The sequence below is a fragment of the Thamnophis elegans genome, chromosome 4, assembly GCF_009769535.1.
Source record: "Thamnophis elegans isolate rThaEle1 chromosome 4, rThaEle1.pri, whole genome shotgun sequence".
Taxonomy (NCBI): Eukaryota; Metazoa; Chordata; class Lepidosauria; order Squamata; family Colubridae; genus Thamnophis; species Thamnophis elegans.
This window is the reverse complement of record NC_045544.1, coordinates 111,227,042-111,287,922: the sequence shown is the minus strand read 5'-3', so window position 1 is coordinate 111,287,922 and position 60,881 is coordinate 111,227,042. Positions and strand designations below refer to the sequence as shown.

General features: G+C 38.3%; 2 protein-coding genes across 3 annotated transcripts; both read right to left on the bottom strand.

Moving 5' to 3' along the window:
• Window positions 1-6,182: 6,182 nt before the first annotated feature.
• Window positions 6,183-16,161, bottom strand: SOX7 (SRY-box transcription factor 7). The gene is made up of 2 exons (XM_032215987.1): window positions 15,892-16,161; window positions 6,183-10,265 (listed from the first exon to the last, which is right to left on the bottom strand). The coding sequence occupies exons 1-2, from the start codon at window positions 16,127-16,129 to the stop codon at window positions 9,373-9,375; spliced, it is 1,131 nt and encodes a 376-aa protein (XP_032071878.1). The 5' UTR covers window positions 16,130-16,161; the 3' UTR covers window positions 6,183-9,372.
• A 6,918-nt stretch (window positions 16,162-23,079) lies between these two features.
• Window positions 23,080-59,485, bottom strand: PINX1 (PIN2 (TERF1) interacting telomerase inhibitor 1). Of its 2 annotated transcripts, none has more exons than XM_032215988.1 (7): window positions 59,446-59,485; window positions 57,657-57,766; window positions 56,856-56,948; window positions 56,101-56,179; window positions 55,257-55,349; window positions 54,758-54,831; window positions 23,080-23,727 (listed from the first exon to the last, which is right to left on the bottom strand). In XM_032215988.1, exons 1-7 carry the CDS (start codon window positions 59,462-59,464, stop codon window positions 23,206-23,208), a joined length of 990 nt encoding a protein of 329 aa, XP_032071879.1. In that variant the 5' UTR covers window positions 59,465-59,485; the 3' UTR covers window positions 23,080-23,205. The 2 variants fall into 2 exon arrangements, with proteins under 2 accessions (XP_032071879.1, XP_032071880.1); XM_032215989.1 differs by having other exon boundaries at window positions 59,399-59,484.
• Between the last annotated feature and the right edge of the window lie 1,396 nt (window positions 59,486-60,881).

Here is a 60,881-nt window from a genome sequence, read left to right as displayed (position 1 = left end):
ATATTGTTATTTGCATATAACTTTGAAATAAAAATGCATTTAATATAGTATAGTGAAGAGTACTGTCTTGGTGCCGAAACTAAAGTAAGATTCAATCACCTTATGTGTGTGGACTAAAGAGGACTGCCTTTTGCAATGTTTAAGAGCCCTAATTTCACTGTTGGCGAATTACTTTTAAGGAATATGCACCTGAAGGTTGCCTTTTTATACTAGTGGTAGTAATAATGATGTATGTCTTAAAAACTTTTTTTTTATAATCTTGCTTTATATATATTGTCATCACCCTTGGCTTCTTTTCTGATAAAACACAAGTTTATACACAAAGATGTTGTCCATACAGATAACGTTTGAACGGATAGAAAGTTATTTCAGGGATGACTTCTGTCTTAGATACCCTTCCATCAAAGTGAAGAAGCAAGCGAAAGGAAATGAGGCATGGGTGTCTGATTTTGTTTTTTTTTAAAGGCTGCAATCTATATTGGGTATTTTAGACCCCCGCCACTCAAATATGAGGTCTGGTACGGGGACATTGTATTTTCGTCATGTTATTCTTTCAGGGAGCCATCTATATGTGTTCACAGAGAGCAAGAAAGCGACGTTATTTTTCTTGAAGTATAAACAAGTCGTGATTTTTCCTCATCCCTTTGCTTAAATATAAAGGTAGCCCCAGGACGCATAACATCCGGTTGGAGGGGCCGGCTGCTCTTATCAGTCAGGAAACAGAGCTGGACACATCCTCTCCTCAGTCTCAGCAGCCTAAAGCCACCTCCAGTTGCATGATTTGGCAGGAAAAGACAAAGTTGCGTGTCTTACTCCTTCTCCTTTGCACACAGCAGGAGCCTCCCTCAACAGCTCTGGGAAAACGAATCTTTTTCCTCCTCTAACAGATCAGAGTGGGAGAACATTTTTTTCTGCCTGAGAAAGCAGCAGAATTCATAATGTTGGAATGTGAGGTGATGCAGGGTAGCCTTCCACCACTGGGTACTAAGAAGAAGAAGAAAGTCTCTGAATGGCACAGTACAAAGCCCACCTTCCTCCTCCTTCTCCTCATTATCATCAATCTCCACACAGGATCTCCAAACATTTATCATTTAAAGCAAGGCCACTGAAGGCAGTCACTATTTTTGTTTTAGCAGCCAAGTTAAATTGAGTGGGAAGGGTCAGACTAAAGGAAAGGAGTTTAGAATTTCCTAGAGTTTAAAAGTGTTTAAAAGCTGCCATCAGTGGAGTGTGTCGTGGAGTGTGTTATATGTGACACTTTTTCCTAATGTCATTTTCCAAGTCAAAATGATTTTTTCACTTTCTCTGAAGGAAGGGACAAATTAAAGGATAAAGTGTGTTACTTAGGAAAAAGGAGGTTTTATCTTAGTTCTACATTGTGATCCCGATCCTAAAGTATTTCTTGATCCCTGATTTGAATTTTGGGAGCAAAGGGAGAAAGAACCTATCATCTATTTTCTGCCCTCACAGCACAGAAATGGGTAACCCCACTCAGAGAGATCTCTTGATCCGTTAAGATCTGCATTCATATTCTGTCAGAGGTACGGCGGTAATTGGTCAAGAAGTACATACTAGCACTCCTTTCTCTCACCTTTTCTGTCACACCAAGGTTTCCCCCAAGACTCTCTCTCTCTCTCTCTCTCCCTCCCTCCCTCCCTCCCTCTCAATCTCTCTCTCTCTCTCTCTCTCTCTCTCTCTCTCTCTCTCTCTCTCTCTCTCTCTCTCTCTCTGAATAATGCAAAGATGTTCCTTTCAAGTAAGGAAGAATTTTTCAAGACAGTACAACTCACTAACAAATTTTGCAAGAATTTAGCTCATTTAAAGCTAAAAGCTAAAGTCTTTCTGTGAACAAACCCTTTGTCAAATCTTTCAAAACTGCAGAAATATAAAAGAATTTCCACTCTTTGCTGACAAATTTGTAACTCTTTAAATCTTGAAGTTGGTGATCAAGGAGTGGGAGAAAAACGCAGCTCCTGTTTCTTCAGATTCATGGAAAATTGTCCTGGGTCACAAACACAGCACATATTGGCATGATTCCAATGGCTATTCAGAAAGGGTGAGGTGATGATGTATGCTATGCCTATGTACTAATGTGTGCCTATATGAAAAAAAAGTTATTTTTAGATGTTTATGAAATAGTATTTGTCACCACGCTGCCCCGCTTGCTTCATGATATCACAAGTCATGTTTATAAAATGTGCCAAATAACTTTTCCTTCGCTTTTCTAATTGTGAATGCAAAAAGTGCATGCGTGCACACACTGAGACCTCCTTTCACCATAAATGCAGGGGTGAAATTCAGCAGGTTCTGACTGGTAGTGGAAATTTTGAGTAATTTGGAGAACCACCAAATACCACCTCCAGCTGGCCACAGAATGGGGTGGGAATGGAGATTTTGCAATATCCTTCCCCTGCCACACCCACCAAGCCCCTCCCACAGAACCGGTAGTTTAAAAAAAATGAATCCCACCACTGCATGATAAACAGCAATTTCAAGTTAAACAGAAACATAGTCAGGGTTCTGGATTGGTCTGCAAATCTGGCTTTTTTTATTGTGCTGTGTCTGGACTGTTTTCACATTTTTCAAGCTCAGTATTGGAATAGTCACAATACTATCTAACACTGATCTAGAAAATTCTTAAACCTAAGAACCAACCAAATATGGGATATTGGTAATGAATTCTTCCATCATTAGTTTTGACATATAAGTGGCTATAGCACTGTTACACATCAGTAACATTTTATTAATGTTTTACCAAAGATTGATTCTTTGCTGTTTTCAATCACTTATGCTAGTGTTAACCCCAAGAACGATCAAAAACCTGACTTTTGTGTTGAATGCATGTATTTTGTAATTGCTGCAAATGTCTTCCCAGATTAATTTCCAGCTCTCTTCATCAGGCTGGTCACTTATCACTGGACAGGATACATGTTCTCATTTTGTTTTTTAAATGTGGTACTGAAAACATTTTCATTTTTCAGGAGGGTTGTTTTTATTCATTTTCTAAGTTTAATCAGCTTTATAATTTTTATTTAAAGTTAATAAATACTTTTACAGTATCTATTTACTGGCTACGGGATCTCAAAAAGCTATGCAAGGTGAGAACTTGTTATTACTTAGATAAGAGGCCATCAGCAGATCCTAAAGCTGTGTTCAAGTTCTTTCAGACTCTACGGTTCTATGGAACAGTTTGAAAAGCCCCATTCTTGTTCATCCTATTGTATTAAAATACCATACAAATCCAAACTGTATTAAGTTTTCCCATTTTACTTACTCTTGGATTACATGAGACGTCACATGGATAGAACTGATACCAAGGATATCAGCTGTAGCCCATTTGTTGGGAATTGCCAAATGTGGGGTTGGGAGTGCCATGTTTTCTGTTTTATTTAGCCATGTCATGTATCTTTCTATTGTGCAAAAAGAAAACTCATACTCATTGCTCAAGATTGTCCACAAAATGGTAGCATGCTTGCTCCTTGGAATTTGTACTTTTTTTTAAAAAAAGAAACTTAACATGGTTACCCATCATGAAGGCTGTAATAATACTGCAGAGAAAGACTTTTCAATTTATTCTCCTGACCAGCTGGGAGGTTATGGAAGGAAGGAGACCAAACCGGTCCAATATCTTTAAGGAACTTGCAGAGGGAGAATTTTAAAGGGAAAATATTGGAAGAATTTCATCTCACCAAAGCCCTGTGTCCCCATTTCCATTCTTATGTTTCCTTTCTTTTGCCTGAAAACCATACTGGTAAAATCAGTGGTAGTTTTGTACCATCTACAGGACTGGGAAGTCAAAAAAGTCAAGATATATGGTTCTACCTCTTTAATATGGCCATTGCATGTATATGATACAAAGAGATGCAACTTCATTCACACAGCCATGGCCTTCTTGACTTTCTTAATTTTCTCCCTGCAGATGCCTCATTTTAGTAGCACAATCTCAGCATGCTTCAAAGGCTGCACATGGCATACTAAGGGGGATATCTGGGGATATCCTCAAACTCCATTATTTCAAAAAGAGAGGGCAGTTTTGTTCAAGATTAGAGTTCTAGAATTCTGGAAAGATGTTGTGGAGGGGACAGCGAATGGCCTTGAAAGACAGCGGGAAGATCTGTTGTCGAAGCAATGATCAGACAAGCAAGTCTTGATCCCATTGCAAGAAAGAAACTTAAGAGAACCCAAGACTATTGCTAATCCACCTGAAGATAAAGTGACAGCGGAGGGAAACACATTTAGATTTGCAAGATTCTCTTACTATAGCTTTTCTAATAAATAGCTTTAGATGTATATGGAACTGGTTTCTTAGTCTGGGCTCACAGAGGCAACTTTTTTTTCTCTAGTATTTGGGTAACAATTTGGGCACCCTGAATTCTCTGAAGCATGAATTCTTTAAATGCAGAGCTGCCTCTAGTCTCCTCCGCGAGCTGCGCTGGCTACCTGTTGATCTCCGGGTGCGCTTCAAGGTCTTACTTACCACCCATAAAGCCCTTCATGGCAGTGGATCTGCGTACTTGAGAGACCGCCTCCTGCCAATTACCTCCCTGCGACCTATTCGATCGCACAGATTAGGCCTCCTCCGAGTTCCATCTGCCAGTCAGTGCCGACTGGCAACTACGCGGAGGAGAGCCTTTTCAGTAGTAGCTCCGACTCTCTGGAACGAGCTCCCCGTGGAGATTCGTACCCTCACCACCCTCCAGACCTTCCGCACAGCCCTCAAGACCTGGCTATCCCGTCAGGCCTGGGGATAAAGATCGTAACCTGCTCCCACCCGAATGATGAATGTTGTGTTTTATTTTTACTTGCACTGTTTTCATGTTTGTTTTATTGTCTTGTACCCCCCTTTCCCTATAAATTGTAAGCCACCCTGAGTCCCCTCAGGGAAAAGGGCGGCCTATAAATAATAAACTCTCTAAACTCTCTAAAATTGAAATGCTGGATTAAGGCGAAAGCACCCGATATCTAGGGAGCTCATTAAATATATTATGTGGGAAATACACAGAGCTTTCCAGTATATCTGCCAATATGGAAGGAGGTCAACCTTTTCACGATGAATCACAAGAATTCACTTAAATGAATGAGAGTTGAGGAACAATTCAGTCAGGTCTATTTAGGACTACTTAAAGAATATGATCAAATAAATCTCTAATTTCCAGCAGCTGTTTTCCAACACTGATTATACATTTATGAACAAAATCTTGCCCTATTCATGCTTTCAGGTACAATGAAATTCTAAGTATTGTATATCTTGTGCCTGGCACCAGATTCATTGGAGTTGTTCTTTGTAAAGTTTACATTAATTGCAGATTCAATGAACTAGATATGTTATCAATGAAATTAACTTTAATAAAAGATATTGAAATCTGAATGAAAATAGTAAAGAAATTATCAGAAATGGAGTCCATCCCTTACACTACTGCCTCCATGTATCTAAATAGATTAACCATCTTTACCTAAATTATTTAAATATATCAGCTGAAATTATCAAGAGCATAGAATAACACACACAAGAATTATCTTAACAATCCATGTTTAATTCATTTATTCTTTAATATATATAAAAACATTATTTGTAGATTAAACCACACACATTTGAGGAACAAATTAGAAAAGCAGAATGATATAAACTAGCTAATTAATCACTACATTACCATTAAACTGTTAAATAACTGATTAACACAGAAACAGTTGATTTCCATCAATGTAAGGAAGTTCTACCAATAAAAATGCATGGTGAGGAAGGGGATAATCTCTAAAACATACATGTATACAGTGTCATTCCAGGCAAAATAAGACATAGAAAAGAAGATAAATTTTACTTTTAAATGCAAAGTTTTTTTTTCCTCAAGGATTTGATAAAAATGGAGCATTACTAATACAAAACCCTTTTCAACAAAACTCTCCCAGATCTTTTGCCAGTTGTGTAGATGAAGAAGTTTTAAAAAATGAGAAGATGGGAGAAGTCTTAATGTTAAATTAAGTTCATACAACAATTCAGGTACTTCAAGATTTAATTGGAGTCTGAGAATGTCCTTCGGTTGGCTCCTTGTAAAAAAAGCTTATGAATAATCTACAATATTTCCCTTTCACACTGAATTACTATAGACAGCCTTGGAAATTAATCACCAAAATCTTTCTGTCATAATTATTTACCTACCAAACTAAATGGTAGGTTCATTTCATTTCAGTAGTATAGCATTCATTCCATTTTGCCATGTTAGACCAGCGTACAAGTCATCTGCCCAGGTTTTAATAGATATTTACATTTTAGTATAATTCTATTAAGATCAATGAGATTGCAACAATGGAAACAGTTAATGGACCACTAAATACAATCCATTTTTCAAAATGGCAAAACATATGGAGTTACTATACAAAATCAATGCACTTCCTTATATGGAGTTTCTCTTAAGAGACTTAAATTAATGATCCATTTGAATTTTCATTGAATCCCTGATATAGACATCTTAAAGCACACCATGAGGAATATAAGGAATATGCAGGCTCACTTTAAAAGCAGGAATTGGCTGAAGCAGATGTCACTCAAGTGAACTTCTTGCTAATGAATCTGCGTTTCCTGCTACAGAACTGAGTGCCAGAGAAGAGCAAGAAACCTGTGATTTTTTTTTTGACAAATCCAGAATGTGTAGCAACTGGAGCTAGTCTGAAGTTTGCCAAGAAGGGTCAAAGCCTAGCACAGCACAACAGATCAGACAACAATTTGTCACATAACAATTTAATCAATACTAGCCAAATGGGCAAAGAAATGAAGGAAACAGATTACTGAGCACACAGGAAAATGTTTTTCAAGTACATCAAAGAGTTATGAGATTTAAAACAATAATCCTAAATTACAGAAACATCTCCCATTGAATATTGGTAGCCCTTGTTCAGTTATCAAAACTGGAGAAGCAACTTGATTGTTAAGCAACTACTTTCACTAAACGAAGCCCAACTGTGTTTATGATCTTATCGAAGCTTCACTTTGCATCCTTCACTGGGAATATCCTGCAGAAGCAAGGCATTTTGGATTATTTATTTTATTTTATTTCTATAGCTTCACATCTCAGCAAAAATGATTTTGGGCGGCTCAAAATTCAAAAACATTATTTGGATTCAATGGAGAACTGAATGCGATGGCTGAAATTGTCCCTGAAATTGATTTTAATTTGTCTTAGAAATACTTTGGATAACGATGGCCAGCTTTAGTAAGAACCTTTTTTTTTTTAATGGAGAAAAAACTTGTACAATAATTTTGACACTGAAGAATTTAGCATGTTTAAAAGGGAATTCTAAGTATGTTTAAATATAAAAGGAAACAAATATGTTAGTGCCTTTGGCAAAGGATGTATATCAAATATAAATTCATAAGGCTACTACATCTCCCAGAAATCAACTACTTTGGAAACTATCACATAGAAAAACAGCGTTAAGGGACAGTGTTTCCCCACATGCATTTAAAGATGTCATATCATCAAGATAGGTTACTTAAAATAACTGCATTTTTAGAAATACCGTACAGGCTGTTACACTTCTCTGAAGCCAAAAATAAATCTCGTGATCGATAATACCTTCCATGGTGTATATCTCTCACCACTTATAAAATATCCATTAGGGGATGAGAAGGGAATCAGTTTTCCCTAAATTATAGGTTCTTTGTAAGTTTATAAGAAGCCAAGAGAACACCACCCTCCAGAAAAGAACACTCTACATAGACTTTTAAATTCAAAAGCAGCTTCTGGGAGGGGATGAAGTAGATGTAACAGGGGTATTAAGAAAGGTGTTTTTAATAATTATCCTAATCTAGATTACCCATCTCTTTGACATTCTTTGTTGACAGTTTAGATCATAGTCCAAAGCACAATAGCAAATGTGCTAAGACTATTAGCTCTTATATGTAACCCGCTTGGGCGACGATGGCTGTCAACTTATCTGGAAATCAGCTTGTTATGGGAAATGCCTGACTCCTATTTTCCCCCCACTCTAAATTCCCCTGATGCATTTAGATTAGAATTAAAGGTATATAAAATAAGTGAACCATCATCACCCTGAAATGTTTAGTTCTGATCTTGAAATGATTTGTACACTTCTCGCTAAAATTAAAATGTTATTGAGGTTAACTTCACTTATTTGGACACTTGAAATGCATTCACAAATGCTCTTATTTGCACCTGGTGCTTCTTTCTTGGTTGTTCCCAAGCATATGACACCTCTTCCATAGGCAAGGAAAAAAGACAAGATCCTGAAAGACGCAAAGGGCAACAGCCAAACTGTATTGCTTTAAAAAAAACAGAAAGCTAACATACATTGTGACTGATAGACCCTTCCTAAAAATTGCAATACCATACAGGCACTACAATGAGAATTAGCAAAGTGTTGTTCAAACCACATGCAATTCTTCTGACCTACATTTAGTGATGAGATTATATAGCCTCATTGACCACTGATTATGACAAAATCACACCTTATGATGAATATGATGAAGTCCCACCTTGTTTTGACCCATTTTGTCCTATTGCTATAACCAATTCTGAGTTTGTCAACATATGCCAAACTGAAAGAGATGATAGGTGGTTTGAAACATGAGACCCTTGTAGAATTTGAAAAATGTAAGAGTTGATAGGAGAGGGACACTTTTAAAGAGCTACACATTCATTTGATTACTCTAATTAGGGCATATCTTACTGATATTTTAAGATAAAAATTTCTTTGGCAGAGACAACAGGAAGATGAGATGATAAGTGGCCCAATCCAGAAGGATAATGATGCTTCTGTGATCACACCTTTGACATTGTTTCATATTCTGTTTCAGTTTTGGTAGTGAAAAATCTCTTATGTGAGCCCATGGAAACAAATGGCAATTGAGCAAAGAGCAAAAACACTTGAGAAGACATTCTGCATAACAAATTGAATGCGTACACACAAACAGAGCTAAACATCTGAGTCTGCTTAGCAGTGATTTCTTGAGGAAATGCATTCAAGGGCATCTTTGGTTGAAAGACTCCGTAAGTGGTCATGTATATTTCCTGATGTCATTCCTCTGTAGTTAGACCAAATTTGTAAGTATTATTATGCTATATCAGCTCTGTCAGGGCCCCTCAGTTTGATGAAAAAACAAGGATTCTTTAATTTAAGTCAACGTACTAAGGTGCCTGGATGCATCACTGAAGATGTATCCTTTTAACTGGGATACAAAGACACTTCTGAAGACAGATGCTCAATAGTTAGACTGGGTATAAAGAATGTCAGCAAACTGGAATAATTATCTAGAAAGTGACCCCCAAAATTATTTCAGTTCAAGGTGGGAAACCCAGAGAAAAGGAAACTCTCTGCTAGCAAACTGATCCACAGGAGAAGTCTCATCTCTCTGACCTAAGAAATGCTGTAATTATTGTAATATGTAGCTGTTGCATCTGCAAGGACAGAAATTAGGCTGGTTTCTGAGGAGTGTGAGCTGCTTGCTGTCTGAGAGACCTGGACATGTCCGTTGACGGTGAGCCCACTAGGCTCTGGATGTCCAGGGGCACTGAGATACTGATCAAACTCATTGCGGTCCATCTCCTCTAGAAGGTCGTCTTGACTCAACTGATCCAGGCTATCGAAGTTCTGATGCTCCGGGGGAGGTGAGAGCTGCCCAAGATGGTTGTGGAGGTTGGGGACTTGGAGATTAGGAGGGAAAGCTGGAGAGTAATAATTTCCTGTGGGAGGTGCTGGGCAACTGGAGGAAGCAGAGTGCATCGTGGAAGCTGATTGAGAGACTGGCATGTGACCCAAAGAGTGGTTGCATTGGAGAGGGCTGGTGGCATATTCTAGAGAATAGGTGTCTCCAGACATACGGGGATGACGAGTGTCTTCAGGACAAGGGGAGGAGAAGAAACTCTGCTCAGGATCTATCACATCCAAGGGTGACATCTCAGGAGGAGTAGGCAGCCCATATGGATATGTGTCCATCGGAGTACCTGTGTTATTGCTCTGGACCTCCTGGTATCTCCTGAGGTTTGGCATTACTGAGGCAGTTGAATATTCATCCCTCTCACCCATTGCTCGGCTGCACACCCTCTTCTCAGACATGTGGTCTTGGTCCCTGGAGAGGCTACTCAGCAGGAAGCCTGGTTCCACCCGCTTGCAGATCCGCTTGACCTGCTTCTTTCTTCTGGGACGATATTTATAGTTGGGGTAGTCTTGCATGTGTTGAACCCTCAGCCTTTCTGCCTCTTCAACATAAGGTCTTTTCTGGGATGCGGTTAAAGATTTCCACGACTTGCCTGTAAGGAAAAAGAGAAGTTTCCCTTTTTACATTGGGAAGGATGAATTAAGACCCTCCCCATCCATTGGAGAAATAAATTGACATTTATTTGCTGCTCTCCACTACACCTCTTCATATTATTTCATTTCAGACATAGGAACATGCATTCAATCACAAAAACACCTTTTGTTGTTCTGCAAAACACCATAGATATAGCAAATGCTAATATTTTGACTTTTGGGGAATGGCGGAAGAATTGTTCCCTGTGCAAAATTCACCCAGGCTCCTTTGGAGTTGGGTAGCTAATAGATTTAAGTAAACAAAAATATAGGAAATGGAGCTTACATAAAAAGAACTTTCCACTGCATCATACCAAATTGAGCCTTGCTCTTTTTTCCTCATGTGTTTTCATACAGGCTCACTTTCTTCACCTCTTGAGGCAGCAAAAGTGATGCACATCACTTTGCATTTGCCATTTATCTTGCAAAACACATGGAAAGTGTTGGACCAAGTGAGACACTGTTCCAATGTTTCTTGGTGAGCCAGTGATTTCCCCCCTAAACAGAATTAGGTGGTAAAAGTAATGGTCTTCTTTGATCCAAGACTCCAGGTTAATTTCACGTAAGATTGCCCAAAGAATAAAATCAATACCAGAGATCCTTTGGTCCTCACCAAAATAAATGAGCAGTTTACAGCCTTCTGAACAGCAGATCTTAAATTAGAAATGTTCAAGACAATGCATTTAGCCAGAGACATAATTACCCTGTCTGGCGCTAGCTTGTCCTTTAAATGCTAGACTTTAAAATATTACAAACCTTACTTGTTGGATTCATTCATTTTTAGTTATTCTGTTCAGTTTTTACTGTCCTGATTTATTTTTGTATCCAATCCATGTTTTTAAACACTATAGCATAGGCATGTTATTTGTGACCGTAAGAGTAAGCAAATCTGCTCATTTAAAAAAAAAACACCCTTCCCCCAAATAATTTTACAGCCTTGAAAAACTTATTTTAGTTTTGATAGTTGTACTGTTTTCTAACTCAAGTGTGGGGGAAAAGTTGTTTTCTGAAATTACGATCAGAAAGGGCTGTATGGGACCCAGCAGGCTACAGATTGTCATTTCCTATTTAAAGAATCAAATATCAGACACGGGTAGTTTTATTTCTCGTACTTACAGGACAGCAATCCCATTTCACTGGAATGTTGTGAAAATAAAGCGAAGATTGTGTATTCTGCATATGGAATTGGTTGCATAAATAGTAACGAAAATACCAGCTCATGGGATTCTGAAAGCATATGAAAACCCTACTGGACGACAAAAAAAGTCTCGGCACTTATGTTCCTCATTGGCTAATCTAATGTTTCAGGGAAGCCAGAACACAAAATAAAAGGGCACTGGGCAGGATATTGTCACCACTCAGAATGTGCATGTATCTTGCTTCTAAACATGGATATTCTATTTGACTATTAACAGCAACAGCCCTGAACCCATATAACTATCCCTTTTTTAAAAAGGCAACTTAACTACTGGCCTTCATGAAATTTAAGGCTAAGGAATTTCTTTAGTCAACAATAATCTGGATGTCTTTTTAATCATCTACGCACAGAAGTCGTCCATCAGTTGACTGCATTGGGCCAGCTTTCCCAAATTTAGACAACTTCCTTAACATGTGAACTTCAATACAAAGAATTATCCAAACTCCACTGTCTAAGCTAAGAATTATAGGCAGCCCCCACACATCCGGAGGGCCTGAAGCTTGGGAAAAAGAAGGTGGGACATTCTTTGCAAACTTTAAAATATAAAATAAGACTATTCAATTTTTGGACATTTTACATCTTTTATGAGAGAAGTAGCATGTTTCTAATATAATTCTTTATCTTTACTTGAGGACAGAATAATTGTATGAAAAGTAAAATACTAAAAATAAACACTGGCATGTAATAATCCTCATGAAGTATGAGGGCATTTTTGTTTCCGGAGTGCTAAAAAACACCACCAAATTCCAATATAAATTTTAGAATTTTTCATATGTTTTTGTTTACCAAAATAAAATTTAACCTTGAAAAATGTAGTTCACATTCATATAATAGATATTCCTAGCAACCAAGTATGTTTAGTGCATCAGGGAAAGCCCTTCAAAGCAAAGGAAGTATTAGCTAAATATAGGCAATGAAACTTTAAAATGAAGACTTTCTGATATTATATAAGAGGTATAAAAAAATATGTGATGGGAAAGTGTGTACATTATCAAAAATTAATCAGGAGTTTCATTTCCAAGGCTTACCTACACTACTTATGTAAAATTGAAGGTTACAATAGTAACATAAATACTTTGCAATAACAAAAATGTGAAAGGATTATCAATCTTGAATCTGAATTGTTCTCTCTTCCCATGAGTCAACATGGAACACCATCAGAATGTATGTTAATTTACCAATCAAAGCCAATTTAATTTGCAAGGAAAAAAATGTACATCTCTGCTTTGGAAACTAAATAGCTTTTTTTATTTCTAGTATGTTAGACTGAAGTTTCATTAACACTCATTTGGGGAAATGCCTAACTAAATAAAACAAGGTTTGTTTCTGAGTGGGAATGTATAAGATAGTACTATTAATGTATTTGTATCATGTAAAACCACAAAGAGGCTTTTTCCTCTCTTAATACTGAATGATAGTATTTGTTGCTTAAGTATATTCTTAAACACTTCCTTCAAAATAAAGGCTTGTATATAATTTGAACTTGGAAAAATTAAACTCAATTTACATGTGAGATTTTCAACATCTCACAAATTATATTTCAAATACCAGTTTGGAGAGCACTCATTGCAAAAAGTTTCACATTTTGTTGACCAATTCAAAATATAATAGTCTTAGCCACTCATGTAACGAAAGCAACCATTCACAATTGCTCCTGTCCTGAGGAGAGAAAAAAAGCATAAGGGAAAACAACCCCTAAAAACTAAAAAACTATCTCTTTTTCGCTGTTATATATTAACACAGTTAACTCATCTTGAATCTGCTGCTCAAGGATGCAAATTAGGTAATTTATGCAGATAAGACAGGTATGTATCATTTATCCTCAGCATAGTATCTCTGGCTATAACTTATTTATTTTAGCTGAAAAAACCTTCAGTATTCTATGACATTATTAAAGTTATTTCCTTTAGAGGTAAACTTTGCTATATTCTACAAAAGGAATAACCTGAATGTCGTCATATGTGGAACACAAATTTGTAATCCATGTCCAATTATTTTAGGAGAATGGGACCCATAGCAAAGTTCAAGAACTCCAGTAGGAAATAGGTCACTATGTGCAAATGTGATTCAATGGTATTAATTATAAAATACCACATATTGAATTAAAGCTTCATAATGCTGTATTGTACACTAATACAAATGGAATAATCAATGATTATCAAGAAAAATATTGGGTTCACACTGCTATATGAACATTTACGATATTCAGCAGCGGTGGGGAATAAAATACAAATTTTACTTTGGGAAATATTAGGAATTTATTTGTTATTTATTAAATTTATTTGCTGCCCATCTCATCATAAGGAGACTCTTGGTGGCTTCTGGAATGGCACTGAAATCTCCATCAACAGAGTGATCCTTTTTGCAGAGGTCTAGTGCAACCACATTTGCAACGCTGTGCTGTTTACATCTCTAGGTTATTGACTTGAGTATGATATGTCAACGACAAAAAAGGCAAAACTATGCAAAGTTGTACAGGAACCGAACGCCTATCTCTCCAGAGGAAAGACTTTTTCACATAGAGAGAAAAATGACATATAGATATGTGACAAAATTAACCTTCCTTACACTGGGGAGGAAATTTATCTCACTTAACACTGAGAAATAACCTTTGGAATATTTTGCAATAAAAAATGTTTTAAAATTTAGAAGTTCCCCAAGCATATCACCACACCACATTGTGCAAGCCTATACCTACTAACCGGTAAAGAAATCCTGTTAGTATTAATCAGGTTACTTTCCAAGGAAAGATGGCTAAGCTCAGGTAGCATAAACCTAAGATAGTGACCGTCCCTTTGGAAATTGCTGTAAAATCTCCATTTAAAAGAATGAAAAGCATTTGAATGAGCCCAGCAGCTTTTAGAAATGCCAGGAAATACAGCACTCTATTACTACAATCCCTACTGCAGATAACATCTTGGTAAATTCAACGAGGTTTATTCCTATGTAGCATCCTAGAGGATTTCACTATTGCGATGCAGTCCTATAAAAGCCTGCTCAGAAAAATGACCTACCAAATTTAGTGAAGTTTATTTCTTGGTAAATGGGCATGAGATTGTGGTTTAGACTGCATTATAGCTAGGTGTTAAAACTGAAATAGGAATACCACATAATGATAGAAATCCCCGCTCCCTAAGTTTTAATCAGTTCCAGGATATTTCTAAATTGCTTTGTGGTTAGAAAGTTATATTTGGTAACTTCGTGTTGGTTTTGAAAAATAATTTTCTCCTTATTGATTTTGTTTTTCTCCAAAATACTTTTGCACTTTTAATGTTGATGTCTTTTTACAGAGAACGCTGCTTGCAAAGTTAAAAAAAAATTTTTTAAGCGCTGTCTAACTCTGTAATGAATACTAGGAGATGCATTCCACAAACATTCAAAAGAATATAATTGAAAGATTCCCATTATTTGTTTTTATTAATTTTTTTCCAGATTAGCAGTGTGTTGTTAGTGTGGCAAATAAACCATCCAAATCAAGATTAAGATTTAAAAAACAAACAAAAAAATCACATATAATCATATAATCAAATTATATCTTAAAACTCCTGGATAAAAAATAGGGAAAATACATTTCTGTTTGCCTGCAAAACTCCTATTATCCTTACTTTGTTGATTATTACCATGTTAGAAACTTTTCAAAATTCATTCCAAGCGATCTTGAACACACTTAGAAAATATTTTTTCCCCACATCTGTAATTCATCAGATTTGCAATACATTTTGAAATTGATTTGCTTTCCTTAAATAAAATTAATTTTGTCCAATGGGTACGGTGGTAATTCAACTACCAATGTCAGCAATCATACGAACAAATGGCATTCTTTTAGAAAAGTTAGCATCTTTTAAATTTAGATACCCGAATACATCCTCAAGAAGAAATTTACAGAAAAAAATAAGTTTTCAAAGGCGCTCTTTTAAAGAGCCGCTGCTTCAGATTTTTTTTCAGCTACAAATAATGAATGTAAGAGAATTTCAGCTAATGGGGCTCTAAGTTTAAATAGCCTAAATCCAAGTCTCCGAGAAAAGAACGGTCCGGGGGCGGAAAAAAACCTGTGGTAACGAACAATCCTAAGGCTACGCTTTCTAAAGTCACGAGACTTCTTCCCTCTGAAATAAATCTCTTCCCCCATTTATTCCAACGAGAGAGGCGAAATGCAGCAGATTTCACCCTTCAAGAATAAGAATTGTAGGCGCCGCACCGCTCCCCAAAGTCACGGAGAATGCGGAAAGGTTGGTCCTAACTACCCGTAATTTTGGTTTTCCCAGGCCAACCCGCAACCGAAACATCCCGGCCGGGGTCATTCGGCGCTCGGCACAGCGAGCGACTTCGGAAACCCCGAGTGGCGCAAAACGCGCCGAGTCCCGCTCGCCCAGGCGGGCTCCGCTCACCCAGCATCTTGCTCAGCTCGGCGTTGTGCAGGTCCGGGTTCTGGACGGCCAGGCGCTTCCTCTCGTCTTTGGCCCACACCATGAAAGCGTTCATGGGGCGTCGGATGCGGCTTTCGGGGTTGCCCTTCTCCGTCCGGGGCGCCGCGGAGGCTGAGCTCCCGCTGCCCCCGTCGGACAACTCCAGAGCCGAGCAGTCCAGCCTCTCCGACCAGGCGAAGGAGCCCAGCAGCGAAGCCATGCCGTCGAGGCACGCGGGACTCCAGCCGGCGGGCTCTCCCCCTCCCGCCCCCTCTACGCGCGACCGCGCAACCGCCCACCCTGAGGCCCCCGCTGCCTCACCCCGCCGCCCCAGCAAGCGCTTTTCCCGCGGCCTCGCTCTATTTATGAGCTTCTATAAGCTTCCTCCGGTGCCGTCTGGGAAGTGGCCGGCCCCGCCTTGAGCGCGCCCTCCGTCCCTCCCTCGCTTCTTGCCGGAGGGTGAGGCGCGAGGTCGCGGGGAAGGCGAAAGAGAGGCGCGGGCGGAGTAAGCGGGCTGCCCGCCGCCTTCCCTTCGCGCCGAGTATAGGTTTAAACAAACAAACAAACAAACAAACCAAAACAAAAAAACAGTGCCTCTGAGCAAGCACTGAGTGCTCCTTGTCTTAAAAGGCAAGGCTGTCTTATGGTCCGTGATAGACCGGTCCACACTGTCCCCGTGCACTTGCCTTCCTTCCCACTCCCCATCTTGCAACTTGGAAAGCCCTCCAGCTATGAAGAGCTAAGGGCGCTTAGGGACAACTAGGGAACTGGTTTTCCCAGTTGCAATGTATGGCTGTGGAAGTTGGACCATAAGAAAGGCTGAGCGCCAAAGAATGGAGGCCTTTGCACTATGGTGCTGGAAAAGACTCCTGCAAGTCCCTTGGACTGCAAGGTGATCAAACTGGTCAGGCCTAGAGGAGATTCAACCCTTTAGAAGGCCAGACCCTGAAGAGGAAATTCCTAATACTTTGGCCACCTGATGAGAAGGAAGGAAGGACTCACTGGAGAAGAGCCTAAAGCTGGGAATGATGGGGGCCAAAAGAAGAATGGGGCGGCAGAGAATGAGGTAGCTGGTTGGAGTCACTGAAGCAGTCTTTGTGAGCTTAAATGGACTCCGGGGGATGGTAGAGGACAGGAAGGCCTGGAGGAACGTTGTCCATGGGGTTGTGATGGGTCAGACACGACTTTGCAACTAACAACAACTTTGGCCTCTCTTTTAATAGATGTGAGTCCCAAGAGGCTGTAACCAATCCCCAGATGCTCACTACCTATGGCATCCTTCATTACAAAGAACACACGCTCTCATTTCAAGAAGTTGACAATGGTGATAACATCACCCAAGAAAGATGGGCAGAGGGAAATATAGAAACGCAAAGAAAATGCTGCAAAATCTTTGCGTTTCCTCTATTTCCACCTGAGCCAAAACCACCAAATTTCTCTGACTCAGCAACAAGTCTCAGTTTCCAGACCCGAGAAAGGCATATATACAGGAACTTTCCAATACTTTCTCCTCCCTCATTCATTCTTATTCCAGATGGGTTTTTGTATGTGTGAATTTGCACCTATGACGGTATGACCGTACATACAACATACTCACCTACTGCTAACTTAATGCATTTTCTGGGTTCACACAATACTTTGACAAATAAAATAAGACTGGATTAGCATCCAAAAACTTACTTTGCTGTCATCCTGTTGTCCAGATTTCTGCAGCTCAAATCTGGTAGCCATCCTTTAAATTATAGAGTTGGATTTATGTAACATGCAAGGCACAAAAAATAAAACTAAGGCAAACACTAACCAAACACAGCATACAGTATGGAGAGAAACATTAGGTAGTTTTAACCTGATATAGTTATACATGTTGCAGAAATGTTGACTTTATGGGTTTATGAAAACAAAATAGAAATAGGAGGTGGGAAATACAGTTTCTCTCTTCCTCCCTCTTATTTCTTTGGAGAGTATAATCCTGTGAATAGAATACATTTGGTCACACTGATACAAATGTATCCATATACAAGGAATATATTTTAGGAATACATGAAGCTAAATAACTTGCTCACCTCAAACCATTGATCTATACAGCTCAGTTATAGTGTGGCTGGCTATAGCGCCATAGAAACCTTTTGAAGTCTTTCCAGGCAAGGAATTGCAAGGAATGACCCTGAGACATGATTCTTTGATTTCCAAATACAGTTTAAGCATCACATTTAAACATCAAACTTGTTATGTTTAAATATCAAAGGGATGATATTCTTTCCAAATGGAAGCAAATTATTGTAATACTACAGTATAATTCAAGATGAACACATTAATTCCTGCTATTGGTGAGATATTTTAAAATCAAATTGCCAAATGTTCCCGCTGTGTGTGTTTTTCTGGGCACACAGAATTAATACTATCATGATGTTATAAATCACCCAGAGTCACTTGGGTGAGATGGGCGGTGTATAAATTTAATAAATAAATATAGAAATCATTAGGGCCAATCGAAACAGGGGCAGACTTGGTTAGTACTCGGGTGGAAGACAACCAGGAAATTCCCTCACAGTGGATTAGGTGGGGAAGCTGGAAAAAAAATTCCAGGAGGAGGCAAAGGAAACCACTTCAGTATTGCTACCAAACAGGAATCAAATCTAAGTTGCAATTTAAAACATATTCTATTAATCTTTAAATTATACTCTTGGACACCATATCTTTTTGTTTTCCTACTGCAGATTTAGATAAAGCAGTATAAACGATTTACAAACATAATTTTACGAGATTTTACAAAGTGAACCATGTTGTGCAATTAATGTAATTAAATCATTAATACATTTCTATGCTAAACTTTATAAAGAAGCAGTTTATTGGCATTATCTGAGGAACAAACAAGAGAACTGGCGGTATATTATGCAAGCCCAGATTGTTTGGTTAGTTTATAATTCTGTTCCTCCTTGCAAACCCCTAAAATGGATTAATTTTATAATCAGGTTAAATATATTATCCATATGCAGCTCATATTATTTGTCCAGTCCTTTCTAATTCTGGTCTCCTTAATAGATTCCAGGCAAAGGATGTAGGCTGCCTTCTGTTGTGTTGACTGCTGTCTTGCCAGAAGCTTTTCCTACCATTCTCATTTAGCCTGTAGGATCAAATTGTCGTAGATTATGATGATAGGTACAGTATTTGATTCACTAATGTTCTCTTCTGAATCAGAGGTCAACCTTCCCTCTCCATTCTCCTCTTCTATGTTTAGATTTCTTTGAGAGAGAAATGAGCACAGGAGAGGAGAATGCTATTGTATTCAGGTTCTGCTCTTCCCTGGAAGTTGGTTGCCAACCACAGATGTCCAGCATAGGACTTTGATTTTCAAATTTGCTCTCAAACTGGACATTTGAGTCTGCCATTCGGTGTGGCTGCTTATGATGGTTAGGGCTGCAATCTCCAACTGGTTGATAGGGCATGCTAAGATTGAGGACGACATTAACTGTTTACTTTGGCAACTTCAAGACTCTGTTATAACCAAGAAAAATCAAATCTAGAAAACAACTATTTCCTTTAATTAGAAGTAACTTTTGGACAATTCAGTCACATAAACAGCTCCCTCAACTTCTTTGAAGACCATTAAAGGATGAGAGCTTGGTACTAAAATTAGTGTTTGTTTCCATCAATTAAAACTCCTTTGACCAGTGGCCAGCTCTGATTTTTAGCCTAAAAGGCTTAATTATGCTGAACTTAAATGTAAGGCCAGGTGCTTCCCCCTTCTTCCTTGTTGATGACTCTGCTGTGACCAATAAGTACAAAAGCTGCAATGTTTACAGATTTTATATTTCCTTACTCGGACATTACATTGCATGGTGTGTGTGTGTGTGTGTGTGTGTAGAGTAATGTGTGTGTGTAAAGTAAATGTTCATAGGATTGTATACTCTTTACTAGGAATGTACTATATAGACCAGTGATGGCGAACCTATGACACGCGTGTCAGTGCTGACACGCGTAGCCATTTGGAGTGACACGCACAGGATTTCATGCGATTCATCCTCGGCTCCTGCACGGCCGCCGAGGATGAAAGAATCTGTGCTGGAGGAACGGGGGGGGGACGTGTGATCTCCCCCGCCCACACTCACTTACTGTATCGCCGCCGCCCCTTTCTGAGCGCAGGGGCTGCTGGTAAGGCGTGCGTGCCGTGCGCACACACGTCATCAGCGCGGCGAGGGAGGACCCGCAGGAGAGGAGCGCGGGAACAGTGCGCGCCTCTCTCCAGTCAGGCCGGCACAGAGAGTCTACTCCTGGGACTGTCGGTTACGACCGCACCACAGCAGGGAACAGCGGAGTGTCAACGGGAACTGTGAGCGCCATTACCAGCAACTATAAATTGCGCAAAATTATGTTTTTGTCGAAGTGACACACAACGCGAGTTATGCTCGATTTTTTGCCGATTTTTGACACACCACGCCAAAAAGGTTGCCCATCACTGATATAGACACACAGATAGCAGGAGGGAGAGAGAGTTTCAACCATGAAGTTAAAGAAATGAAGTGCAATGATTTTTAAAAAAAATAAACAATTAGAAAGAAAGGTAAAATAGTTACCCTGGTTTTCAGCCTGAGTGCCAGTGACAGAAACATCTGTCTGTGTCTTGGCATGTTATAAAAATGGTTGTTGGTCCTCTCTGGTCTAGCCCATGGCATTTGGAGTGTCTCATCCAAGAACCATCCAGACCTTCTCAACCTTGAAATAGTTTGGAAGATATGTGAACTTCATTCCTCATGCTAGCTGGTAATTCTGAGAGTTGAAATCCATGTATCTTTAAGTTATGTACAGTATCTTTAAGAAACACTAGAAGAATCAAGTTTAGCCAGATTTTGCCACCTGCTAAGGCAAATGAATAACACAATACCAGAGTTGGAAGGGACTTTAGAGATCTTCTAGTTCAACCTCCCTGCTCAAGCAGGAAACCCTGTATTATTTCAAACTGTTGCCCAATCTCTTCTTGAAAACCTCCAGTGTTGGAGCATCCACAACATCTGGAGGCAAGTTGTTCCACTGATTAATTATTCTGTCAGGATGGCCTCAGGGACTAATTCTGTTCAAAAATATGCCAGTAGAGTATGAGGTACATTAGATGAAGAGAATTTCTTATGACTCTGTATACATTTTACTTGGCTGCCTATTAAGTAGATAAGATTTACCCACTAAGAGCTACAGAATTCTGCTCAGTCATATTAATCTCCTTTCAGAGAAATAAACTATGTTAGTTTGGATACAGCAATGATTGTAATGAGGTATAAAAAAAGCTTCTGGCACCCAGCCACACAGGTAAGGTACAAAAAAGGAAGAAAATGTAGTTCAAGTCAGTTTCGGGTTACTTTGTTGGGAAAGGCTGGATCTGCTAGTCTTTTAGGAAGCATAGCTCTTAAGTTTATATTAGGTTATTATTACTATATGGCCTTTGCTCAAAATCTTAGCTGATGTAGCAGTCTAAGAGAGAGAGAATCTAAAAGAAGCAAAAAAACAAACCAAGATAAACGCTTTGGACCAAGGAGCTTCAACTTTATTGGCGGCTATGTAAGTTCTCCCCTCTTTATTTTTGTTCTAAGAAATGTGAAAGATCCTTTGTTATACAAGACTGGACATCTAATAAATTTACATTTTTGAAAGAAAGCTACACCAAATAAACTTGGGACTAAATTGGGGGAAAAGAAAAGATCTGAAGCAGGGGTGGGTTGCTGGGGTTCAGAATCTCTGGCTAAGATTCTGTGCAATTTGGAGAACCTCCAAATCCCACTTCTGGCTGGCCCCTCCCCTCCCAGGAGTCTCCACTCAGCCTCTTTTGGATGCAGGTAAGTGCAGGGTGTACACAGAGGCTCGGGGAAGGTGAGAAACAGGCCTCCGGGAAGTTTGGGAAGGCCGGAAACAGGCCTGTTTCTGGCCTCCAAAGCCTGGGGAGGTTGTTTTCACCCTCCTGGAGACTTGAGGAAAGCCTCCGAAGCCCGGGGAGGGGAAAAAGATCTCCCCCCCCCCACCGCGGTGCAGGAGGCAGACTAGGCCATGCCCACCATACCCACCCACACCCAACCAGGCAGAGAACTCCTTGCTAAAATTTTTGAAGCCATCCCTGAAGTATTCGTTGATCAGAGCAGAATAAAGCACTGTACCTGACGTGTGAAAGATGATCTCCCAATCTTTTCCAAAAGAAGCAAGTTTATTACCCTCTTATTCATACTGAATTTATTTTGTTGGCCTGGTACCTTATTTTCTATTTAGTATTGAATCTCCCTTTGTTAATATTATTATATTTTGTATTTTTTATGTTGGTGATCCAAAAAGAGACCAACTGAAGCAGGTACAGTGCAAGAAAAAGCAGTTTATCTACATTTTGTGTATACTCATCCATTTCATTTAATGACTTTTATTTCTAGCTTACCATACAGGAAAACGTATGGGAATACCATACAGGAAAAATAAATCTTATAGGCAATAAAATAGCCAACAATGAGTTAGTAATTCAGATCAAAAGCATTAATAGGCAACAATCCACTATTTCTTCAGGAAAAATTCATAAATGCTTGTCATGTACTGCTGATTTAATTTTCTATTATACACCACCCAGTCACATTATTTGAGCTGAGAAACCATATAAATTATGTAAATAAACAAACTATACCATGTTCCATGTGGAACATGGATATTGCAAACCATGAATTAACCACTCCCTCTTCTCCATTCCTCAAAAAATCGGTCATAGGATTAGGAGCTCCATTGATGCTTGTCACTGACATGCAAGTCCATAGAAACACAGCATCTAGAGCAGATCATGAGGAGATTCAGGATTTCCTGAAGGATTTACCAACCAACCAACAACCCTCCCCCCCCCCCCAAAAAAAAATCCTTTTTTGCAATGGATCTTCCAAAGGTGGGACTGGTATGAGGGGGGGAAAAACACAACAACTATCTGCAAGGTCCCCACTGATTGTTAAAAAATGGGCTTTTCTCCCAATTCTTGGTTAAGGTGGACGGCAAATCTTTAATGTCTTAAATCTTTAATCTTTTAAAATTAATTTGAATATTTCCTCTTCTTGGCATACATAATTCTTCTATTACCTTTACTGTATTTTTTAATGTTGCATGCTTATGAAGTAGCCAGCCTTTTAAATTTGAAATAAGTAAACAAATAAGGACCACATCTGTTTTATAAAATGTTGCTTATTTATTTGGGTAAATTTGGAAATCTACGTTTATTTCAATGAAGTTAAACATGCAGATTTGTATTAACTGGACCATTTCTTCTTCAGCTTTATGCATGCAACATCTTCAGTTACATTCCAGTCTACTTTTTTTGCTCTTTTTCCTTTTCTTTGATTTTTGCTCTCCTAAATCATTATTCTCTTCCTTAGATGTTTCAAAGGAACATTGTCTTGCCTTTTGATTACCAATTTGAGATTCATTATAAATAAGATCATTACTGGTGTCCAGGTGTTTAGATTTCTTTCTCTTTTTCTTTTTCTGGGTGTCCACTTCATCTCTGCTTGAATCTAGTATCCCAGTGCAGATAATCGTTGGTTCTCCAGCCTCATCCTGTGCATGTTTGTGTCTTTTCTTCTTCTTCTTTGTCTGGGATTCCAAACACTCCAACTTCTCAACCATCGCTGGAGGAGAATTACCTGGCTCTACTTTGGTGCAATGTTGAGTTTTCTTCAGTTTTTTCATACACTTGGCAAAATATTCCTGCACGGTAAGAGTGCTGGTTACAGTATTGCTCCCATCTATTTGGTCAGGTGGCACGATCACTTCTTTTGAATCTTCTGCTAGAAAGTCTGTGGTAGCAGCATCATCCTGAGAATGAAAAGAGAAGGTAGAGGTCAGAGGAGTAAATTTAATTAAGTGTTTAATTTTTTTAAAAATAAACTGTTTGATATTGGATCAGATAGGGTTTTCAGAAGATCCAACACAACTTCATCCTATGTTTTAAGATGGAATGCATGTATCTCAGCCCAATCCTGCTTTATTTCCTGAAATAAGACAGTCCTCCTTAGCTAAGTTTAGCACATGTCAAATCAGATGAAGCCCAAAAAGCCACACATGTCTACAGAAAGGAATTGTCAAATGTTCTAATTTTGCTGTTTATTTGTGAAGGCAAAATCTCATGGGTTTGTTGAAGACCCAGTGTCTTTTTAAGCAACAAGTTATCTACCCAATAGGAATGAGATAGCCTTTTATTTCACAGAGCAAACTCAGTAAAAATAAACATAGCAATCCTGTAAAGACAGACCAACTCAAGAGCTGGAATACTCAACACTGCAAATCACTTAAAAATTCTTAAGCAGAATTCACTCAGAGATTTTTAAGTACCCCAAGAATCACTAATGGAATTTCAAGAGCAACATTATTTTTGTTCCACAGAACTTGGTCCTTGGAGTGCATATCCATCAGGAAGTTGCCTTTTCACGCAACTCCTGATTAGGCAGATGTCCACAGTCTCCCTTAGCTGGATCACAGTTAAACACACTTGAAAGCTGCCAGTGGTGTACCTGAAGGGCACATTACAATGTGCCATAAGATGTGAATTTTAAATAATCCAAAATTAGGATGAACTTCAGAATGCGATATATAAATCACATCCAACAGAGGAAATACTTGATTTCATGTACATTATATGGAGTCTCCAGTATGACATAGGCTTGAAAACATTTTACTTCAAATATTTGGATATCCTGTATTATTGTCTCCTATTACCCGGAAGAGAGTGATATATGTATGAATGAAAGACGTGCTTCTTCAGCCATTATGCAAAATGAAGGATATCTCTCCCACATCTCTCACAATGTGAGAGATCATTCTGTGTATATTAGAAGAAGACATGTTTTCTCTGCCCTGGTTATCATGTGGTCTCATTTCACTGGCAAATGGAATCACAAGGTTTCCCCCAACAGCCTACAATTGCCCTGATGTATTACTTCATACTAGAATTACATATCCTAATTTACAACAATGAGTGAGAAAATGCAACCGGAGACTGATTACTGAGGTAATGTGAATATTCTTGGCATCAAAGATCTCATCTTATGATGCCTTGTTCAATCTTAAGGGTTGAGGGTTAGGATGCTGCGAATTTCTACTGCACGTCATAAATACTATATAACATCACCCTTTCCCCTAAAATTCAAAACAAATCAAAAGAATAGGTACATATGTGCAAGCAGATGTTTTTCTGCCTTTCTTTTCTGTGGCAGGCCTAATTATGCCAAAATGAAGATATTTGGAAGTTAAAGCTCATTTATGCCACTTTCTACATCTCCAATCACCATGCAACAGAAAGGAGAGATCTCAATTGTCTCAGAGAAAAATGGCTAGTAACAGAGCAAGGTTTGTCCTATTGTGGCTCCTTCAAATGAGAAAGTTTTGCCTAGCCACTTCCTCATTCTTTCTCCTGTGACAAACAAAAACTTTTTAAAAGAAGAAAAAACAAAAAAATATCTTCCAATACTTCGTTTTGCTGTCGTTTTTTTTTCTTGTGAACTTGAAACAAGATGCCTTTTAAAAGTTGTTAGCCATGACATAACCAAAGTTAAGTACTCCCTAGTTTCAGCAAGAAGGAATTATTTGTTTGGACTGCTCTTGAAATCAAGAAATGTTAACTTTTTGATAAAAAATATGGGTGATATTTGTGGAAGTAAACCTCCTTGATTTCTATCTTCTATAATATGTTTATGCAAAGAAGAAAGAACAATCTGGGGTTTATCTTTTGGATAAAACATAGGTGTGCAAGCAGGCACAAAAATATTTACTCCTTTCTTTCTTTTTTTCATTATATTACATAGAAAAAAATCCATCAAGGCTGTCACCAAAGTTTGCTTCAACTAGGTAAAACAACCTTTAGCATTTCAGGTATTAAAACATTAAAAAAAGCTTTGTGAATTCCATCATAATTGAGCATAGGTGAAAGGTACAGAGACAAGAATATTAAGCTAGAAGCACAAAATATTAAATCAATTCTAAGTCAGCAATCAGGCACATGTACTGGACTGACTGTTGCCTAAAATGGAGAAGTTCAGAGAAACCCATGATGCCTAAAAACAAGAACGCAAGCTAAACCACTCCTGTACGGACAGGAATTTTAATAACCACGGGCCACTGCACACAAAGTTAGCAGGGCATGGAGACAGGTAAAGGCAGTGTCAGCTCCAAAGCAAACTCTCACACCGCATTTCGGGGACTCTGATGGAGAACCCGTTAATCATTTGGAAAACGTAGGTGCCAGGAACACTCCCAACTGCTTCGCATGACCAGCTTTCTCTTTGGAACCCTGGAAACCAGGGAAAAACAATGATGGTGATCTGAACAGTGCTGTCAGATTAAATCAGCTGCTATTTACATCAGGAAAAAATGTAGTAATTGGAGGCTGCCACCGAGAGGTGAGCAAAAAGGAGGAGTGGCCCCCTATTCATTCAGATGTCCCTCCTCTATCCTCAAACCTTGCTATGGCTTCAGTGTTCATTCTTGACACCAGATCATTAAAATCTGGGGCCTCTTTTGCCTGGTTGCCACTCAGTGGTAACAGCTCAGAGATGGTATCTCCAATCCTGTTATTTGGTGCCCAAAGGGGAAGAAGAAATCCTAAATGCTCTCTTAAGACATACAAGATGCTAGATTCTGAAGAGAAGGCAGTTACAAGAAGGGGGCATCTGTTAAATCTGGAATGACCAAGTGGGTTCATCAAAGTTGTAACTGATAATGAAATGATAGATTTGCATGGAGGTATGGAGAACTGTTTTAGAGAATATGTGAAAGGATGAAGAGACTCAGGTTCCTGATGAAAAATAGTGATCACTTTTTACAACAGCTTCCTTTTATGTGGATGCTAAAGAAAGTCACTATACGTTTTTAGTATCAGCTTTTTAGAGATACAAAAAGTCTATAAATCAAATATTTAAGATAATCAATGAGCGATGTAGATATATTTGATTTTAGACAAAATACATAGGATACTCCTGTATGAGCCTACTATTGGGTGCATAACTTCATTAACTTGTAAAGTTATTCCTTGGTAGTGTCAAATAGTTTATTTTGAAATATAAAATTTGCAATTAGTTGAAATGCTTTTAAACAGTAACCATTCAATTATATAAAGAACAGAGCTGCTTTCTTATCTTAATAAATCAGTATGATAAACTATGGTATTAAAACATCTTAATCAATGATTTGGATGAGGGAATAAATGGGGAACTCATCAAATTTGCAGATGATACCAAACTGGCAGGAATAGCCAACACTCCAGAAGGATCTTGACAAACTTGAATATTGGGCACTATCTAATAAAATGAAATTCAATGGTGAAAAGAGTAAGGTTCTACATTTAGGCAAGAAAAACGAAATGCACATGTACAGTATAGGTGATACCTTGCTCAATAGTAGTAACTGTGAGAGGGATCTTGGAGTCCTAGTGGACAACCATTTAAATATGAGCCAGCAGTGTGCAGCAGCTGCCAAAAAAGGCAACACAGTTCTAGGCTACATGAACAGAGGGATAGAATCAAGATCACATGAAGTGTTAATACCACTTTATAATGCCTTGGTAAGGCCACACTTGAATACTGCATTCAGTTTTGGTCGCCATGATGTAGAAAAAAATGTGGAGACTCTAGGAAGAGTGCAAAGAAGAGCAACAAAGATGATTAGGGGACTGGAGACTAAAACATATGAAGAACAGTTGCAGGAACTGGGCATGTCTAGTTTAATGAAAAGAAGGACTAGGGGAGACATGATAGCAGTGTTCCAATATCTCACGGGTTGCCACAAAGAAGAGGGAGTCAAACTATTCTCCAAGGCACCTGAGGGTAGAACAAGAAGCAATGGATGGAAACTAATCAAGATTGAAGCAACTTAAAACTGAGGAGAAATTTCCTGACAGTTAGAACAATTAATCAATGGAACAGCTTGCCTCCAGAAGTTGTGAATGCCCCAACACTGGAAGTCTTTAAGAAGATGTTGGATAGCCATTTGTCTGAAATGGTATAGGGTTTCCTGCCTAGGCAGAGGGTTGGACTAGAAGACCTCCAAGGTCCCTTCCAACTCTGCTATTGTATTGTATTGTATAAAACCAAATAGAACTTGATGCATTTTACATATACTGGTTTCCCTTTCATTTAAGTAATAGGGAAATGCATTCACTATGATTGTTGAACTGGGATTACAATATTTTTTTGAAGGGGATTTTATGTTACTTTCAAAGTTTTCAATATTTCTCTGAATATGTGCATATGTGTATACAAACGAAACTTTCTTCAATACAAATAGTAAATTATAATGAACACAATCCTATGAAAATTAAGCATTTATATGGCCCCTAAATTAGAGGAAAATTTGAATTGCACATCTCCTATACAGGTAGTCCAACTTCCGACTACAATTCAGCCCAAAATTTCTGTTGCTAAGCAAGAAAATTGTTAAGTGAATTTTTCCAATTTTATGACATTTTTGTCAAAGTTAAGTGAATCACTGCTGTTCTTAAATTATTAACATGCTTGTTAAGTGAACCAGGCTTCCCCATTGACTGTGCTTGTCAGAAGGGTGCAAGAAGTGATCACGTGACCCTGAGACACTGAAACTGTCATAAATATGAATCAGTTACCAAGTGTCTGAATTTTGATCAAGTGACCATGGGGGAGTGCTATAACCGTCATAATCTGGACAACTGCCCTGTCAAGTTTTTCAGTATTGTTATAACTTCAAATGGTCACTAAATGAACTGTTGTAAGTCAAGCACTCCCTATATTAAGAGGAATTAAAGATGACTTGAGCAACTTTAAACAACTGTTAATACGTGGATACTTCATCTACTCCATTTGATGCAGTAAATGGCAGAACAGATTTCAAAACTGAAGATTTTTTAAAAATACACATCCAGCTATAAGTATGATATCCCACAATACAAATTTACACAAAGTGTGGGTTTTTGGGGAAAACCCACACTTTAAGAGAAGTCCAAGCAGAGAAAGAAAAAGTAAAAGCAAGATATTATGCTTTACAGCAGAAATAGGAACTAGTTATTTACAGTATAACCTAGAAGTTAGATTCCAATTCCCCATGATCAGAAATGGTGGAAACTGCAATGCAACAATAGCTAAATCATCCCAGATACCTCCTCTCATCCTTTGCGAAAGGATGCCTGCTGAGAAGCAAATAAGAAATGCATCTGAATAGGACTTCGAAATAAGCAAGATATGGTATTTCCTGAGCCTCGGAAGCTGAGACTAATTAAATGGATGGGAAAAAGAACAAAATCCTATTAAAATAAGGTGAAATGAATAAAATTAGGGAGGGAAATGCCATGATAATCCGTATTAAGAAAGCACTGGATTGTGGGTTGAGAGTAGAGAACACAAGTAGATTGTCAAGATAAAATGGCTTGGAAAAAATGATGTCAGTATGAGCTTGGAAAAACCCTGAAGACGGAAAAGGATTCCAGCAGAGATTATAGGAGGAAGCTGTGTCAACAAGTGAAAAGGCTGGGCTTCTCAGAGATGAGGAAACGATGCTGCTTTTGAAATTGGGAATAACTGGCACTTACAGGAATTTTCATTTGTTATGTGCAAGGGTTGGGATAGGGAAATAAAAATATAATTTAGTGATGGGGGGGGGGATAATGAATTGTTACTTTTCTACTCCCCCCCCCAATTTGTATGACAAATAATTGTTTTTTTTTTTTAAATGTTCACTGCAGAATTAACACCGCAGGTTTGTAGGTGGGAAAGGGTGTAATTAATGTCACATAGCCCAATCAATCCGACTCCAGGTTAGCAACAGAAAACAGGTAGTTCCTGCTTTGAAGACAATGAAGAAAAAGAGGCCAAGCTTATGAGAAATCCCATGTAACCAATAGCTTACCTATAAATGCAGGGTTAGTCCCAATTTGTTCAGGAGTAAATCGGGAACTAAAAACTAAAAATAGCTAAAATGAAATCTAATGCACGCAGATTTTACAATTTTTCTCTCTAGTTATTGAAGAGAAAAAAAATATGTGGAGCTACAAGTAGTAGCCATACCTCAATGGAAATCCTGGAAAAGCTTATTTTGCCTCCTTAAAAAAACCACCCACCCAGTCCAACTCTGCTTTGCAATGTGACTGACCAACTGATAAAAGGAAGTGCAAAAGCAGGATGGGAAGGCAAAGAGTTCTTTCCTGCAATAATGGTTTCTCAACTTAGAAATCACATCCATTCATCAGACTAATGAATGGGAACAGCCTTTATCTCCACCATGTTTTTCTCCCTTAACCCCCTTTGCCTCCAACTGAAAGGCATCCTGCATCAACAAATTCCTTAAATCACATACTGTATGTACTGGGTGAAGATACCCTTCTTTTTGTCTGTCCTGAATCTCCTGCCAACAGATTCACTGGACAACTTCAGGTTCTAACATTAAAGGCAAAAGAGAAGGGGAAAAAAACTCCATTTTACAGATTTTCTCCTTTATATTCATTCCCTTGACCGCCTATCCTGAGATCTGACATCGTAATTGCGTGATTTGATACTCCGTTTCCCCTTTGGCAACCAATCATGGCAACCAGGACAATTCAATGAAGCACAGCGTAATGGAATAAGTTAAGCTCCCTGCGTTGTTTTAAAGGAGGCTTCAACATGAGGAACATTTAGTTTTGATTGCAGAAGGTTTAGGGAGCACCATTGCATACATCTTTTTAGATAATCAAAAATACAGAGGCAACATGGCCAACAAGTTAAGTCTAAAATAAGCAGACGACCTGCCCAGCAGAATGCCAGAAGTGTTACTCTTTGTTAATTTGTTGTTAACAAATGAACTATTTGGCATAAACATTTAATAAAATAAACTACAAAGCACAGAATAATGGGACATACAAGATGCTAAACTGTGTAAATGCATGTGTATGTATATATACTCATTTATTTATCTGATTTGTTGCATAGTCAGCCAGATGTTCAGATTGGATTAGATGATTATTGTTGTTGTTGTTAATTTTATGTCACCCATCTCCCCACAAGGTGACTGTGGACAGCTTATAATTTATAAAAACAAATGAAAAATAATTAAAATATTAATCGATTAAAATGAGAGACTTTAAAATATTACAGTTAGTCCTCAACACAACCACAATTTAGCCAAACATTTCTGTTGCTAAGCAAGGCAAGTGTTGAATTTTGCCCCATTTTACGACATTTCTTGCCACAGTTGTTAAGTGAATTACTGCAGTTGTTAATAATATGCTTATTAAATGAATCTGGCTTCCCCATTGACTTTGCTTGTCAGGTGGTCACAAAAGGGCTTGACCCTGGGATACTGCAACTGTCATAAATATGAACCAGTCGTCAAGAGTCTAAATTTGAATCATGTGACCATGGATGCTGTAACAGTTGTAAGAGTGAAAATCGATCATGAGACACTTTTTTCAATGCTGCTTAAATGAATGGTCACTAAATGAACTGTTGTAAGTCAAGGACAATCTATATTAAAAGCTATATTAAAAGCACATCTAAAAAAATCAAGAGTTAGATGGGATGGGATCTTCTTATCCCATTAGCCAGCTCCAATGGTCAGTGACCCCCTTCCCCAAGGTCCCAGCCAAAATGGCAAAGCCAGGCTTTAATACTCTACCGGAGTGCCAAAAGGGAGGGGCACCTGCAGTTTCTGAATACTCTTCAAGGGTAGCTCCATGTAGAGCATGTTCAGCAACCCATAAGATAGGAGTAGGGCATGAGTGACTATGCACTGGGCCTCAGGATCCAGAAAATGATGCAACTGATGCACCACATGAAGTTGTGGAAAGATCCTCTTAGCCACAACTGCCATCTGCTCTTTGAGCAGGAGTTGTGCATTCAGACTTACGATTTAAAACAAGAAGTCTTAAAAATAACTATGATGCTCAAGACAACTTATGGCTCCCTCATTTCCACTGATGTTTGTAACACATCCAATAAGCTTCTTATAAAGTTTTCAGATTGTCCCATGTATGAATGGTCCCTCAACAGGAAAACTAGGACATGGGAAAAGCTCAAGGTTTGCATCTGCAAGAAAAATCCTCTGCATCTCCAATTAATTTTGCTACATGATCTAGAGACATATACATACATACTACAACTTTAAATGACAACATTTTTCTCACGGATGTTAGCTCAAAAGAGAGAGAAGAAGCAAAAAAATATTACAGGCATCCCTTGCCAAAAGGAAATTGCATCTCCTGGTGGTACTTGTCCTAAGGCATGGCTTGGGAATGGAGTCAGCTATAATCCTAAATCAAGCAGACTCTTGTTTATTCAATGCAGAAAGCATCTTGGGACATCCAATTCCTTTGGGATTCTGATCTCTGGAAGGCCAGGCTCATTTCCATAAAAGTTTGTGACTCTGCCCTGCAAGACTAACTTGAATAATTGTAAGTGATGTGCCATCAACAGTGGGACCAAAGATAAATAGAGACAAACACATTTTTTACTGATTTGTGGATAGGGATAGGGAAAGACTGTTTCTTCTCCTGTACCATATTGGGAGAGCTATCCAATATTTAACTAATTTGCTCTTTTCTCTTATCAGAGAAATTTGGATGGGAGAGAATCTCCCGCTTATCTGATGGTGACCCTGGAGTGCCATTGCATATGCATAAATAATCTGACTGGAATCCAGCAATTTGTTAGGGCAGTTATAAACATTTTAGAAAAATTAACTAAACGGTTTCATTTGGGCACCTTCCAAATGTGTGAATTTCAACTACTGAAATTCCCAAGAGGTGTGATGATGGGGCCACACAGCTGGTGCGTGGCACACGTCAGGTGAGGGGTGGCTGAATAATAAGATAGCACATAGTAACAGTGGATTACCTCAGAACCTGTTCTAGCAGTTCTTTTTGTAGGATGAAGGATTATGAGGTACGATGCAATCCTCCCAATCAAGGAGGGATCACTGGAAGAGGCTTACATAGAAAACAGGCTAAAATTTGCTCAATGGAAAAGGATGTTCCATCACAAGATGGATGTGAAAGAAGTCCCATTGTATTAAACTGTAGGTGACACAAAGCAACTATTGGAAGATTTGGATAGACTTCCAAATGCCAAAATATCACATCAGCCCATCCCACACATCCACACAGGGAAGGCATGCTACAGAACCCATCAGTCAGACAATTCTGACAGGCGGGGTCAAGGAAGAGGGGTTTTTCTGCCTCTGCCCTTGCTATGAGTAACATCTTACTCACAGAAGTGAGGAAAGCGTCCAATCTCTAAGCCTTCTGCAAAGAGGTCAAAACTTGGCTGTGTAGCCTTGTGCGGAGGAGACGGGGGACCACACGTGGGGATGTCTGGCCTCATGAGAACCCCTGCTGCCTGGATTAACAATTCTTAGTCTCCCCATCTTGGATCTTTCCACCTCTTGCAAGTTTATAATGTTTTAAATTTTTAATTTAATCTTAAATTATTCATTTTAATGTTTTATTGCATTGATTAAATTGTACATCACTGAGGGTCCCTCTGGAAGAGAAATGGGAAGTTAATAAGTTTGATAAATAAACAACCAATCTAAAAAATGCTATTTTGTAGTATATTAACATCTAGCTGACTTGCTACTCTCAGATTATAGGGTATATTTATTAGGTTTTTGTTTTATTAAAAAAAAATCCTATCTTTATTACTTTATAAGTTGCACAAAGCAGGGAACATAATACTCTTTCCTCCTCTTATTTTCTACCTAATAACCCTGTGAGGTGGGTTGGGGTAAGAAAGAGTCATGGTCCCAAAGTCACCCAGCCATCTTTCATTGCTCAGGTGGGATTAGATCTCACAGACTCCTGGTTTCTAGGCTGGCATCCAAACAGGTTTTCTGGAGTGGCTGCAAAAAGAAAGCAACTAAGAATTCAGCAGGAGAATGACAATTTGCCACTCTTAAGTATTAACCTCTGGCCATACAATGAAAGACCAGCAACACTGAATGTTTTAGTTAGGCAAAAATATAGGTTTCTCCTTCCATTAGAACACTGCAACGCATCAGGTTGGCAAAAGGTGTCTAAAGATGCCTGAAAACAATTCTTTATCGATATCATGTACGTAACCCGAGTCTTTCCCCAACTCTGAAATCATTCAGCTCCTAAGTGAGTATTGGTTTGAAAACTGCTTTCTTTTCTATGCCTTTTTCCAGACTCCCAAAGTAATGGAATAGCAGAAGTAACCAAATATTCTGAAAGATGAGCTAAATCCGACAGCTATAAATCATTCTAAAGCAGTTTCACCTGATCTGGTACTTTCTAGTTACGTATATTAGGACAGCAACACCCAGAATTCTCTGCAGAACTAAAATGAAAATCTATCTCTTCCTATGACCTTGGAGAGCACCTGCTATGGATGTAAACAATACTGGCTCACCATAATATGGCTTCAGATATTTTGCTGGCACAAAATCAGCTGGGTAATCTTGGGCCAGCCAGTCTCTCTTAGCCTGAGGAAGAAAGCAAGGGTAAACATTTCTGAAAAATCTTGCCAAGAAAATTGCAGGTCCAAGCAGTCGCCAGGAGTCAACACTGACTCAAAGGCACAAAAAACAAAACAGAACAAAATACCCCAAATTCAGCACTCTTGTCCCATTTTATCACTCCACACTATGAGTGGGAACAAAGAAATGGCTCTCCAGTTGGATCCCAGAGGTGTATTTTCAAAAGGCAACTGGACGTTGTTTTTCCTTGAAGGTGTTTCACTTCTCATCCAAGAAGCTTCTTCAGTTGTGTCAGAACTAAAGAAGCTTCTGGGATGAGAAGTGAAATGTCTTCAAAGAAAAACATAGAAAGTTGCCTTTTGAAAAAGAACCTTTGGAGCAACAATGATCTGGATGATTGAGAATATCCATAAACATCCCCAGTTGGAGGGGATTTTACATGGGTTGTTCCACTCTCTTTACTCAAGGAGATATTTAGTACTCAAATTTAGTGTGAATACTGTTGAGAAGGGAGAGTGGGAAGAGTGGGCCTTTCCCTGCTCAACTTCCTTTTAAACAAAGACATTGACATGCTGAAACTATAGTGGTTTAAAATAAAATAGAACTACAGAGGTTTTTAGCTGCCCTCCCCAGCTGTTATCAGAAATTTTCATGCACAAAACCCAAAACAAAAAGCAAAACATTTCCCCCTCCTCGTTTCCTAAATAAGGAGTGCCCCACTTTCACCTCCCCAGTCTCTGAAGTTGGGCAGGAGAAGGCTCTTGCCCTGTAGACGGTATGGCCTCCTGTTTGAAGTCCTAGCTTTTGGGAGATGGTCAGTTTACGTCTCCTGATACTAGCACAGGAAAAGGATGCACTCTCGGCAGCCCATGTGCTCCACCGAGATAAGCACAGAGCTTTCTGTCCCGGGAGCCTTATCGGCTTTTCCGGCTACTCTCCAACACAGAGATCGCACCAAAACTGGCAAGCCAAGTTTTCGCTCATACAAACTGAGGAGGGGAAGAAGTGCAAAGAGATCTCACCAATCAAAAGCAAGCAAGCACGGATGGATGGATGCATGTGTACACATATACGAATGTGCACACGCACACATACCTTGTCTGCATTTGAGTTGCTGCAGATCAATGTGAAGGGCACAGGTTGTGTTAACTAGTCTTGGATGATGTACTTGGCCGTGTTTTTCATGTGCTGCTACAGTCAACAAGTGTCTTGTATGTTTATGAGCAAGCAGCAAGTTCTTCTTGAAAATTCAATCCTGCCCATTCAAGCTGTGTCTTATTTGACCCAACCAGCCATGTCACTTTGTTCCTGATCCCTTAGCATTTGCATCATCCAAGAAACAGAAGAGAATGTGTGCAGTATTTGGCTATATATTATGCCTTTGTATGTATGGCTGCCAATATACCACCTGACTATATATATGCCTCTTTGGATCAGATAATTTATCTATCTATGGTCCAAAACTTTGGAGAAATTTCCACTGCTGTTAAGAGCATAAGGAAGTTCAAATACAAATCTATTTATTGATCATTAATCATTATGGCAATTATCTTTTGCTAGCGCCCCTTGATTTAGGTCTCGAATTCCTGGAATGATTTATTTTTGAAATGCTCCCTCCCAAATTCAAATGCTCAAAACAATACGCACCGCACCAAAGCAAAGGGCAAATATTTGGCCTTACAACAGCAATTCTGCAGGAACATGCAGAGGAGAAAAAAAGAAATCTTGTCTAAAATTAACACATAGACACACCCAGCTGTCCCCCACATCTATCAGCATATATTTTTAGATGCAAGCCACACATTAACCTTTGGGATGATCTTTTTGAATGGTTGCACTGCAAATGAGTTTTCTTCTCCTCTCTGACTTCCTCACCAACAGCTTCAAGCTCCCTACCCTCTTTCTTCCAGGCTCTATGTGAACTGTCTCCTTTCCTGATCTCTGCTACCTAAGCAGCTTCTCAAGTACACTATTTTGTATGAAAGAGCTGACAATCGGCAAACCTTGCCTCCACCTTTTTTTCCCCCTGAACCAAAACAACTTTCTGCACCCATCTGTAATAGTTTTCATTTTACTTTCAAAAATGATACATAAAGGAAATAAAATTTTAGTAGCTGGAATATCAAATAATCAGGCTAAAAACTGATGTATGCCACATCTTATTACAAGTCTTTTTAACTGTAAAAAAAAATGTGTGTGTGAGAGAGAGACACTGTACAATAGCAGCCCCCAACCTTTTGGCTGCCAAGGACTGGTTCTGTGGAGAGCAGTTTTTTTGTGGACTGGAGGGGGGGGGGGCTGGTTTCACGTGCTGCCTAGATCCCGCACATGTGCAGAGGGGGGCTTCACTCACTTCCGTGGCCTTGTTCCTGGCGGACCGCAATTAATGAACAAGACATATTGCAATAATAGGTAATATTGGACTAGACAGAACCATTGTTTTATTGAACTTAACAGCAACTTTGTGGTTACAAATTGCTTGACCCCTGAATATGGAATATCCATGTGCATATTATAATATCCCAACATTAACACAATGGCTGGAAAAACTCATATACAAAGGGCCAGTAGCTCACATGTAAATCATTTAATATTGCCAATTTTATATTTTGTTTGTCCATTCATGAGCTGCACATGTTATCACCGAGTGTCCATCAATTGCATATGTAATAAGTGAAATTTAACTACCTGTTTCTATACAATGTGCTGATTTAGAAATAAGGTCCTCTGAAATTAACATGAATCGTGCCTTAAGATACGAATATTTTTTTTGGACCTGCCATTTTTTTTTGGGAACAAAGAGGCATGTTACAATTTAAAAGAAATGAGAAAAATATGTTTTCTCTGCCTATGAAGAGAAATAAAGAACGCAAGACTGTGATTTTTCTTTCTTCCCTGCAATGAATCCAGTATGTTTACATCTAGATATTAAGAGACCAGGACAGGAAAAGTTTGGAACATCAGCCAAGAAAGAGTTCCAAAAAGAAGCCAGCCAATTTTTAAAGACATTCTTTGTAAGCAATAACAGCAGGAGTTAGCAAAGCATTTGTCTCTGGGGAACTATAAAATATACACAAGAGGGTGCAATTAGCCTGTAGCAGCCAAGCAAGTGTCCGTGTCTATGTGCCTATGTGGGAAAGTGCATAAACATGTGTCATAGTTCTTCTCTTAATTGATGAAGAACATTTTTGACATCAGGCTCTATCAAAAAATGGGGGAAATGGGAAAAAGATTCCCTGTCCCTAGCTCAATAATTGGGAATTAGTTAAAATATTAAGTTTTCAGGTATTGGCTAAAGATGAAAACTAGCTCTGAATGAATTTCATAATGAGACTGTGCAAAATCTATTTTTAAAACAGAGGCCAGAAAGAAAAACGCCTTCTTCCTTGTCCCTCACAAACATTCTTCAGTGAGCAAATGTGTTGGAAATACTACTCTAGACAGAAAACCCCAGGCTTAACCTTCAGGTTTTTTGATTTGACTCTGAAATTTTGGAAAGCAGTGCAGAAAATACTGAATCAGATGGGCCCATTTGTCCAAAGCTCTTCTTTTGTAAGAGGAAAAATTGCCATCAAATTCCCAACTATCAAGATCCAATCAATGGCTTAAGGCAACATGAGAATACAGTTGGGGTGTGAAAAAAGTACCTGCTTATTAAATAAGCAGGTACATTTTCTTATATACTGAATATAGTTACTGCCACTGTTAAAAGATATTTGGCTTTCCTATTTGCTCCTTTCTACTCCAGATGGATTTGTAAATGCTATGGTAAATTTAGTGCAGGGAGATAGCAAATGCAAAACCTCCACCATAGATTAAGGTAAACAGAGCAGTTTACCTTAATCTATTTACTTTAATTAAGTCAGAAGTGAACTGACCTTCTCCTTTTTCTTGGCCAATATTGAAAACATATTATTGGATATTACACTGATCTAGTGAGGTAATTCTTTAAAAAAAAAACATAGATTAACATGCTAGCTGATTAAAAATACTATTATCATCCTCATTAAGATGCAACAAAGAAACAGGTAAACAATGGATAGAACCTCATAATATCTAAGATCTTACATAAAGCCTCATAGAATTTTGACCATTTGAACCAAGTTTAGCTTTCTGACCTTTTAAAACTTTTTTTTGTCCATGGCATCTGAAATCAGCTATGGTGTCCACTGGTTTAAAAAATGCTAAATCCCTCCACCACCACCACCCGCCAATGTAATCTTTCTCGTAGGTGAAATTAAGAAAACAAAGTTTAGAGGAAGGTTTTTTATTTTTGCTCAAGTCCATTTCTTCTCTTAACTTCAGCTGCAAGATGGTATCACCATTGACCTTTTGGACTCCAGCACAATGGCCTTTCAAGTACAGGTTCAGCCTTTATTTCTGCCACAGTGATCAACCTAGTTTCATTCTTCATATCATTTCTTGTCTAAGTTTCAGCCTTTTGCTTACCCAAAAGTTTTTTTAAAAACCCACCAAACTAACAGCTACAAACATCAAAGCCCTATTATTATCTCCCTCTTTTGAAATAAGACAATATAAATCTCAGGCTGACAACCTAGGGAGATTTTTTTTAAAGAAATTCCTAGCGTCATATCCATTCCTGTGCCTGGTAGCTATGCTGGAAGAAAGGTGTCCAAAACATCTCATGAAGGAACCGAAACCCAATTTATCCAAGGCAAGTTTCCTTCTTCATGCCCATTTAACGGGGGTGGCAATGGGTGTGTGTGTGTGAAGGGGAGGCAAAGAGAGACCTATGCCAAGAAATAATTGACAGTGAAAAGTGTTGGAAGGTAGGATTTTCCTCCCACCACCAATGATTAATGTGAATTTTGTGTTCCTAACTACTTAGTCAAGGGACAGAGTAATGTGGCTTCCTATAAAAAATACAAAACACTTCTGGGCAATGCATCGATAGGAAAAAGAAAGGGGGGGGGAAAAGACCGCTTGACCAGACCCATAAATTATAAAGCATTAACACCCTACTGCCACCCAGATCTCCTGACGCATGAAAAGTGACAATCCACCTGGTACTTTCAAGATTTGCGTAACTCACTTGGCGTAAGTTGAATTTTTACCTTTGACATTTAATAGTCTGGTTCTTTCATTATCCTCGGCCTTCTGGTATGGCCAAAACCAATATTGACCAAGCCAAACTTAACCACATGTGTTGTAGAAACCTTCTGCATAAACTGAAGTGAATGACAAATATAGCTGCTACATTTTCAAGTTATTTCGAAGATTACCATCAGCTGTTCCTGCCTTTGAAAGTTAGATGGCTTGTACTGGGCCTTTCTTCTCCAAGTTGCTTAGTATGGTGATGCAGCACACATTTCACCAAATACTACCAGCCAACCTTGAGTGTTGATCAAATATTTCAATCCAGACCCTTTCTAGTCCAGATATTCACTATTTCACAATATTGGTTTTTTATATATTTTACTGCTATCTTTCCCCATACCATTTTGATACGATGAATAAGATCTCTAAAATTTTGAGATAATGTGGTCATATAAGATGGGAATTAAGAATTTTAATTCAGCACATATGTCTATTGTACATTTATTGATTTAGATTTATGCTTGAATAAATAAAATACCACATTATTTCATTGGGAGATGTCAATTATTTTTACACCTGAATTTAAGTTAAATATGTATAGTACTTTCCCCCCCCCTTAACTCCTCCTTTCCTCATACTATGAAAAGAGCGAGGGGAAGGGAAAATTACATTGCTTCCTGCAAGGGTTGATTAGAGGAGCCTGAGCTGCAATGAATACATGTCATAGAGTCAACAGCTCAAATGATGCATTAAGAACAAACTGTCAGAACTGGAGCTGCTACTTCACTTTACAAGCAGCAACTGATTTGCACAGGCAAATTCCACTCCTTCACCTGCTCTCTGACCGCAGCTTCCCGATACAAAAATCCACTTGGAAATTCTTCTCACACTCTGATGTACCCAGCTTAGCACTCTTCAAATAGAACCAGCTTCCCCCAACAATTATTATTGTTATTTTTTAAAATGTTTGTATCTTTCTTGTCCCCTAACTTCTGACTTTTAGGGGAATTCCCACATCCGTTTTTTGAAGGAAACCTGCAGTATCTGTCGGTGAAGTGCTTGATGTTACAGAAAATTCTGAGGCACATTAATTTGAGGGCTCTCCTCCCTACATCACAAGAATTGGGAAAGTGACCTCCAAAGCAGATGTCAGGAACTAATGGCAGATCTTCTGGGCAAGTCATGAGGCTTCAAAATAATCTGATTCTCAAGGTTTTGAAATAATATGTTTTTTTAAAAGAACTTTCTAGGCATTGTGCAAACTTGGGAACAGACAATTCTTTTCAGTCCAATCTGCTGGTAGGTTATAGGAATCCTTCGATATGGTAGCATTACAGGAGGAGAGTGGATCATAAAGGTAGAGTGTTATCTTCTGTTTTTGAGAATTCCAAAGCTTTTAAAAAGTGAGCAGGAATGTGGTTTACCTCAGAGACATTTTATGCACTAATTTCCTACTCCAGTTTGACATTATTAACATAAAAATTATAGAGCCAACACTGTCTCAGTTTATTTCTGACAGGCAAACTAGGGAGGTGAATTCACTAGAATTGAACTTTGGCACTTCCTACTTTATTAGGAAGTTGACCACAAGTAATTGGTTATCTGATTGTTTTAGGAAGATTACATGTCTATGGAGATTCTCAATCATTTAGTTCTACTGAACTTCAATCAATTTTCAACTTCAGAAGCCCTAGGAAAAGAATGTAAAAAACATAGTGTTTAACCACAAAAAAGAGGAGTAAAAATTTTGAATATTGAAGAAAAGTCATCCTGAACGTGATTAAAACTTTTTCTCTAGATTATATGAAAAATTATTTCTGTAGGACGACAGTAAAAATAAGCTTGGAAATAGAGAGCCACAGCACCCTTCAATAAATATTGTGGGGCTACAACATTCTGGTTGAGAATTGTGGGGTTGTGGTAATTCCAGCTCATCAAATTGGGGAAGATGACCTCAGTTTAGTACCTGCCTTTCCAGCTTAGATATAATGCAACTTTGGCCTGTTTAAGCCACTGCTTGAAATGGAGATCAATGCTTTGTTGCAAGGGATCAAATCTATTGCACTGCAGCATTAGCTGGATAAAGTCTTTTAGCAGTAGGTGGTAGTTGACTGCAACTTTCCTAATGAAGTCATTAAGGGTTCACTGAAAATGCTTATGCCCTCTCTTGCCTCACCTGCAATTTTGCTTCACTGCACTCAAGGTGGAAGGGGGATTTGTATTCTAGAGAGAAGGCATAAACTCCCATAGATGTCTCTCAGTTACTTAAACACAGTCATTAAGGTGCCACCCTTGTAGTTGGGATGGCACAATTCATGATAGAGGAACTGCTTTATTAAAAATGAAAGAAACAGCTTTTCCCTCTTCCTGCCCTATTTTTTATTTGTGTGGGGTTTTTTGATACATGAACTGCTTTAGAAATAATAGAAAATTATGTAATGGAACTCCAGGATCAGCATGCTTCTTCTTATGTCAGGGTATATGTAGATATTGATCAAACTTTGTCCCGAGACACCTCAAAAGCCCCTAAGACCCTTCCATTTTGGAGATCAACAGAAGCTTATCTCTGCAGAAATTTCACAAAAAATATAATATGATGGTTATGTCTTCTAGTGGTCAGAGTTGGACAGAAACTGATTTTTAAAGCTTTATTTTTTACTGTATTACTAGTGATTCTTTTACATAGTAAAGTGTTTCTCCCCCATAAACAATGGGAGAACTAACATACGGAGATATTCATTCATACCACTGGTATTCAGTAACACAGGCCTTTATAGTATGGCTCCATCATCCATAAATTTAAAACTTCCCAAACCAACAACAGTTACTTCTTATTTAGGTCTGCTTATTTTCACTGCTTAGCAAGCTGTTAACTATTGCTCAGGAGTAAAGCATCACTTTGGAACATGCTTGGGAAAGTTTCCCTTGTGCTGAGTTGGGCCCTGATAGGCAAGCAGCCCTGGAGACAGTTTAGGGAATCAGGTCCCATTAAGAACCTGACAGCAACCCTCTAGTCATCTCCACCATGAAGGGGTTTAGTCTTCTCCATACTTTTCATGGTGTCCCCCAATACTATAAAAAGCAAAGCCAGCAGAATTTTAAAAGAAAAAAAGAAAAGAAAAAAAAGAGGAACGGAGAAAATTGTAGAAAACAAGTAATCCTGCTTTCAGCCAAAGTACAGTTAAAAAATGACTTAAGTTTTCTTGATATATGAATTTGCAGAGAGACCATTTATCAACACGGCTGTTTACCTCCACAGCAGAGTCCCTCAAGCCGAAGAGTCGTGTCATTCCCCTTTGACTGATTAATTAGCCAATCAGGGGACATTTTTCACTGTGAGGCATGATGGGTTATCCCAGCTAATGTTCAGTCTCTAATGGCGACACATTAAAGCTAACTCGGCTCTTTTAGCCTATCGAAGTGACCGAATGAGAAGGCCAGATAATAAATCAAAACCCAATTTCCTCTCCACTCTTGGTATTGCACTGGGCCCTAACAAATCCCCCAAGGAATCAATGGCTAGAGAAGAGATTCTTCACCAATAAAGAAATTGGCAGGGGAAGGGTGAAACTGCAAATTCTATCATAGAGTGCTATGCTTGATTCTGTGTGGCTGCCTTTTATTAATTTTATTATTTTTACACTCAAACACACAACAAATTTAGTCACAAGTGCACTCATATAGGAGGCAATTGAACATTTCCCATATACAGTATCATCTATTTATTCAGATATACCAAAAAGTGTATATCCTAAACAGATCCTCAATATACTGTAGAATGATTGTGGGCACTTAAAAAAACACTGCTGGAAAATTTTGCATAGTACCAAAATAAGGCAAATTTAATCTTTTCCTCATCCATTTATATTAGCCTTAGGGCCATCCCAATGCATGAACATCAACTTCTGGAATTTTCAACCACAGGCCCAGATATCTGGTTAGGGAACTCTGAGATTGAATCCACACACAGAGGTTTCCAGATTGAAGACTTGCATTATGTGAGGAATGCATGTACAGTGATGATTGCAAGGACAGGACTCAACAAGAAATGTTCTTGTGGTTAACTCTTAAAGGCCATGTCATTCAATCTTTCCCTTCCCCAGTGCTGTTCTGTGAGAGGGCTTGAGACTCCCCTCCCTGCAAAATCAGATGTAAAATAGCCTTTTCTTACTGACCTTGAAATTGCAAATAGATGCCATGAATATTATCCACTGAATATAAGACAATGCTGGGTTGGCCTACCTAGCTTAAGAGTCTGTTGTCACAAAGGCCAGACAGATGCTTTTGAGAAACCAACTCCATGTTTTCCAGGAGCTGGTGGGCCACACTGCTTTCACCACTGCAAATAAGATGTATAGAATGGATAAATTCCATTAACTTTACTTCCCTTTAAATGACTTTAAATTCATAGCTATCATCCCAAATATTGTACATGTAATAGTCTGATAATTCACTATCTGAATAAGTACTTCTTTGGGCTCACCCTTAATTTCTCATTGATTCACTTACAGTTTTATGTACTTTGAGATGGAAAAATTCTTCACCTAAACCACATTCTCCACACTATGCAAGAAGAAAAAACCCCACAAGCAATCATGATGATGTACTAGAGAAATTTCATAGAGTGATACAGAAAATCTGTATCTGTTTTATATATGAAAAGTGATTTGTTTGTTTTTACCCACAGAGTTAACACAGTTGGCAATCAAGGAGAAAACCTTCTTGACCAGAATTTTCCAATTATGGAATGATTTATTCAGAAAGATTCACCTGGTCCTTAAGTCTCGTTTTTGCAGTTATCAGTCTTTGCTATCAGTATTTTTAGTTTTCCCAGAAAATCCTTTGACCTAAACACTTTGATCTAAGCTACTAAAAATATCAGGCGCAAAAATTGATGAGAGGGGGGGGGGGACTTAGAAAAATCGGGAAAAAGAATACCTTTGAGCAAATTGGTAACTTGAAAAATTGTCATTTTAATAGTTCATTTTAATAGTTTTAGAGACTGGAAATTTTTGTGGCTTTTTTTTTTACAAATTGATCTTCTACAAATGATAAATGACTTTTGAATAAATCCTGATGTTTTTTCTTATATCCACTCCTGTTCTATTGAGTGAGGTCAGTCACACAGTCCTTGGGTTTGTGAGCCGCCCTGAGTCCCTCAGGGAACAGGGTGGCATATAAATAAAATAAACCTTCAAAGGCCCTTTTAGCTTATCCAGTACTCTGCAGCTAACCAGGGAAAATGAGAACTTCCTTGTAAGATTAAAAGAGTAATGGCTGAAACTGCCAACTCTGTTTCAAGCCTTAAACAAGCAGCTCACCCCTTCATTCAATTTATCGGAACATCAGGAAATGTGTACATCAGGAAAGGGAAACTTTGAGCAGAAAAATGTGTTAGTAATCAGGAAACTGTCTTAAGAGAGTAGCATCATCCAGAAGGATTGTAATCAGCCATGACCAAATAAGGGAAGGGATCGGAAGATGGAAGTGTCACTTTTCCAGCTTCTAATATGTTGAAACTACATGTCTGAAAGGAAGGTTCTTACTAATCAAGATAGTTCATAATTTGTATGTAGATGCGCATAATGAACCTTTTGGATACTATGATTTTTTCATCATTCTTCTGAATATGTGTTCCCATGCCCATTAAAATGAAACCGGACTGTATGTTACTTTCAGGAGCATATTCCTCAGTGATAAAGTTTTAATGGGAAACACAGCTGCATAGGAGAAGGAAATGCAGAGGAGAATGTGCATATGCTATCCAGGGAATTTAATCAGATATGAACTGATAGAAAGTTATTTTTGTATCTTAGAGCAAAGAGGTTTAAAAACAGGCACAAGAAGAAACTATTTAACTCATTTTGTGTTCTGAAACTAAAAGGTAAAACATATAGAGTAAAAAAAAAGATTAAATTAGTTTGATGTGGGCACTTGGTAAATGCAGGTGTTTCTTGAATGTGCTAGGAGAGTTTCCAATCTTCTCTACTGGCAAAAGAAATCAAGCACTGGCTGATCTGTGGAATAGAAGCTGCCTTGGGAATTGATACAATCCTTCTTAAATGCTCTCTTTCACCCTCATAAATCTAAGCAGCTTCTCTGATTATTACTGAGCTGAGTATGATGAAACAGAGAGGAAGAGAATTGAAACATAAGAGGTGGAAATCAGAAGAGTTTGATGTAGTGGTTAAAATAATTGAGCTAGAAATTGGAAGATAGTGAATTAGAATTTTGTCTTAGGCATGAATCCAACTAGGTGACTTTGGGCCAGATACTATCTCTCAACCCTAGGATAGGGCAATGGTAAACCATGTCTGAAAAATATTGGGTAGAAAGTATTCAGTTTAAATACTGAATAAAGAACTTTATGATTCTTCGCCTGTAGCAATGAAGACTTGCTTTTCCTCTACGTCATCCACATAAAATAATTGGTTTGTATCATAATTAAAAGGGATGGTTAATGGCTGATGGTAAGTAACAAACATTATAAGACATCTACTGAAAAAAAATCAAAGGAAAGTTATTTGACTGAGATCTGTGCAATTATAGGTCAATCTCCAAAATTTAATTTCTTGGAAAAGTGACCAAAAAGATGGTGGCCTTGCAGGTTCAGAGAGAGCCAGGATAAAGTACAATAATACAATAGCAGAGTTGGAAGGGACCTTGGAGGTCTTCTAGTCCAACCCTTGCCTAGGCAGGAAATCCTATACCGTTTCAGACAAATGGCTATCCAACATCTTCTTAAAGACTTCTGGAGGCAAGCTGTTCCATTGATTAATTGTTCTGTCAGGAAATTTCTCCTCAGTTCTAAGTTGCTTCAATCTTGATTAGTTTCCACCCATTGCTTCTTGTTCTATCCTCAGGTGCCTTGGAAAATAGTTTGACTCCCTCTTCTTTGTGGCAACCCCTGAGATATTGGAACACTGCTATCATATCTCCCCTAGTCCTTCTTTCTATTTAACTAAACATACCCAGTTCCTGCAACCGTTCTTCATATGTTTTAGTCTCCGGTCCCCTAATCATCTTTGTTGCTCTTCTCTGTACTCTTTTTAGAGTCTCCACATCTTTTCTACAAGTGTGGCCTTACCAAGGCATTATAAAGTGGTATTAACACTTCACCTGATCTTGATTCTATCCCTCTGTTTATGCAGCCTAGAACTGTGTTGCCTTTTTTGGCAGCTGCTGCACACTGCTGGCTTATATTTAAATGGTTGTCCACTAGGACTCCAAGATCCCTTTCACAGTTACTACTGTTGAGCAAGGTACCATCTATACCGTACCTGTGCACTTCGTTTTTGTTGCCTAAATGTAGAACCTTACTCTGTTCACCATTGAATTTAATTTTATTAGATAGTGCCCAATGTTCAAGTTTGTCAAGATCCTTCTGTATCTTTAGCCTATCTTCTGGAGTGTTGGCTATTCCTGCCAGCTTGGTGTCATCTGCAAATTTGATGAGTTCTCCATTTATTCCCTCATCCAAATGATGATGAAAATGTTGAAGAGTACTGGGCCCAAAACAGAGCCTTGCGGTACTCCACTGTATACTTCCTTCCACGTAGATGCAGTTCCATTGAGGACTACACATTGAGTGTGGTTGGTCAGCCAGTTACAAATCCATCTGGTGGTGATGCTGTCTAACCCACATTCTTATACTTTATCTTGTAGTAGGTTATGGTCTACCTTATCAAATGCCTTACTGAAGTCCAGGTAAACTATATCGATGGCATTCCTCTGGTCCACTAATTTTGTCACATTATCAAAGAATGCAATAAGATGATCTGTTTTTGACAAACCCATGTTGGCTTTTGGCTATTACTTTGTTTGCTTCTAGGTGTTCGCTAATTCGTTGCTTGATTATCTTTTCCAGAATCTTTCCTGGTATTGAGGTCAGGCTGATAGGTCTGTAGTTTCCTGGATCTGTTTTTTCCCCCCTTTTTTGAAGATGGGAACCACATCAGCTCTTTTCCAGTCCTCTGGTAGTTCCCTGGTGCTCCAGGATCTCTGAAAGATATAGTTCAGTGGTTCTGAGATCTCATCTGCCAGTTCCTTCAGAACCCTGGGGTGTAATTCATCCGGTCCTGGTGATTTGAACTCGTCTAGGGTAGATAGGTGCTCACTTACCATTTTCTTTCCTATTTCAATTTGTGTTCCTAATCTGATTTTTGTGGTGCTGTTTTTGATAGGTTGGACTTGTTTTTAACATGTTGGAAGAAGCTTTTTTGTTATTTTTTACTTTTGTGGCAAGCCTTTCTTCATTGTGAGCCCTAGCTTTCCTCACTTTATCTTTACATGCTCAGGCTATTTGCTGATATTTTGCCTTAGTTATGTCCCCCCATTTCCACTTTTTATACTTATCTTTTTTGTCTTTCAATTTGTCAGAGTGTTATTTATGCAGCCATGCTGGTTTCTTTTGGGAGCTGTTATTTTTCTTCTTCATTGGTATTGTGCTAGACTGGGCTTTTGTAATCTCATATTTCAAAATTTCCCAAGCTTCTTGAGTTGTTTTCCCCTTCTCATCCATGGAATTTTTCCCAAGCTCTAAGTTTATTGAAATTAGCTCTCTTAAAGTCCAAGACTCTAGTTTCACTTTATTCTAAAGTGCTGAACTTGCTTTGTCTAGTGGTTGACCTATGCTAGAAAATGGATACTAGAAATGCAGCCTACTAGTTTTCCTAAATCTGAAGGGCTCCATTAACCTTAACCTTCAGGGAGGACCCTGTTGCATCTTGTGCCCTTCTTTCCCCTCTTTCTTAATTTTAAATTAATTTTAGTGTTATTATTTATTACTTTAATGTTTTACATTATAGCTTTTATTGATTGTAAGCTGCCTAGAGTCACCTCTAGATAAGATGGACTTGCATACAAGTTTAATAAATAAATAAAGCTCATAGACACTTTTCATGTTACTGACTATAATACCATTCCAACTGTTCTGTGAATTTAGGCAGTCATTCAGGCAGTCTTTTGCAATGGTTCCAGAAGTTTACTGATTAAAGATTATTGTTTTGCCCCAGATCATTTATGGTATCACAAAGAGATCAGGTTTTGTCTCCTGTGCTATACAGCTTTTTAAGGAGATTGCTGGGAATGGTAGTTCAAATTTTATAATGAGGTGCCATCAATATGTTAATAATGTTCAGCTTCAATTTGAAAACTGTTTTCAAACCCCAGAAAAACAATTATTATATGTAAATTATATTGAATTTAAATTCAAATTTAAATAAAGGGAGAAATATAAAATTAGATCCAGAAAAGACATAAATTCTGTTGGTCACTAGGAAATAAGCAATATGTTTTGTACAGTTGTTTTTACTCTGAAAGTGCACAATCACAGCCTATGAATACTTCTTCATCTCTACAGCCACTACAGATTTGCAGATGGAACGATGCGGAATAATTTCACATAATTATGCCTACCGTACCAGCAGTGACCTTTCCTTAACTGGTCAGGGTGTGTGAGAGTTATTCATGCTTTGACAACATCCTGTATTTATGTACGTGCATTTAGTCCAGAAGCAGTAGCTGGTGAAAATGCAGCATTCTGTTTGCTAACTCATGCAAATTACAAGGTGTAGGAGGATGTGTGTGTTTTACACACATAGTTTCTACTAAAAAAAAAAATCCATGCTGGAGATGTTGCTTGATGAAAAGAGTTAATGATTACTACTCTCCCTGACTTTTCTGCCTGTCATTTCTCATATCACAGTTTATTATAGATTATAAAAACATGAGAGAGAAGAACTGCAGTCCACTGCTAGAATTCCAGTTGGAAAACTGCATCAACCCCAAACTTCTGTATGCATGATGTAGCTGAAAAAGTGAAACAGCTTATAGCAGGGGTATCAAACTCGCATTGTCACAGCACCATCACATGATGTATTGAACTTTTTTCCCCTTCACTAAACTGGGTGTGGTAGTGGCCAGCATATGACGCATCTGGCCCCCTGGCCAGGAGTTTGACAGCCCTGGCTTAAAGCAAGAGAAAGCACTATTCAAACCAAAATAAGCTTCTATTTTCAACTGTCTCTTTAAAAAGTCTTAACTAGGCTGCTGCAGGTGGTTCTTCTGCCCTACAGAGAAATAGGACCTTCCAAGTGCTGAAGAAAGTCCTGAAGTAATCTTTTCATGCAAACAAAGTGTTCTGAGGTTGACTTACTGATTGGGAATCTTTTTCTGTTCCACACTATTCCAAACTGAGCTTCTAGCTTCTAAGGTCCTGTTTCATCTTGTGATCCTGGGCGGCCCTGAAATATATTCAAGTCATGGCCCCAAGGAGACAAGCGAAGGGTTCTTGAAAAATTACATTAAATGGGACTTTTAAAAAATATTACTTTCATTCTTCCAGATGTAGTTTATGTACCCTTGACATCACAGCTTTCCTGTTCTTAAGCTACTACTATTTTTAATACCATGAACATAAATACTATTCTAATGATTAAATAAGTGCCACTACAGTAATGACAACAATGATGAAGAATCATTTTTCCTTACAGGTAAATGTCGTTGCCAATAAAATGCCATTTCATTAAAAATGAATAAACAAAACAAAAAAAAATGGAAAAACAAACCCTGCACTAATTGTCAAGCAATTATTGGGTGCAGTTTAAGGCACTGGTAAAGGTACAGGTTCCCCTTGCACATATGTTCTAGTTGTTTCTGACTCTAGTGGGTGGTGCTCATCTCCGTTTCAAAGCCAAAGAGCCAGCGCTGTCCAAAGACGTCTCCATGGTCATGTGGCCGGTATGACTAAACACCAAAGGCACATGGAACACTGTTACTTCCCACCACAGGTGATTCCTATTTTTCTACTTGCATTTTTACATGCTTTAGAACTGCTAGGTTGGCAGAAGCTGGGACAAGTAACGGGAGCTCACTCAGTTACACTACACGGCACTAGGGATTCAAACTGCCGAACTTTCTGATCGACAAGCTCAATGCCTTAGCCACTGAGCCACTGTGTCTTAGGCACTGGTACTGATATTGAAGTTTAACTTAAGGTCTGACCACCCGAGGAACCACTGCTTCCATTATGAATCTGCCTCACCAAGATCTACAGAAGAGCCCTTTCTAAACATGCTTCCACTGTCCAATGTTTGCTTACCTGGCAGATGGGAGATGACTTTCTCTTTTACTACTCCCAGACTGGAATACATACATCCTAAGGGTGTTCTTGAATCCCCACTTTTCCTTTAAAAAGTCTAGAAAAATGTACCTTTTGATTGACTTTGATTATAATTTTAGTTTTTTGGGTTCTTTATTTTACAGAATCATAGTTGGAAGGGATGATTTAGGTCTGCGAGTTCAATCTATTTTCAGTGTAAGAACCTGTATTAAAGTATACCAGCAGATGGCTGTTTAATCTCTGCTTGAATATGCCAATGAAAGGGAGCCTAACATCTAATGTAAGGGATTTTTTTTCTAACATTCATTTGGAATCTGTCTTCTTCTAACTGAAACCTGTGCCTGCTCAATAGTACAAGAGAGAATATGCTGTGATTTTGATGTGACATCCTTCTCAGTATATCTGAAAAATACTTATTATCCGGCCCTCCATTGTAATTTCTCAAGGTTAAACATATTCGGTTCTTTTTATTTTTCTTCACAGAATTTAGTTTTTTGTCCTCCCATCATCCTTATCGCCCTTTTCTGATCCTGTTTTAATTTTTTCTGAATACTTAAATCAAATCATACATAGTATGTGATTATGAAGTGGAATGATTACTTCCTAAACTTATACCGTACAATTGTATTTGTCTTTTTAGCATTTGCCCCACACTGCTGGCTTATCTTGTTTGCAGCCAATTACTTTCCCCCCCATTAAGTACAAACACCAAGCCATATACTCCCTTTTCAGTACTTGGATATTTGATTTTTTTTCCTTCCATGAAGAACTCTATATTTATCTGATAAAATTCATTGTTATTTTTGGTCTTTTTTAATGCTACAAAGATTATTTTTATTTTTATCTTCTAGGACAGAGTTCCCCAATGTTTTCGGCTTTGCGGACTGGCGGGGGTGGTGGTTTCTCTGGGGGAATAACAGACAAGTACACACACTCACAGCGCCATTTGTATGAGTGGCATGCATGCACGCCTGCCACTCACACAAATGAGGATATGCCATGCACTTGACAGCCATTTCTGTGGCCTGGTTGTAATCCTCTCACGGCCAATTAGTGGGTTGTGGCCCACAGGTTGGGGACCATTCTAGAATATTAAAAATCCCATCCTATTTTGTATCATTTGATAAACATTTCTTCTATTTTTAAAACCAAAATAATTAATAAAAATATTTAAACATAGTCTATTGAGGACAGGTCCTTGTGGAAGCACACCCAAAACGTTTTCCCTGTTTGATGAAAACCACAGATATTCTCTAAGAGCTATACATTTATACAAGACAGGCTATTCCTTTATTATAGTCACCCTATATTATGTCTAATGCATTCCATGTTTTTTTTAGAAAGTTAATAGATGAAAAATTAAAATAATTTTGCAAGATTTGTTCTTGACAAACTGAAACACTTATTTGATAATGCTATTTTCAGTGTTTAATGTTTCCAATACATTTTTCTCCAGAATCTTTCTAGGCATTGTTGTTGAACTATTGCCCTGTAGCTCATGGGTCTTCCCACCTTTTTTTTTTTTAAGACAGGGATATTGGTTGGGTTTTAATCACTGGGCTTTCCGTAGTTCTCCAGAATTCAGATAATTTAGTTTAGCTCAGTACAATAAAAAAGTAAACATCTGAGCAATCTCCCCTTACTGAAAATGTTCCTTGATGGAACTCTAATCAGTAACTCCAATTGCTTCACCATCTCCCTGAGAAAAAATGGGAACAATCTGAATGTAAAAATATTCATGCTTTGCTGTGGTTTGTATATAGCAAGAACATCAAGAATGACAGAAATCCCCCTCCACCCGCCAACTAGGTACAAAACACACGGTCGCTTAGCCTTATAATTTGTTTTAAGGGAAATAAGCTGTCAACTCACAAGGAGGCCAAATGTCAGCTTGTAGCGAAGTAAAAAAAAGTGGGAGAGTTAATCTCACATAAGAAATGAAGATTATTCTACCACTGAACATTTAATTGGAGGTTGACAGAAGAACATGAATATTTGCCTCCACAGGAAAAATGATATAAGAGTTAGGCTCAGAGGTTTAGTTTTAGAGGATCTGTAATGCAGGAAGTCAGTAAGATTAAGATATAAAAATATCATTATTATTGGCAAGCTTATCTCATTTTTTAAGGGAGACTGTGCTAATCCAATGTATCTAGAGGGCAAAAGGTAGAAAGGATCATGCTTGACACAGGCACCTCCTTTAGGAAGTCAGAGAAAGCCTGTTCTCAGTTGCTGGCATTTCTTTTTTTAAAGAGTTCACTTAAAGTGCTGGCTAGATATGTCTGAATCTCGTCGGAACTGAAAAGCAACCACAGGAGTTTGGTGTTTTGTAACCAATGAAAGAGCTGATGAATATGCAAAGAAGAGAAAAGGTGCAGTGGAGCTTCTTGAGGACATAAAACATTCAACAAAGCAGAAGTGAATCTCTTGAAATTAGATAGCAAGAAACATGGGCTGAAAACCATATTAGCAAAGGAACACTCCTTACCTGATCCACCTGGCTTAGATACTAAAATTGAAAATGTTGGCTGTGCTAATCTTTGATTGACAACAGAACTCTAAGCCTTGATGGACACCAGGACTCTTCCTATCTAGGCAGGAAGAGATACAAGGATGTTCTCATCCAGCATTTCCTATTCTTTTAATCTTTTAAACACTCATCTATGCCAAGATTTTAAAATCAAGGGTGTGTATTTAATGCCAATCTTTCAAAGAATACAAATCTTCAACCACATCCTAAGGACATACCAAGAGCTCATGGGTATTGTCTAATACCACGTTATATTATTTCTAATCAATCCCACATACCAGACTAGATAAAAAGAGCTGTATGTGTGTCTACATAATAAAGTTAACTTGAAATACAGTTTCTGAATGAAATAAATTTTCCTATCACTATATAATCTCAGTTTCCAAGACATAAAACAGGAACCAGGGAAGCAGTCTGGGAGTAAGCAGTTAAAAATTTATATGATGAGTGAAATGATCATTTTTTAAAAAAAAAATCCATTTGCTTCCCTCAGTTATTCTGAAATAGCCTCTGGCTTTCTTACAAGCAGAAAAAAAGCTAGAATAGTTAAAACCAAAGGAATACTTAGTCTGATATTCAATTTCTCGCAGAGGCCAAATATTTATTTTTGGCCATTTTAAAAGAAGATTCTGAAGGTAACCAGACTTTCCAACCTTTTAAATCCACCAGAAAGTAGAGTGGTGGCCCTGGTTTAAGCTGAATGGAAATTATGGGTGCTAGATATCTGGAAGGCTGCGATTTGATTTTATATTTTTTCCAAATGCATCTGGTCTGGAACAAATACTTAACTAGTAGAGAAAACATGAATATTTTTTAAAAAAGAAAAAAACCCCAAAACTTTTCAAATTGCCTAATTTCTAATTTTGTCTGTTGACACTTTTCACATGTGAATTTAATCACCTTGTCCCAAGTATTGATTCATACTAGTTCCTCAGCAAATTATGGTTTCCAAAGTCCACCATCAAGGAAATATCACCTGCATTTCCAGGAAATTTACAACATTATTCCCAAACTGGATGGATAAATATTTCCATGATTTTCAATCAACAGATTATGAATTATGGTATTTCTGGTGAAACATACCATGTTGTACAAGGTTGGTTTACAGGAATAGGAAGTTTAGAGTTTATCTGAGACCTATGCTTCCTATTGTTTTATGACACAAAATGTGGAGTGCTGTGCCTAGTGTTTTATTATGTTTTATAAGTGGGCACTAATAATCTACTTGCAAGTAGCTCAGTAACAGTGACCATGACATGGCATAATATTTTAGGTGATATGCCAGCATTTACCAACATTCAACAATTATTCTCAAAAGCACACTTTGTTCTTGTGTGATTTTCAGAGTCTGTGGAGGCTGCAAGAGTGTGGTCTTGCACAGCCTCCAGAAGTTGCGTGAGAGAGCCATGCTCTCATGCAGCCTCCAGATCCTCTAAAAACACAAAACAATGGGTGTACTTTTGCTTTTCAAAGGCTTTTTTTCCCCATCCACAAAAAACCCTGCAGAGGCCATGGAAGAGCATCCTCTGAAACCATTTCAAGATGGAAGGCTTTATATGACCTGGAGCTGCCTTTGTGTAACCTAAGCCACAGCAACATATATAATTCTCAAATGATGTACAGCAGAAAAGAAGTATATGATTAGAATAAATCACTATTTAAAGCTCACAGCCCAATACATATCTACAATATCCAGTAAAATCACATACTTGCATTTTTTTGACTTTGCGTTTCCCAAAAATACAGGATAGGTCATCTTCACTTCGTGAAGAGAGATCTTTTCCTGGATAGAATTGCAGGAAAAAACAAAACAATTTATTGCTTTCTTATAGAATAAAGTTAGATCAATGCTCTTGAAGAAGAAAATTATATTTTCTCTGTTTGATTCATTTCAATGAGGCTTAAAACAGAAAAAATTCTCCTAGATGTTGTTGGAGGAAACACTGAAAAATTGCTTCAAGTAAAAGCTGCAATGTGCATCAAAACCAACTGCATTCAATATCCTACAGGTACCAACACAATGCCTCAGCTTCAAATTTAACCCTTTCTATGCTACTCATTCTCCATAAATATTCTAATTCTTAACAATATTTTGATACATTTAAATATATTTTTTCAGGTGGTTATTGTACTGATCTCATTAGAAACATTTTAATGAATTTTTTCATGTAACAGGTTTCATTTACTAGTAGTTTCATTTGAATTTACCTTTGGCAAATTTCACATAGTGAACACGTTTTTTAGAGATCTTGGATTTTTCTTCAAGGTTAAAAGTTTTCTTTTTATTTTTGTAAGTAGATTCTAGAATACAAAAAGAAAATTACATGAGGCCAAAATCTATAGTCCTCCTGACATACTAAATTCCAATGTAGAACATCCCCTTGGTATTTCTTGTTTTCCCTGTGCATCTTTACGGATTCTTACAATAACAATAGCTTGCTCCCAGCTTCTACTCTTAAAGTGAGTTTCTCAAATTATAAGTCTTGCTTCAAGTTCCAGCAGTGGATAACATGTGTAAGAGATTTGTGTTCTTCTTGGCCCTGTTGCCAATCAGCCAGATAATGGACAATTCAGTTTTTCTTTAGATTACTATAAAAAGGAAGAACATGTGCTGAAGAACGGCAGCTTTTTCTCTGTCTGTCATGATGTGAGATGTTCTTTCAGGCTTCAGAAATGTGTGTGAATGGGCACTAAGATCAAAGGCAATTCAAATATTAAAAGCCAAATTCAGATGAAAAGTGATCTTGATGTAAAGAAGGTCTGCATCAAAATGAGGATCTCAAAAGGATCATTCCTCCAGACTACAAGCAACTACAAGCATCACTCTTTTGGTAAAACTATAAACAGGATGTGAGAGTAATGCCTCCTCATCCAAAGTTCATAACCCCAATCCCACAAAATTTGAACATTCGGCAAGTCTGATAGGATAGGAGATGGCTTTGATTTCACATGCTTGCTCTCAAACAGCAATAGTGACCTCATGTGGCCAACATACTGTAATTTTATATTAAGATTTTCAATACCAGTTACTCTCAAAATTGAATCATGTTACCTGGGTCATCTTGTGTATAATTGTTATTCAACTCTGCCAAAAGCTGGTTGAAATCATCTTGGTGAGCAATCCAGTTATCCTGCACCCAACACACAAACCAAATGATTACAATCTAAACTGATCAGGAATGAGGGAAAGATGACAAAAAGGGCATGCCTCCTCTACGCTCTACTGATTCAAATTTAGACCACCAAATCAGTTGTCATAAATTTGAGTTTGATATACAAACCATGATCTATACTCCCCAATAAACAAGAAGAGTCATAATTCACTACATTCTACACATCCTTGATGTGATATAGCAGCCTCCAGAAGCTTTGGGGTTTAGCAGTTCAGAGAACTAAGAGCAGCACTTGGAACTAAAGCTTGCAATGATGATTTGATGGCTAAATATAAACTATATTTATAATTTTATACATCGTACAAATTGTAGCACTTCCATTTCAACGTTGATTTAATGTGTGAACTGAACAGTTTGCACTAAAATTATCAACATTCTAAATCATTATAAGCAGCCAACTAATTAAGTCCCACATGAAAATATTTATGTCAAACCAAACAAAAATGCATTGTATTTACTTTCTGTGTTTCCAAATCAAATAAACCTTACATCTGCTAAATTTGTAGACCTGATTCTATTTCTGTAAAACCTAATACAAATCCTGATGTGTGTGTGTGTGTGTGTGTGTGTGTGTGTGTGTAAATGTGCTTCAGCTACAAGTCTGTGTAGCCACAATTCTATTACCTCCACTTACCTCTTGGCTCACAGATGCTCCCAATCCCAATGTGTTGTTCTTCACCTGAACCTTAATATGCTCTGTGCTGCCTTGTTCTTGAGCGCCAAGCCCCTGGTGGAAACAAATGAGAAACAGATCTGTCTTGGAGAACTTCAATTGTTGTAGTGTGTAGAAGGGCATCTATTTTTCATTGTGTTGCATTTTTTTCAATCTAGTTATTCTCAACAGGTTGAAATAATTAGAAAACAAAACAAACCTCATACATACTACAACTAGCAATCAGAAATCAACCATTCATACTTGCAGAGAAAGGGAAGAGAGTCCCTGAGGTTGCTCCTTTTGTACGAGATGGAAGGTTTCTCTTACTAATCTGAAAACTCTTGAGGTATAACTTCTCAATGATTCTTGATTCTTAGGCAACAAATGGGTCTAAAAGGTGCTTCTGCTTGCATCAGCTTTGCACTCATTAGGCAGTACAAATATAAGAATTTAACTGGGACAACTTTCCTGTAATGAAAGTCCAAGTTGAGGCACATCTTCAAGATTTAACAACTGGATTCAGCATAGTTGCTTCAGGAAATTTATCAAGAATCCTTATGCCAAGGGAAATCAGTTTGCATTAAACTCTAGATTTTATTTAAAAAGTAATTTGTTCCAGATCCCTGTTAGGAAGGCCAAGGAGGCATATGATCCTCATTTAATTTCTTATTCTGGCAACTTTTACAATACTTATTTTATTTTATAAACATTTTATTCTCTAATGAACCTTGAAAATACCAAAGAAAACTTAAGCAACTATTTTCAACCATACAAATTTACCTTGCCTTTTGACCATCCCATTTTTTCCAACATCTTCTGGCCAAATTTTGATTCATCTTTACTCCAAGTACTGTTCCGGGGATCCACAGACCATTTCAGTTTGTGACGTGCTACAAGAGAAAATGAAGTGAAATCTAGTGATATTTTCAAAAGTGAAATAGGAAGGCTTTCTTCTTCACAATTAGTGCTTCTCCTAACCAAAGTACTTTTTCTGTAAAGATTTTTAAAGAACATTTTAAGGAATGAGTACACTGGGAATCTCAAAAATCAAGCAGGATGATTGACAAATCATTTTAAACATTTTACGGACAAATGCTTAATGAGCTAATATCATATTCAAGTCTGCCATTTTGTAGTAATTTTGTGACTCTCTATGTTCACAATTCATTTGCAGCATTCCTTAAATCTGTTCAGAGAAAGGAAAAATGATTGATGAAGAATAAGGAACAGGAAATAAGAATTGCTGCTGATAAATAGTAATAATTGAAATGTATATTATGGTTCTGATCTCAAACACTAATTCAGTGTTGACTAACTTAGCATTTTTATTTATTTATACAATTTATATGCTGTCTATCTCTTTATTGAGATATTAGGCATCTTACAAAATATAAAAAGATAATTTGGAAACAATTAAATTAACATGGAATAGAAATTAAAAATCAAGAGGATGAATGGCATAGGGGTGGGGTGTTCTTTGTACTACATCAGCCACTCCCAGTGTAGGACCCCAGGCCAGTTGGAAATGTCAGTTTTTAAGATCCTTCTGGAAGGCCAAAAGGTTGGGGTGGATCTTATTTCCGGCAGCAGAAATTTCAAAAAGGTGGGAGCCTTTTCTCCTGGATGTCAACATTTCCAAAGGGTGGGAAACCTTTTCTCCTGGATGTCACCAGCCAAAATTTATTGGCAGTTGGCGTCTGTAGCAAGCCTCTTTTGCTGGAGTGGGTGGGATGGCCAATCCCATTGGGGTGAGATGACTCTTCAGATACCTTCTTTGATTCCAGATATTGCATTGACTAATATCGCAGCACTGCCCACTTGTTTACTGATAAATCTGACAACAGCATTTAATGTGAGTTTCTCTCTAGTTTCCTCTATAATCCCCTCGAAGTACTTTTTATGGCTTCCTCAAACTCAAGCCTTTTAAAATGTTTGTTGGGTACTTAGAAGCAAGTTACAACGTTAAAGCTTCCCTCACTCCTATCTCAATATTGTTTCTAACGCCTCTGATACCTTTTTTTTAGGGGGGGGGCAGCCTAAGCACTTGAAGTGGTTTTAAAAAGGATTTGCTTAAACGCACAGCAGAGGAATCTACATTACGTTCTGTAGCTATGAAAATCTAGACGGCCATTAAATGAAGCAAAGATGGAAATAACTCTGTGCCGTAACCTAGCCGTCCTACGGGCAGGAATACCGCTTTAGATCTTCGCAGAAGATGGAACAGGGTTGAAAGCGACCTTGGAGGTCTTTTAGTCCAACCCCCCCTCAAAAAACCCCCAAAGATTTGGAGACTGAATGCTTTTAAAACCTAGAGGGAGAAAAAAATATATCGAAGCAGCTGGCATTCTCATGCGTTGCTTATGGGCATCATATATCTGCCTAATCGTCCTATACTGGATCTTGGCTGGACAGAGGTTTCAATGTCACTTTATCATAGCTCCTCTATCCAAATCACAGACCCGTCATAATGATCCCTGGCATAAACGAAGCGCGGGAGGGGGTTGCCAGTTTTGCCTTCATACCTCGCGCTATTTTCTACCTGCTCCGTTTCAACCGGCTTCATACTCACGTTCCGCCAGCATCGCCATCTTGCGGGAAAAGAGGGGACCTTTCCCTACTTCGGGCGCGCAACGACGTCCGCGACCGCCGCTTTATAGGCGTCCAACCTAAATGCCCGCTAAAAGAAGGCGAAGAAAAGAAAAAGCGAGAGGACTTTTCGTAAAAAGATAATTCCGGTAGGTAAATCCGAAGGAGTGGCCAAAAAACCCCAAAAGCAATGTTTATTCCAGGGATCCCCAAACTTGGCAACTTTAAGACTTGTGGACTTCAACTCCCAGAATTCTCCAGCCAGCTGCTGAAGAATTCTCCTAGAATTCTGGGAGTTGAAGTCCACAAGTCTTAAAGTTGCCAAGTTTGGGGACCTTTGGTTTGTTCCTTCTTTGATTAGGCCGCAGAACAGATGATCTCAACCCAAGACTATATTAAGATCTCTAATTTTCCCTGTAATTGATATCGAAAGGTGCAACTTCCCGATGTTGAAATCCACATAAGGACAAGTCCGCTATTTGTGCCTTTGAAGTTCCCAAGCAAGAGAAGCTTTCGATCGTTTGTACATCTGCAATCTTTGAAATACCAATGCTTTCATAAAGTGTAATGAAAATGAAATATTAAAATAGTGCAATAGGACAACTAGCACAAATAAACCTGTCATGACAATTTGTGTGTGTGTGACTTTCAGTCAGTGATAACTCCTGGCGACTGCCTGGGCAAGCCACCTTTTTGGGAAAGATTTCAGAAAGCGGATTGCCATTGAGAGAGTGAGTTTAGGGTCACCCAGCTGGATTTGTACCCAAAGAGGGACTAGAACTGATGGCTTTCTCCTTGTCCCACCACTACACCAATCTGGTTCTATTAATGAAAATTATAGCTTAATAAGTACGATATTGGGAGGTTTTAAAAGCATTGATTACAAAAAAGCTGGTAAAATGGGAGTCACATTCACCCATGGAGAAAGAATCCAATAGGTGAGTCAGAAGGCAAGGACAGACAGAGGAGAACTACTCAACTTCTGGGCAGGCTGCTATGAAGCTAGGCCAGAACCTGCAGACTACTATAGTTAGTCTTACACTCATGATCACCATTGAGCCCAAAATTTCTGTTGCTAAGTGAGACATTTGTTAAGTGGCTTTGCCCCATTTTACGACATTTCTTGCCATAGTTAAGTGAATCACAGCAGTTGTTAAGTTATTTACAAAGATGTTAAGTGAATCTGGCTTCTCAATTGACTTTGCTTGTCAGCAGGTCGCACAACAGGATCATATGACCCTGGGACATTGGAACTGTCATAGCTATCAGTTGCCAAGCGTCTGGATTTTGATCATGTGACCATGGGATGCTGCAACAGTTGGAAGTGGATGGCAGCAAAGCACCACAGCATTATTTCTCAACTTTGGCAACTTTAAGATGAATGAACTTCAACTCCCCAAAATTCTCAGCCAGGGAACT

Coding starts and splice junctions, on each gene's coding strand:
- SOX7 (XM_032215987.1), bottom strand. CDS start 16,129: ATGGCTTCGCTGCTGGGCTCCTTCGCCTGGTCGGAGAGGCTGGACTGC. Junction 10,266..15,891: donor CGAGCTGAGCAAGATGCTGG/GTGAGCGGAGCC, acceptor TTTTCCTTACAG/GCAAGTCGTGGAAATCTTTA.
- PINX1 (XM_032215988.1), bottom strand. Junction 54,832..55,256: donor CTATGTGAAATTTGCCAAAG/GTAAATTCAAAT, acceptor AATTCTATCCAG/GAAAAGATCTCTCTTCACGA. Junction 23,728..54,757: donor GCAAAGTCAAAAAAATGCAA/GTATGTGATTTT, acceptor TTTCATTCTCAG/GATGATGCTGCTACCACAGA.